General features: G+C 40.8%; 1 pseudogene; it reads right to left on the bottom strand.

The window, feature by feature from the left end:
* Nucleotides 1–38,985: 38,985 nt before the first annotated feature.
* Nucleotides 38,986–39,412, bottom strand: LOC123826451 (annotated as a pseudogene).
* Between the last annotated feature and the right edge of the window lie 32,677 nt (nucleotides 39,413–72,089).

Here is a 72,089-nt window from a genome sequence, read left to right as displayed (position 1 = left end):
TTTGCTGGGAATAATCACATACAGGTCAGGAGTTTGAAAGGTCTGGATGGAAACCTGACAGCTTTGTGATCTGTGAATGCAGGTTTTAGATTCCAACACACAGAAGGCATGGAGGCTGTGTGTTTGACAAATGTTCACAGACTGGCTTTTCCCACACTGTGTTCTGCAGGAAATGGGTTTTGTGTTAAATGCTTGAAAAATGAACCACATTTTTGCAGTTTCACCATCTATATTAGCTTGTTAAATGCTGAGAGAAAGCCCACTGGTAGGAAAATCCAATGTCTAGTAAACTAATTTGGTCATACAACACCCTATTCCCTTTTGTCCTAGCAATAATCATAAATCTCTCATGGAGGCAGTTTGATGACCACAGCCTTTGACAGCAATGCTTCCTGAGCATGAGGACAGGTTTACACTTACAGTTATGTACCCTCTGTGTCCTGAGACATCATCCATCAGGTCTCATATACATTCACAATTGACTTACAATGTTTTAAATTACAAATACTGCAAACACAGAAAAAGGCTGAGAATGAAAGGACAAACATTCATAAATAATACATGGTTTGTCATTATTCTGCCTCTGTGTTTTTCAGTGTGTGTGTTTCAACAAATTGTCAGTGACCAGAGGGGAGGAGGGAGGGTGATAACAGGGGAGAAAAGGGGAAGGGTTATCAACAAGGAACATGTAGACAGGACCCATGGACAAGGCCAAAGTGGAAGAAGTGAGGGTGGGAGGTGGGAGTGGGTGGAGTGGGGGGAAGTGTAAAAATGGAGATAACTGTACTTGAACAATAATTTAAAAAAAGAAAAGAAAAAGAAAACAAAAAGTATTACAATCTCATCAGTATAGCTAAAGCTTCTTAAGCATCCCTTTCCCATTCTATTCCCTCTCCCTGATTCTCATCAGACTACTCTCTTGAATTCAATGTTTTTCATTTCCAGTCATATATTTACTCTTTTACCTTATATATTCTTGTACATCTAAATAATATTTAGTATTGTTTTCCATGTTTTAAAATTGCATAAATAATAATGTACTATTATAAAATTCTGCATTTTGTTTTCATTTGCTAAGCATGTGTTTTAGATTTAACTCTGGCTCCTTAATTTTAAGGGCTGCATAGTATTCTGTTGACTGACTAGGCAATTCATGCTCCATTATCTGGTTGGTGATGTTTAGGTTGCATTTTGTTTTTCTCTATAATAAAGCTACAATGACAATTTTTGTACAAGTCTTATTGCATGTGTCAGAGTTATGGGTAAAGTTGCTTGGTCATGGGAAAGGGGTATTAGTAACACAGTTATTGCCAAAAGGGCAGCTCTAATTTATATCTCTGTCTGCATGTAAGAAAATTCTTATCACCAACACTTGATATTTTCAGATTTTCCCTCCCTCCCTCCCTCCCTCCTTCCCTCCCTCCCTCCCTCCCTCCCTCCCTCCCTTCCTTTCCCTCCCTCCCTTCCCTCCTTCCTTCCTTCCTTCCTTCCTTCCCTCCTTCCTTCCTTCCTTCCTTCCTTCCCTCCTCTAATGAGGTAGGACCTCCAGGCCTAGACCCACAGGGGCCTTTATCCCAACTGTATTTTCACTAAGTGAATGATTTGTAGACAGACTATAGTGCTGCCCAGCTAAGTACTGGGGTAGACCTCTCACTTTCAGGGAGGAAGGCTCTAGAATATTAAAAAGGTTACTCTAGGAGAGCAGCATTCTCAGGCAAGTATTGTGGCCTCACCTCCTGAAGTCTAAGGCATTCCCAGAGGCCATAGCAGCTCCTACCTGAATTCAGCCGTTTCAGTTACTAAAGTCTGGCTTCTGAAGTCATAATTCAAAGGGTTGCAAAAGTCTTAGCATCACCTGTTCCATCCCCTCACTCAAAGAAGCCCCAATATCACACTCAAAGATCTAGCTTTGGAGCAGGGTATGAATCATCTGCCCTGATCTAACACAATTGCAGAGTCTCCTCCATACTTACAGGCCACAGATCTTTGATATAGAAACTTACATATCCAGTAGGTCTAGTCTAATATTTGGTCTAAGTTTATGCAAAAGATAGGACTGTGTGGGAATTCTAGATTTTAGAATGAAAGAAAAATGCCTGATCCACAGTAGGTGCTCAGTAAATGTAAACCAGCTGAAATGGAATGTTGTTTCCTTTACATCTTGTTGGTTACGGCTAACACCCAGCATCTCCTCCTGTTAATGGCCATCCTATTTCACTCTTGATTACTTTTTAAAAAATTTATATTTTATTGATTATGTTATTACAGCTTTCCCAATTATCCTCCTTTATTCGCCCTCTACACTGCACCCCCAGCCCTCCAGCATCTCCCCTCCCTTAGTTCATATCCATGGGTTACACACATAAGTTCTTGGACTTCTCTGTTTCCCATACCATTTTTGACCTTCCCCATCTATTTAATGCCTACCAATTATGCTTCTTCCCTGTACCTTTTACCCCCAATCCTTCCCTTCCCCTCCCCACTGAAAACCCTCCAGGTGATGTCCATTTCTGTGATTCTGTTCCTGTTTTAATTGTTTGCATAGTTTTTTTTTAGGTTCAGTTGTTAATAGCTGTGAGTTTGTTGTCATTTTAGTATTCATATCTTTTATTTTCCTTTTCTTAGATAAGTCCTTTTAACATTTCATATAATAAGGGTTTGGTGATGATGAACTCCTTTAACTTGATCTTATCTTGGAAGCACTTTATCCACCCTTCTATTCTACATGAGAGGTTTGCTGGATAGAGTAATCTTGGATGTAGGTCCTTGCCTTTTCATGACTTGGAATACTTCTTTCCAGCCCTTTCTTGCCTGTAAGATTTCTTTTGAGAAATCAGCTGCTAGTCTCATGGGAACTCCCTTGTAGGTAACTGTCTCCTTTTCTCTTGCTGCTTTTAAGATTGTCTCTTTGTCTTTAATCTTGGGTAACTTAATGATGATGTGCCTTGGTGTATTCCTCCTTGGGTCCAACTTCTTTGGGACTCTGTGGGCTTCCTGGACTTCCTGAAATTCTATTTCCTTCACTAGATCAGGGAATTTTTCCTTCATTATTTGTTCAAATAAGTTTTCCATTTCTTGCTGTTATTCTTCTCCTTCTGGCACCCCTATAATTTGGCTATTGGATTGTTTCAGGTTGTCCCAGAGATTCCTCAACCTCTCTTCATTTTATTAGATTCTTGTTTCTTCATTCTGTTCTGGTTGGATGTTTATTATTTCTTTTTGTTCCAAATCATTCCTTTCAGTCCTGGTTTTTTCCTCACTGTTGGTTCCCTGAATATTTTGCTTTATTTCACTTTGGGTATCTTTCATTTGTTCTTTCATTTTTCCACCAAGCCCAATCAGTTCTGTGAGCATTTTTGATGCAGACACTGGCCCACAGTGTCCGCGTCATTATGGATGAAATGAGACATTCACATTGACAACCGAGTCTCATGGAGGAAAAGGGACAGCGTGGCTTTTCTCTCAAGGGGAACAAAAAGCCTCGGCCTCCACCATGACAGGCCTTTATTGGGTTTCTCTGCCTATTACATAATGGTCCTCATTTACTATGCACAGGTTCGCTTTAGGTGGTTACATTTTACAGAAAACAAAGGAGCCAATGCTGCTAATCACATCACAGAAGAGGAATATTTGCAAATGAAAAGGCAAAAGTGGTTGAACCAGTTACACTCATCCTTGGAAGGTTTTGCATGGACTTTAGGAAGTTACTTTGCAGTAAGTGTCCTCAATTCATGGTGAGGGAGTTTTAGCAAAAAGCAAGACTCATAGCAGCCTAGGTACATTGCAGATCTGATTCCCCACGGGAGAACCTTATCCATGGGTGTGGGTCCTGTGCACTTCCAAGTGGGAGCTGGGCCCACAACACGCAGAATGGTCTCCTACAATTTTGATTACCAGGGCTTTAAATTCTCTATCAGATATGTTGGTTATATCCTCCTTGCTTAGCTCTCTTTTTGAGGTTTTGCTCTGTTCTTTCAATTTGGCCCTATTTCTTTCCTCCAGGCCCCTGATAAGTTGTAAAGGGGCAGGGCCTTTGCTATTCACCCAGGCAGGGAAAACCTCCTTCCTGGGATGTGGCACTGCCTGTGGGGGAGGTGCCAGAGAGGGAACAATGCAGCTCACCTGCTGGTCTCTAGCCCACTTTTCAACGAACTCTTTTGTGACTCTGAGTTTCTCCCACCTTGGCAACCACTGTATTCCACACCCAACTCTGAGTCTCAGTTTCCCCTTAAGTCAGCCCCTCCTGTGCACTCTGCTGCCTTGCCACAGCCAGCCCCACCCCCATAGTCCACTGCCTCACTGAGGTTTCTCTCTGTATGCTGCCTTACCGGTCTGGTTGTTCTGTTTGACTATTTCTTTAATTCCTTTGTTGTTGGAGTTCCATGCAGTTTAATATTCTGACACTTCTGGTTATTTATTGATTTTAGATTGGTTGATTTTCTCCTTTTGATTGTTCGAGGAAGTGAGGGGTTTCTACCTATGCTTCCGTCTTGGTTGGAACTCTCACTCTTGCTTACTTGATTATATATTTTGCCCATTCTTTTTGTGGGTCCTTTGGCATTTTTTGTCTGATTTGCAGCAGTTCTTAACATACTCTAAATTATTATCTTTATCATTTATGTGCATAGCTTGTTTTTTTTATTGTTAAATGTGTTTTACTGGATTTTTAAATCAGGATCATAACACTTATTATATTTACTTTTGTGGTATTTTCCCAGATTGTATAGCCAAAAACTAGTTTTGTTTTATTACTCTCCCCCTTAAAAACTTCCATTTTTTTTTGCTGTTTTGTTTTGTTTTTTGACAGTGGAAATATTTAATTTCACAAAGAGGAACAGTCAGCTGCTGAATTATAGAATCTGATATTTTTAATTTCCTCTTTCCAAATATTCCCTATTTTGAATATACACATACTTTTTTCACATTGAATATGCAAATATTTTTAAAAACTTTTTATTGTTGTTCAAGTACAATTGTCTCCACTTCCCCACATCACTCCCTCCACCCCAGATATCCCCACCTCCCACCACTGATCTCACCTGCCCTTGGTTTTATCCATGTGTCCTTTTTAGATGTTCTTGAAAACCCTTCCTTTTATTCATCCCATTATTCCCTCTCACCTCCCCTCTGGATGCTGTCAAATTGTTCTCAATTTCAATGTCTCTGGTTATATTTTCCTTGCTTCTTTGTTTTGTTGATAAAGTTTTACTTAAAGGTGAGGTCATATGGTATTTGTTTTGACTGCCTGGCTTATTTCACTTAGCATAATGCTCTCCAGTTCCATCCATGCTGTTGCAAAGAGTAGGAGCTCCTTCTTTGTTTCTACTGTGTAGTATTCCATCACATAAATGTATCATAGTTTTTTGATCCATTCATTTACTGGTGGGCACTTAGGTTGCTTCCAGTACTTGGCTATTCTAAATTGTGCTGCTATGAACACTGGGGTGCATAGGTTCTTTTGGATGGGTGTTTTGGGGTTCTTAGAGTAAAATCGCAGCAGTGGAATTGCTGGGTCAAAAGGCAGTTCCATTTTTAGTTTTTTGAGGAAATTCCATACTGTTTTCACAGTGGCTGCACCAGTCTGCATTACCACCAACAATGTACTAGGGATACATTTTCTCCACATCTTCTCCAGCACTCGTTGCTTATTGAATTGTTTATGATGGCCATTCTGACTGTTGTGAGGTAGTATCTCATTGTAGTTTTAATTTGCATCTCTCTGATGACTAGTGATGCTGAACATCTTTTCATGTGTCTCTGGGTCCTGTGTATGGCTTCCTTGAAGAAATGTCTGTTCAAATTCTTTGCCCATTTTTTAATTGGGTTTCTGTCTTCCTGGAGCCGGCTTCTGTGAGTTCTTTATATATTTTGGAGATCAAACCCTTGTCTGAGGTATCATTGGCAAATACATTTTCTTATATAGTTGGTTCTCTTTTTATTATAATTCTGTTTTCTTTAGCAAGGCAGACGCTTTTTATTTTGATGAGATCCTATTTGTTTATCCTGTCCTTTATGTCCCTTGCTCTAGGGGACATGTTAGTAAAAATATCGCTGTGTAGAATATATGAGATTTTCCTGCCTATATTTTCCTATAGGACTTTTATGGTATCATGGCTTATATTTAAGTCTTTTACCCACTTTGAATTTATTTTTTGGCATGGTGTAAGTTGATGATTGAGTTTCATTTCTTTTGCCCGTAGCTGTCCAGTTCTCCCAACACTATTTGTTGAAGAGGCTATTTTTACTCATTTTATGCTGCTGCCCCCTTTGTTGAATATTAATTGACCTTAGAGACTTGAGTTTATTTCTGGGCTCTTTATTCTGTCCCATTGATCTATGTGTCTCTTCTTATGCCAGTACCAGGCTGTTTTGATTACAGTAACCTTGTAATACAGTTTGATATCAGGTATTATGATCCCTCCTGCTTTTTTCTTCTTTCTCAAAATTGTTGTGGCTATTTGTGGTCATTTTATGGTTCCACATACATTTTTCAAATGTTTCTTCTATATCTGTGAAATATGTCATTTGTGCTTTAACAGGGGTTGCATTGAAGCTATAAATTGCATAGGGCAGTATGGAAATATTCATGATAATTCTTCCAATCCATGAACATGGTACATGCTTCACTTGTTTGTGTCTTCTTTAATTTCTTTCCTTAGTGTTGTGTTGTTTTCTGAGTACAGGCCATTTACTTCCTTGGTTAAATTTATTCCTAGGTACTTTATTTTTCCTGTTGATATATCAAACAGGATTTTTTTTCCTGATTTCTATTTCTGATATTTCATTGTTGGTGTACAATAATGCCTTTGATTTCTGAATATTGCCTTTGTATTCTGCTGTTTTGCCAAAGTCACTTATTAAGTGGGTAGTTTTTTTTTGAGTTGGGTAGTTTTTTTTTGAGTTGAGTAGTTTTTTTGTGGATATATAGGATTTTCCATGTACACTATCATGTCATCTGCAAACAACGACAGTTTTCCTTTCTGTTTTCAAATTTGTATGTCTTTTATTTTTTTTTTCTTGTCTGAACACTGTGGCCAGGAATTCCAATACTATGTTGAATAGAAGGGTGGAAGCAGACATCCTTGTCTTATTACTGATCATAGTGGGAAAGTTTTAGTTTTTTCCCAATGAGTATGATGTTGGATGTAGGTTTGTCATATATGGCTTTTACTATGCTGAGAAATGCTCCCTCTATTCCCACGTTGCTGAGTGTTTAATCATAAATGGGTGCTGTACCTTATCAGATGTTTTTTCTGCATTTCTTGATACAATCATGTAATTTTTGTCTTTCCTTTTGCTCATGTGATGTATTACGTTTATTGATTTGTGATATTGTACCATCCTTGCATCCCTGGGATGAATCCCACTTCATCATGGTGTATGATATTTTTAATTTACTGCTGGATCTGATTTGTCAATATTTTGTTGAGGAATTTAGCATCTATGTTCCTCATCGATGGTGGCCTGAAGTTTTCTTTCTTTGTTGTGTCTTTATCTGGTTTTGGTATTAGGATGATGCTGACTTCATAAAAAGAGTTTGGAAGTCTTCCATCTTCTTGGATTTTTTTTTTTTGGAACAGTGTCTGAATGATAGGGGTTAGCTCTTTGTTAAATGATTTGAAAATTCTCTTGTGAAATTATCTGGTCCCAGACTTTTGTGACCCAGGAGTTTTTTTATTACTGTTTTGATTTCGTCAGCTGTTATTAGTGTACTCAGGCTTTCTGCGTCTTCTTCATTGAGTTTTGGGAGATTATATTTTTCTAGAAATTTGTCCATTTCACCTAGGTTTTCAAATTTCTTGGTATATGACTCTTCATAGTAATTTCTTACAATCCTTTGTATTTCTATGGTATCAGTTGTAATCTCTCCTATTTTTTTTTCTGATTTTGTTTATTTGAGTCATCTGTCTTTTTTTCTTGATGAGTCTTCTTAAAAGCTTGTTGATTTTGTTTATCTTTTCAAAGAACCATCTTCTGGATTTATTGATCCTTAGAATTGTGCTTTTAGTCTCTATGTCATTTAATTCTGCTTTGATCTTGGTTAATTCCTTCCTTGTACTTGCTCTGGGCTGTCTTTTTTGTTGTTCTCCAGTTCCTGTAGATGTAGGGTTAGGTTGTTTATTTGAAATATTTCTATCCCTTTTAGATAGGCCTGTATCTCTATGAACTTTCCTCTCAAGACAGCCTTCCTTGTGTCCCATGAGTTTTTGACTATTGTGAGTTTATTTTCATTTGTTTCCAGAAATTTTTTATTTCTTCCTTGATCTCATTCTTAACCCATTCATTGTTTAATAGCATGCTATTCAATCTCCATGAGTTTGAGTGTTTTTGATTTTTTTCCTTGAGGTTGTTTTCTAGTTTCAGTCCCTCTGGTCTTATGAACTGCTTGGTATGATTTTAATTTTCTTGAAGTTGTTGAGGCTTGTTTTGTGTCCTATCATGTGCTCTATCTTTGAAAATTGTTCATGTGCATTTGAAAAGAATGTGTATTTTGCTTCTTTGGGATGAAATCTTCTATATTTATCAGACAAGTCCATTTGATCTATGGTATTGTTCAATGCCACAATATCTTTGTTGATATTTTGTTTGGAAGACCTATTTATTTTTGACATGGGCTGTTAAAATCCTCTAGTATAAATGTGTTGCTGTCAATATCTTTCTTGAAGTCCTCTAAGATTTTCTTTACGCATTTTGGTGCTCCTCTGTTGGGTGCATATCTATTTACAATATTTATGTCTTCTTGATGGATTCTTCCCTTGAGTAGTATGGGCCTCTTTTTATGGCCCTTGTTTTGAAGTCTATTTTGTCTGATATGAGTATTGCTACCCCAGCTTTTTCATCTTGTCCATTTGCTTGGAAGAGTTTTTTCTAACCCTGAACTTACAGTCTGTGTTTTCCTTTTGCTCTGAGGTGGGTCTCTTGTAGGCAGCATATGTGTGCATCATGTTTTCTTATCCAATTAGCTACCCTGTGTCTTTTGATGGAGCATTTAATATGTTTATATTTAATGTTATTATTGATGGGTACTTATTCATTGCTATTTTATTTCCTTTGTACTTGTGTTCCTCTCTCTCCCTCACTCTTCTTCTTCCTTTTCTCAAAGCAGTCTCTTTAGCATATCTTGCAGTGCAGGTTTGGTGGAGGTGTATTCTTTGAAGCTTCTTTTGTCTGGAAGCTCCTTATTTGGCTTTCCATTTTAATTGAGACCCTTGCTGGGTAGTCTTGGTTGCAGGCCTCTGGTTTTCATTACTTGGAATGTTTCTTGCCATTCTCTTCTGGCTTGGAGCATTTCCATTGAGATGTCAGCTGCTGACCTTATGAGGGCTCTCTTCTATGTTACTTCCTGTTCCTCCTTGCTGCCTTTAATCTTTTTTTCCTTGTCTTGGAATTTTACCATTTTAATTATGATGTGTCTTGTGGTGAGCCTCATTGGGTTCCTTGTGATTGCAGAATTCTCTAATTCCTGGATTTGTGTGACTTTTCTCTCATCAGATTAGGGAAGTTTTGCATCACTACTTTTTCAAACAGGTTTTCTAACCCTTGCTCTTCTTCTTCTTCCTCTGGTATACCTATTGTATGGATATTATTAGGTTTCCTGTTGTCTTGCAGTTCCTGTAACACCTCTTCTTTCTTTCTGAGTCCTTTTTCATTTTCTTCTTTCTGGGAGTTTTTTCCTACCTTGCCCTCCAGCTCACTGATCTGATCTTCTGCTTCATTTAGCCTGCTTTTGATTCCTCCTTCTGTGTTCTTCAATTCAGAAACCATATTCTTCATTTCATCTTGGCCCTTGTTGATAGTTTCTATTTCCTTTTTGATGTTGATATAGTTTGCAGTGAGTTCATTGTAGTTTCCCTGTAGTTTCTGGTAATTCTCTGTGAGCTCATTGAGTTTCCTTATAACCATTGCTTTTAACTCAATATCTGACAGTTGACTTGCCTCCATTTCATGTAGCATTCTTCTTGAGGCTTCCTCCTTTCCTTTCATTTGAGGTTTGTTTCTTTGCCTGACCATTGTTTGTGAGACTTCTTGTTAGCCTGTGTTTCTTAAATTGATCTGTTTTGACTCCCTGAGTTTGTGGTGTAAGTTTCTATGCTAGAAGACCTGCGAGGTTCAGCAGTGCAGTCTCCTTGATCTCTGAATGTGTTGCTCTTGGCATTTCACTTATGTTGACTTTCTGGATGTATTTGGCTTTTGATTGTTGTTGGGTAGTTCTTTGGTGGGTCCTTCCCTCCACCTGGTTAACTGAGGGTCACTCTACTCACCACATCTTGTATGCTGTTGTGCAGGTGCTGCCCGAAAAAAAAATCACAAAGCCCAGGGAACAAACCCACATCCAGAAAAATATCTTCCCCCCATTATCTCAGTATCAACATCAGGTGAACCAGTATTAATAAGGGTGTAAAGAGATTAAGACTATTATAAGAAAAGTGAGAAATAAACTCTAGTATAAATTCTAGTAATTTAATATGCACAAATCTGCTGGACAAGGAATGAATGTTAAAAAGCTATGCAGGAAGGAAAATATCACTAATCATGGAGATGAGCACAGTAGATTTCATTTCAGTAGCCTTTAGTATTTACCACTCTTTTTTTCTTTCTGGATTCACCTCTGGTGGTGTCAGATGTTGACCCCAACTGACCTTAGGCAACCTGCTCTGAGACTGCCAGAGATCTGGTGTCTATAGTTGTCTCCTTCGGTTGTTCATTAGTGACTTTGCATTCAGCAGTCAGGCTGAAGCCCCCATAGGGCAGGGTAGAATTCCTCCTGGTTTTGGAGCTATTGTTTCCCCTCAGGCTGCTGCTGCTCAGAGGGAGTGGTCTGACTGGGTAGGATGGCTGTTGCAGTATGGGTGATGACTCAGCACTGGGATCCCAGCAGCCACTCCCTCAGTTCTCTCCCTGAAGCTGCTGTTGCAGTCTCTTTTCAAGCATCTCTAGTCCACTCTGTCTGCACCCCCCCCATGCCTGTGACTACTTTGCCAGGGATTTATGTCTGTGGCTGTCTCCTTTAGTTAGTAATCTAATCACTCTGCACTCAGCATTCAGGCTTAAGTACCACAGAGCTGGGGCAGAGTCTCCCTTGGGGGAAGTGCTGTTGTTTTCCCTTAGGCTGCTGCTGCTTGGAAGGGAGTGGCCTGCCTGAACATTATGACTGCCACCATTTGAGGGGATGACTCAGCCTCAGGTTACTTGTGGTTACTCTCTCCACAGTCTTCCCAAAGCTCCTGTCCCCAGTCTCTTCTCAGGCTTCTCCAGCCCAATGTGCTCCTGTGTTTGCCAGACCCCAGGTAAGTGACAGCAAATGAAAATTTGTGTATTGGCTCTTTAAAAGGCTCTGCATCTCCAGCTGTCCATCTCTGGCAGAGAGCAACCCTGCTGCTTTTTGCCGCTGGTTGCTACCCGTACTTTTTGGGCTTTGGTATTATTCTAAGTTGGGGTTTTCAGCTTAGTGTTTAGACCCCATTCTTCTCAGGGGGATACAACCAGCTGCTTAGTTATCCTTCCAGTGCTGCCACCTGTGGGTGCCCAGACAACCCTCTCAAGTCTCCTTACCAGACAGGTTGTGCCAAAGCTGTCTTTCTGAGGTGATAAGGCTTCTCTCTTGCTATTGTTCAGTTGTTTGGTCTGGGTAATATTTCCACAGTTTAGATGTAATTCCAGTTTGGCCCTGGGAGGAGGTTACTGTGGCTTCCACTCACTCTTTCAACATCTTTCTCTCCCCCCATAGCTTCTTTTTTTAAAATTTGTACAATATATTGTGTCTTTTGTCTTAGCACAACTTTAAATTTTGATGTATGCAAACTTGTCAATCTTTTCCATTGTAGTTTGTGATTTTGTCTTATTCAATAAATCTTTCCCCACCAGAGGTCATAAGCATAGTTCCTTATCTTTTATAGGCCTTATAGTTTTTCTTCATCATTTAATTTTGTAATGCATTTTTTAATTGTATAATTTGTGTTAGGGATTTTATTTTCTTTTTTCCCTGCAAGGATAATGCTATTGGTTTTCTGTCAGCTTTCCCCATTGGCTTGCAGTACTATTTCTTTCCTTCTCCATCTGAACCTGTGTCTTGGCTTGCTACTCTGTATTTTTTGTCTATTTCTTATATTGTGCCAATCTCACAGTTTTAGGTCCTGAGGATTTCTGATTGATCTTAAGAACTACCTTGGGTGGGTTCCCCCACATTTTTGCTCAGCTTTATCATCGCTGTTCTTAAGCTTTTGTTCATCCACATAAGTTTTAGGATCAGTTTTTGAAGTTCTATAAAGTTCCTTAATGGGATTTAAATATGGTTAAATTAAATTTTTTTAATCATTGTTGAAATACAGTTTTCTCCTTTTTACTACCAATCCATTCCCCTCTCCCACCCCTCCCCACTTCCCTCCCATTACCACCCTCCCCTTAGTTTATGACCATGTGTCCTTTAAGTTTGTTCCTGTGAACCCTTCCCACTGTCCCCTTAAATTCCCTCTACTTTCTTCTGTGGGCACTGTCAGCCTGTCCTCTGTTTCAGTGTCTTTGGTTACATTTTGTTTGTTTCTTTGTTTTGTTATTTAGGTTCCTGTTAAAGGTGAGATATTATGGTATTTGTCTTTCACTGCCTGGCTTGTTTCACTTAGCATAATGTTTTCCAGTTCCATCCAAGCTGTTGCATAGGGTAGGAGCTCCTTCTTTCTTTCTGCTGCATAGAATTCCATTGTGTAAATGTACCATAGTTTTTTGATCCATTCATTTACTGATGGGCATCTTGGTTGCTTCCAGCATCTAGCTATTGTAAATTGCGCTGCTATGAACATTGGGATGCATAGGTTCTTTTGAATTGGTGTTTTAGTATTCTTAGGATAGAGTCCCAGCAGTGGAATTGCAGGGTCAAAAGGCAGATCCATTTTTAGTTTTCTGAGGAAGTTCTATACTGCTTTCCATAGTGGTTGTACCAGTCTGCAGTCCCACCAGCAGTGCACTAGGGATCCCTTTTCTCCACAACCTCTCCAACACTTGTTGTTTGTTGCTTTGTTTATGATGGCCATTCTGTCTGGTGTGAAGTGGTATCTCATTGTGGTTTTTAATTTGCATCTCTCTGATAGCTAGCGATATTGAACATCGTTTCATGTGTCTTTGGATTTTCTGTATGTCCTCCTTGGACAAGTGTCTGTTCAAGTCCTTTGCTCAATTTTTTAATTGGATTCCTTTTCTTCTTAGAGTGCAGTTGTGTAAGTTCTTTATATATTTTGGAGATTAAACCCTTGTCTGAGGTATCATTGGCATATATGTTTTCCCATACAGTTGGTTCTCTTTTAATTTTGATATTGTTTTCTTTGGCTGTGCAGAAGCTTTTAATTTTGATGAGGTCCCATTTGTTTATTCTTTCCTTTATGTCCCTTGCTCTAGGGGACAAGTCAGTAAAAAAGTTTCTTCGTGAAATATCTGAGATTTTCCTACCTACGTTCTCCTCTGGGACTTTAATGGTGTCACGTTTTATATTTAAGTCTTTTATCCACCTTGAATTTATTTTTGTATATGGTGTAAGTTGGTGCTCAAGTTTCATGTTTTTGCACGTGGCTGTCCAGTTCTCCCAACACCATTTGTTGAAGAGGCTATTTTTACTCCATTTTATGTTGCTGTCTCCTTTGTCAAATATTAATTGACCAAAGAGACTTGGGTTTGTTTCTGGGCTCTCTGTTCTGTTCCATTGGTCTATGTGCCTGTTTTTATGCCAGTACCAGGCTGTTTTGATTACAGGGCCTTGTAGTATAGTTTAGTGTCGGGTATTGTGATCCCTCCTACTTTACTCTTCTTTCTCAAAATTGCAGCAGCTATTCGGGGTCGTTTATAATTCCATATAAATTTTTGAAGTGTTTGTTCTATGTCTGTGAAATATGCCATTGGTACTTTAATAGGAATTGCATTGAATGTGTAAATTGCCTTGGGTAGTATGGACATTTTGATGATATTAATTCTCCCAATCCATGAACACGGTATATGTTTCCATTTGTTTGTGTCTTCCTTGATTTCTTTCCTGAGTGTTATATAGTTTTCTGAATACAGGTCTTTTACCTCTTTGGTTAGATTTATTCCTAGATATTTTATTTTTTCTTTTTGCTATTTCAAATGGGATTTTTTCCTTGATCTCTGCTTCTGCTGTTTCATTGTTGGTGTACAGAAATGCCTTTGATTTCTGGATATTGACTTTGTATCCGCTGTTTTGCCAAATTCATTTATTAGGTCAAGCTGTTTTTTGGTAGAGTCTTTGGAATTTTCCATGTATTCTATCATGTCATCTGCAAACAGTGACAGTTTTGTTTCCTCCTTTCAGTTTTGGATGCCTTTTATTTCTTTTTCTTGTCTGATTGCTGTGGCTAAAACTTCCAGTACTATATTGAATAGGAGTGGTGAAAGTGGACAGCCTTGCCTTGTTCCTGATGTTAGTGGGAAAGATTTTAATTTTTGCCCATTGAGTATGGTGCTGGCTGTCGGTCTCTCATATATGGCCTTTATTATGTTGAGGAATGTTACCTCTATTCCCACTTTCCCGAGTGTTTTTATCATGAATGGTGCTGTACCTTGTCAAATGCTTTTTCTGCATCAATTGATATGATCATGTGGTTTTTGTCTTTGCCTTTGTTTATGTGATGTATTACATTTACTGACTTGCGAATATTGAACCATCCTTTCATCCCTGGCATGAATCCCACTTGGTCATGGTGTATGATCTTTTTGATGTATTGTTGGATGCGGTTTACCAGTATTTTGTTGAGGATTTTAGCGTCAATGTTCATCAGCAATATTGGCCTGAAGTTTTCTTTCTTTGTTGTGTCTTCATCTGGTTTTGGGATTGGGATGATGCTGGCTTCATAAAAAGAGTTTGGGAGTCTTCCATCATTCTGGATTTTTTTGAATAGTCTGTGAAAGATAGGGGTTAGCTCTTCCTTAAATGTTTTGTAGAATTCTCCTGTGAAACCATCTGGTCCATGGCTTTTGTGTGTTGGGAGTTTTTTGATTACCGCTTCAATTTCATGTGCTGTTATTGGTCTGTTCAGGCTTCCTGCTTCTTCTTCATTGAGTTTTGGAAGATTATATTTTTCTAGAAATTTGTCCATTTCACTTAGGTTTCCAATTTCTTGGTATACAGTTCTTCATAGTATTTTCTTACAATCCTTTGTATTTTTGTGGTATCAGTTGTAATCTCTCCTCTTTCATTTCTGATTGTGCTTATTTGGGTCCTCTGTCTTTTTTTCTTGATAAACTTGCTTAAAGGGTTGTTGATGTTGTTTATCTTTTCAAAGAACCATCTCCTGGATTCATTGATCCTTAGAATTTTTTTTTAGTCTCTATGCTGTTTAATTCTGCTCTTATATTGGTTATTTCTTTCCTTCTACTTGCTCTGGGCTGTCTTTGTTGTTTTTCCTCCAGTTCTTGTAGGCATAGAGTTAGGTTGTTTGTTTGGAATGTTTCTATCTTTTTTAGGTAGGCCTCTATTGGTATAAACTTCCCTGTCAGGACTTCCTTCACTCTGTCCAATAAGTTTTGGGTTGTTGTGAGTTTCTCATCATTTGTTTCTAGAAACTTTTTGATTTCTTCCTTAATTTCATTCTTGACCCATTAATTGTTTAATACCATATTATTCTATCTCCATGATTTTGAGTGTTTTTTTTTCTCCCTTGAGGTTTGTTTCTAGTTTCAGTCCCTTGTGGTTGGAGAATATGTTTGGTATGATTTTAATTGTCTTGAATTTGTTGAGGCTTGTTTTTTGTCCTATCATGTAGTCTATCTTTGAAAATATTCCATGTGCATTTGAAAAGAATGTGTATTTAGCTTCTTTGGGGTGAAGGGCTCTATATATGTTATTTAAGTGCATTTCATCTAAGGCATTGTTCAATGCCACAATATCTTTGTTGATATTTTTGGAAGATCTATCCATTTTTGACAGTGGGGTGTTAAAATCCCCTACTTAAATGTGTTGCTGTCAATATCTTTCTTAAAGTCCTCTAAGCTTTTCTTTATGTATTCGGTTGCTCTTATGCTGGGTGCATATATATTTACAATATTTATGTCTTCTTGGTGGACTCTTCCCTTGAGTATTATGAAGTGACCTTCTGGGTCTCTCTTTATGGCCCTTTTTTGGAAGTCTATTTTGTCTGGTATGGGTATTTCTACCTCACCCTTTTTCCCCCCTTTGTGTTTGCTTGGATAATTTGTTTCCAGCCCTTCACTTTCAGTCTGTGTAGGTCTTTTGTCCTGAGGTGGGTCTCTTGTAGGCAGGGTATGTGTGGGTCATGCTTTCTTATCCATTCAGCTACTCTATGTCTTTTTATTGGAGCATTTAATTCATTTACATTTAAGGTTATTATTGATGGGTGCTTATTCATTGCCATTTTTCATACCTGTGTTCCTCTCTCTCTCTTTTCCTTCTTTTCCTTAAAGCAGTCCCTTTAGCATCTCTTGCAGAGATGGTTTGATGGTGGTGTATTCTTTGAGGCTTGTTTTGTCTTGGAAGCTCCTTATTTGGCCTTCTATCTTGATTGAGAGCCTTGCTGGGTCAAGTAGCCTTGGTTGCAGAACTTTGGTTCTCATTACTTGGAATATTTCTTGCCATTCTCTTCTGGCTTGGAGTGTTTCCATTGAGAAGTCAGCTGCTAACCTTATCAGGGCTCCCTTGTATCTTACTTCCTGTTTTTCCCATGCTGCCTTTAATATTCTCTCTTTGTCTTGGAACTTTACCATTTTAATTATGATGTGTTTTGAAGTAGGCCTCTTTGGGTTCCTCTTGATTGGGATTTTGTGTGTTTCCTGGATTTGTGTGACTTTTTCTCTCATGATTGGGAAAGTTTTCCATCATTTCTTTTTCAAACAGGTTTTCTAGCCATTGCTCTTCTTCTTCTCCTTCTGATATCTCCATTATGTGGATATTATTATGTTTCATATTGTCTTGCATTTTTCTTAATCCCTCTTCATTCTTTCTGAGCCTCTTTTCCTTTTCTTCCTTTCTGGATGTTTTTTCTACTTTGTCTTCCAACTCACTGATCTGATCTTGTGCTTCATTGAGACTGCTTTTGATTCTTTCTATTGTGTTCTTCAATTCAGAAATTGTGTTCTTCATTTCCTCTTGGCCTTTGTTGATAGTTTCTATTTCCTTTTTCATGTTGCTGGAGTTTGCAGTGAGTTCATTGTAGTTTCCCTGTAGTTTGTTGTAATACACTGTGAGTTAATTGAGCTTCCTGATAACCATTGCTTTCAACTCAATATCTGATAGTTGAGTTGCCTCTGTTTCATGTAGCATTCTTTCTGAGGCTTCCTCCTTTCCTTTCATTTGGGGATTGTTTCTTTGCCTTCCCATTGTTTGTGAAACTCTTCTTGGTAGCCTCAGCTTCTTAAATTGATCTCTTCTGGCTCCCTGGGTTTATGATGTCAACTTCTGTGGTAGAATACTTGTGAGATTCAATGGTGCAGTCTCCTTGGTGTCCTGATCTCACTGGTCTTGGGCTATCATTTAAGTTGGCTCTGTGCTTGTCTTTGGGTTTTGATTGTTGTTGAGTCTTTCCTTTGTTGATCTTCCCCACTAGCTGCTTGAGTGAGGATCACTGTGTCCACTGCGTCCTGTACTTTGTTGTGCTGGTGAGGGTAGGTTGTGTTGAAGCTGGTTCTTCCATGTGTACAAGGTTTTGAGGATCCTCTCTTGCTGTTGTTTAGTAATTTTTTCTGGGTAATTTCTCCATTATTTAGTTGTATTTCCATATAGGTCCTGGATTGAGGTTACTGTGAGAAGAGTCTGAATGGATGAGTCTGATCTTCCATTCCCTCCTTCACCTTCTTCTCTTTTTATTTGTTGGTGGTTCCTTTGTTGGTATGTTTCCTCTTCCATTGGGTGTCCTGGTTTTCACAGCTCCCACATACTCTTTTTTGTGATCAGTTGGAAGTGGAAGGCAAAATGGTTTAAAACAGCAAGAGGGTATTCTATGATATTTACAGTAGCCACTGGTAGAGAAGGGATAGGAGATCCTTTGGCTAAGTATAGTGTTAACCTTAATGTTCCACCCAACTAGCCACTTTTTAGAAAGGATGGAAAGAATATCAGACTCTTTTTGGGGAGGGAAGTGTTGTGAGTTGTATCTAGAAGGCAGTGAGTTTGTGGGATGTAAGATTCTGATGTAAGGGGAGAATAAAGGATGGTAAATAAGTGTAGTGTGTGAGAGAATAGAGTTAACCACTACAATAATAGAGTTTAGGAAACCATGGAGTGGGCTAATGTCTGGGAGTGGTGTTTTGTAGTATTTACAGTTGTATGGAACAGCTATTATTTACAATAATGTTAGAGCAACAATCATATGACAGAATTGATTTGATCTGGATAACAAGTATAGGGAGTGTGGGACCTTGAGTAGTGTGCTAATGGAACACAAGTGAAGCGAAGGACGGTATATTAGCAATGCATTATGAAAGAGAGAACAGGGGAAACCTGTCAAATGATACAATGTAACCAGCCAAGCAAAGAAAGCTAAACAGAAAGAAGAGGAATACAAAAATACTATTAAAATAAAAAATGTAAGAATAATGAAAAAAATAATAGAAATATGCAATAACTTGCAGGTACTCTGTAATATCAAAGTGAAATTTGTCTCACTTTCTCAGCTGTTGGAATGCCCCCTCTTTGCGTCCAACTCTGGTCTTTTCACAATTCCAGGTTTCTTTTTTGTCTTAGTTGTGGGTATTAAAAAAAAGAAGCAGAAGAAGGAAGGAAGAGGAGATAAAATTGGAAAGAAAGGAAGAAGGAATGAAATGGAAAAAGAGGAAAGAGAGGAAAAAAGAAAGGAGAGATAAAAAACTTAAAAAATAGAAAATTGCTTTAAAAATGCATCTTTCTTGTTTTAAACTGGTCTCACCAGTTTTTCTGGTCTTGCTGACTGCAGCCGGCTTAGGGCTGAGGGTCTCCTCTCCCATAGGTATCGGCACTATGCCCATGGCTAGCTCTGCACTCTCCCCAGAGCTAGCCTGGTTTCTTTCCCAAGGGGCCTTGGGTGTGGGATCAGGTTTTCCTCAGAGTGAACTCTACCCGGGATTACCACTGGGGGCCAGGGCCTTCTGCAGTGCACACTCTCCCTGGGTTGCAGGTGTGTGTGAATTTCCAGGCCGCCTCTGGTCCCACTGGGCACACACCCTTCCCAGTGTTATGGGTGTGCGCAGGGCTTCCTGTGCCCCCTTGGGAGTGCTGCCCAGCTGGGTGGGGAAGAGGCCAGAGCAATTGCTACTGGAGAATTCCCCAAACACTGTCTCTTTTTCCACTTTTTCTTTTCAAGAAATTCCTCCTACTCAAGCCTGCTGCTTGGTACAGCAGCCTGGACTCTCCCACAGCCCAATTCTCCAGCCAGACTGAGGAATATTGGGTTCAGTGCCCATGACAACCTGACTCTCAACTGTCCCCAGCTGGCGTCCACAGACTCTGTTGGTGCCCACAGCCCCTGTGTGTTTGCCACTTAGTCCTTATTCCCCTCTCTGTGACTTCAAGCAACCAGATCTCTCCTGGTGCTGCTCCAACCTTGTTTGGTCAGGGAGGGAGCTGTTGACATAGCTCTCTCCCAAGAACCCTGTGGCAGACCCGGTGGGTGCCGGGCCTGCAGCTGCAGCAGCCCTGGTTCCTGAGCTGGTCCCTGGGATGTTATTGTCCTGAAGCACTCTCCTTACCATCTGATTTTTCAATGTCTGCTACAATTTTTGTTCTCCAGTTTTATATATGCTGGGGGGTACTTTTGGCTGTTTGCTCTGTTCCTCTGTAGATCAGCTAGGTTTTCTTTGTGTGTAGGGAGAAGTGGAATCTGCTCCCTCCTGCCTCACCAGCATCTTCCTCCCATATGTGTCTTTATACAATAAGGATTCAGTAAAGAAAAGGAATAACCTAATAATGCAGAGAAGAGAATTGGCTGCAAAATCTCTACCTAATAGTAAGACAAAAGAAGGAAAGGAAAACCACAAGATGCGTTTCATAATACCCTGAGCCCAGGAAACCCAGAATTAGCAGAAGGAAGATTTCTTCTGCCACCACCCCTGCTGCTAGATACCCTGAAAATAGAGCTCAGAGGGTGACAGCTCCACCCTTGTATAATGAAGGAATGGTGTCCCCCTCAAAGACCCAGCAAAGCACCCAATTTGGCCAGGGTGAATCCCTATCCAGAGCAGGACAATTCCTTTTGATACAATACCCTGTAAGTAGAATAAACCAGGAAAGCCAACCCACTGCTCACTACTGGGCCCATACTCCATTTCCACTTCAGATTTACTGAATTAGAATAATTCCAATATCTCATATAGAGAAGATCCTCAGAAAATGGCAGTTATTATCACCTTCTTTTTTGTCACTGACCATCCAAACTGGGCAGATGTAAGGCTGTCTTTAACATTCTGCTAATGGCAGAGGAAAGGCAGCTAGTATAAATAAGGTTAATGAAGAGGTTCATTACCTCCATCAAGAGAATCCCAACAGGATGCCCCTCTCCTCATCTAGGTCAATTCCCTTGACAGAGCCCAACTGGGATTCAAATAGTGAGGATCTAGCCTTCCTAGAACATTGTAAAAGGTACCTATGGGAAGAACTTAAAAAGGGGTGCCTAAACAAAAGACCTTGAATATGATACAGCCCATTCAACAGAAATAAAAGATCCTTCTGTATTTTCAGTAAGGATCTATCAGGCCTATTTAAAGCACACTGATGCTGACCCACGGGCACCAGAAAATGTCTGGATGGTAAACATGAATTTTATTGGGCAAAGTGCCCCAAATATCAGAAGGAAGCTTCAATATTTAGATGGGGCACTGGGAATGAGTTCCTTCCAGCTGGTGGACATAGCCTTTAATGTTTTTCATGTCCAGGAAGCAAGGAGATTGAAGCAGGCCACTGTTTTCTTAGAAACAATGTAGGGGAAGCAAAAGGAAAAATGGAATCCAAAAAGAAGAGAAGCACAAATCAATGCAACTACTGCAAGGAGGAAGGCCATTGGAGAAAGGAGTGCCTGAAACGCAAACGGGAATATAAAAAAGATAGACTCATTTTGCCAAGAAATGTTAGAAAGTAATGACAAATCTAACCATGAATGTGGAATACAGGGGGCTTTCCTAGACACTTCCAAAATTGTTATTACTATTTCCTAACAGGAGCCCCAGATACAACTGGCAGTGGGAAAGAAGCTAATTGACTTGCTCATAGATGCAGGAGCTACATACTCAGTGCTAAATACAAAACTAACCAAGAAAAGTTCCACTGCAGTGTTGGCTACTGGAGTGACTGGACGATTTCAAAAACAGGTGAGCCTTTAACCTCTAGAATGCCACCAAGGGGATGAAAACCTTGTGCATAGTTTTTTCTGCATGCCAAACTACCCCATTCCATTGTTGAGTTGAGATTAAAATTCCTCTTTCAGAAAGGGACAGTACTTCCCAAAGCTAAGTGACAATGTTAATTATTATTTTGTTATTATTCTTTGATACTTTATGCTCATGTGTGGACTAATAATGCCTTTGTCCACATTTCCTAGACAGTGGTTTGCTCAGAAAACTTATCTCACTGTTGGGTGACCACCGAAAGCCTCACTCAGGATTTGATCATGGGGATCCTTAGTCTCTCCAGTTTCTGATTTTATTACAATTCCCCCTGAACTACTAGGCACACCCATCACTAAATATTTGCTTGCTTGTATACACAATAGGACTCACTTTGAAAACTCACCTGCAATACTGCCTCTTGAAATATGAAGGAGTAGCCTCTATGGTCAATTAATATTTAAAAAAGGGGTCAGCAGCATAAAATGAAATAAAAATAGCCTCTTTAACAAATGGTGTTGGGAGAACTGAACAGCTACATGCAAAAAAGTGAAACTCAATCATCAACTTACACCATACAAAAAAACAAATTCAAGGTGAATAAAAGACTTAAATGTAAGTCATGACACCATAAAAGTCCTTCAAAAGAACATACGCAAGAAAATATAAGATATTCCATGCAACAATATTTTCATTGATATATCCCCTAGAGCAAGGGACATAAAATAAAGAATAAACAAATGGGATCTCATCAAATTAAAAAGCTTCAGCATGGCTAAAGAAAACAGCATTAAAATGAAAAGAGAACCAACTATATGGGAAAACATATTGACAATGATATCCCGGACAAGGGTTTGATCTCCAAAATATATAAAGAACTCACATGACTCCACTCCAGGAAGACAAAAAACCCAATTAAAAAATGGGCAGAAGACTTGAACAGACACTTCTCCAAGGAGGACATACAGAGAGTCCAGAGACATGAAAAGATGCTCAGCATCACTAGCCATCAGAGAGAGGTAAATTAAAACCACAAGGACATACCACTTCACACTGGTCAGAATGGCCATCATAAACAAAGCAAGAAACAACAAGTGCTGGTGAGGTTGTGGAGAAAAGGGAACCCTAGTGCACTGTTGGTGGGATTGCAAACTGGTGCAGCCACTATGGAAAACAGTATGGAATTTTCTCAGAAATCTAAAAATGGAACTTCTTTTTGACTCAGCAATTCCACTGCTGGGATTATATCCTAAGAACACTGAAACACCAATCCAAGAAAACCTATGAACCCCAATGTTCACAGCAACACAATTTACAGTAGTCAAGCGTTGGAAGCAACCATAAAAGCCCATCAGTAAATGAATGGATGAAAAAACTATGGTGCATTTACATGATGTAATACTACACAGTAGAAAGAAAGAAGGAGCTCCTGTCCTTTGCAACAGCATGGATTGAACTGGGGAACATGATGCTAAGTGAAATAAACCAGACTGTGAAAAACAAATACCACGTGATCTCACCTTTAAGTGGAACCTAATCAATAAAACAAATAAGGAAGCAAAATATAACCAGAGACATTGAAATTAAGAACAATTTGACAGTAACCAGAGGGGAGATGGGAGGGAATAATGTGGGGAGAGGCGGCTTCCAGGAACAACTATAAAGGACACATGGACAAAACCACGGTGGGGTGGAATCAGGGGAGGGAGATGGGGATTGCTGGGGTCAGGGGAGAGGGTGGGGAAAAAGGCAGACAACTGTATTTGAACAACAATAACATTAAAAAAAAGGAAAAAAAGAAATATGAAGGAATCTACCAGCTTTACTTGTTCAGTAGTGCCATCCTGTAGACACTGCCTATCTCCACCTTCTGAAGACTGCAATCCTTCTTTCTTGTGTAAAGGCTTCCCTCCATTCTTGACCTCTTTCTTCTTTTAATAGATAGCAAGAATCTCTGGACCTGGAGATAGGTAAGACTACTGTCCTTAACAGCAGGAAGAAACTACAGAAGATGAGATCTCCATTCATTTACTCTTATAAAATTACAAGGGTCCAGAGTCTTAAAGGGGAGAATTGTTACCATAGGCAGCTGTCAGAACATGGACCTGGCTGGCCACTTCAGAGGACTGGCCCATGCAGAGGCTTTGCAGAGGACCCAGATGTTCTGGGACTCAGGATGCCCTTCAGACTCGAGTTGGCTCACCTTGGAATACCAGCACAATGTCCAGTGTCAGGAGGTGGGCCAAGAGCTGCTGCATCTCTAGACTTCCTGATGGTGTCTCCTGCAGTTTCCCCCATCTACCATAGACAGTCAGAGAGCCTTCCCAATTGACCAAGATGACACAGGGGAAAGTTCTTACACCGAGCATGTCAAAAGTTAGAAAAATGAATGGATAGGGTCTGCTCACAACAAAAGCTAGCAAGATATTTGGATAGAAGAAAAAAAGCCCTCACCTCCATATCCCTATAAGAACCACAGGTTTGAGCAGGAAGGGTAGATGGCCTTTGACACAGGACACCACCATTCTCCTACATGCAGCACTTGAATAAACCTCTTATCCTTTGTACCAGCAACTGTCTCACAAGTTTGGCTTTCATTACAGGAGGCAGCTGAACCTGCATTTTTTGGTTACAGTGATAGTGAGTATCCTTGCCATGTTCCTGACTCTTACTGGATGTTTCTATTTTAATTATGAATTTGTAGTGAGGTTTTCATACACACTTTGTATCACAGGAGTTTTATTATTTTGTTGAGTTTTTCTTATGAATAAATGTTAAATAACATTAAGTGCTTATTCTACATGAATTCAGATAATCTTAAGGTTTTTCCTTTAGCCTGCTGAGAATAGATATGTTAATAGTTGTTTGTAATGTAAATACCCTTACACTGCTGGAAGAGAGTTATTTTGGTCACATATCTTGAGATAGATATTTGGAAATAGTCCAGATTTTATGGAGGTTTTTTTTTCCTCTGTGGAAATAAATGAAGACCAACCAAATCCGAGAAAGTAAGGGCTATTTATTTACTTATTCAGAGCTTTTTATATCAGAGGAGTCAACTACCATCATTTGTATTTTGGCAGAGACCCAAAGACTAGAAGAGGAGTGGCAAAGTTTGGTAGTGGAAGAAGGGAGAGCTTCAGGTGTGCCCTGGCCTAGGGAAGCTGGATGTAGGCTAACCATGTGACTGTTTGGAGGAGCATATTTGGCTATTTCTGGTTGGTCTTAAGTTGGAAACAGGGTCAAAATTAGGGAAGCTGTCTGTCAATAACCAATTCTGGCTATTTAGTCAATTATTACAGGGGTTATTGTTTGTCATCTTGGACTGGTTGTTATAGATAGTGTCTGACTTCCTACAAGTCTGATCTGTAGAGAGCAGGCTGGACACCTGGGCTGGTGTCTATAGATGATGGTTGGTTTCCTGGGTTGGATGCTGTATATTGTGGGTCTGAGTTCTATCTCTCTTTGTGGTCTAGCCATTGTCTGTTTGTATATTCAGTCTTTCACCATAGGGAGTCTCAGTTTCAGCCCCACATCTTCCCAAGGCCAAGGCTCTTACTCTTACTCTTAAGAACATCAGAATCTGAGTGCCTCACACACCTGAGCCACTTACCTACATAGTTTCCGTGTCTTCTCCTTTTCCTCCCTTGTTTGCTGCACTGTTTTTCAACTTTCTTTTGGTTTCCAGATCTTGGCTTTCTCTCCTGGTCCCTCATTTTCTATCAGTTTCTCTTGGCTTTAAAAATCTACTTGTTTTATTTTTATTTACTATTTTTGTACATTTGTAGCAGGGGATGTTCAGGTTCTGCAGTTTGCCAAGTTGCTGGTACCAGAAGTTTCCAAGCATCTTTTAGCTGGGAAACACTTTTATTCATTTTTCCCCCTCAAAAACATCCATTAGCTGTGTCTTATAGAGAGCTCAAGCTTGTAGTACTAAGCAAGATCTGGTCCTCAGTCATATTTTGTTTTGTTTTTCAAGTTCTGATATAAATACTTTGTAGAGGTCATATCCTTGATATTCACCAAATATTTAAAATTTGTGGTGATTATTTACAAAAAATATTCATAATTTTTTTTCTTTCCTAAACCCTATACTCTTGCACCTCTGTGATTTGATACAGCCCCTCCCCCACTCTGGGCTGGCCTGACACTTGCTTTGGCCACTAAAATGTAGCAGAAATGACAGTATTCTGGTTCCCAGCCTAGATCTCAAGAGGCTCTGCATGTTTCCACTGTGGCTCTTGAAACTGCTCTGCTGCCTGATGAAAAAGCCCAGCTAAACTGCTGGATGATGGAAGACACATAGAACAGAGGAAGACTGTGACAGAGGAGGTCATCCTTCATCAGGTGGTTCTTGGTCAACGTGCTGTTACTGTGGACAAATAGTGAGACCAGCTAACACTAGGTGGGCCCAGTCTACACATAAACCATCAGCTGAGCCCAGCTCAACTCACTGACCCACAAAATCATGAGTTAAATAAATAGTTGTTGTTTTAATCTGGTAAATTCTGGCTCAGTTTTATTGTGCAGCTAAAGCTTGTTGACACAGTGTCCTTGACTGTGTTGTATCTGAGTTGGTAATCTGTGTCCTCTAGTATCACAGACTTTGTGCTGGGTCCTGGGTACCCAGCCTGGGGTAAGTAGAAAGAAGCTGCCAAGTGAAGTGTGGCAGTGTGCACTTATACCCCAGGCAGGTCCTGGGTGGCATGGAGGTTTTGTAGTGGGCATTTAGATCTGCAGTGTAAAAGTAGAAAGTGAGCCCTTTAAATCCAGGTATCATAGAATGGGAGTTGGAGTATTTGCAGAGAAAGGAAGGGAGATTCTCAATTCACCTTAGAGGAACAGTAGTTGGGAAACTGGGCTGAGTGTGGGGTGGGGAAAATCTGTTGGATAGGGACTCAGGCTATAGCCGCAGGTTTGATACTGGCTTGCTATGTGGCTTTGAAATCATTTCTCTTCTCTGAGCCCATTGTTTCTCATGTAACAACAAAGGGGGTTGGTATGAAATTCTGGTCTCCATGCTCCTAGGAGACTCAGAAGCCACAATGGTTAGATGGGCACCTGCTGGGCTGGGTATCCTGTGTTCTAGGGTTTTGCCCAGCAGGTGGCCCTCTAACTATTATGCTTTTTGTGTCCTGTGTTCTGAGGTCTTTTGTTTGTTCAAGAACCTAGGCAGGCTCTGCTCTTTCTTCCTCTTTTCTGTGCTGTGCTCTTTCTTTTCCACTATGGTCTGGTCCCTAGAAACTTGCTCCTAGGTAGCTAACAACCAATCCCTGCCTAAAGTCCCTAGGCTGCACAGAAATCCCAACAGCTTTGGGTGTTGGGGATCCAGGCATCTCCCCTCTTTTTGTACATAATCTGGGAAGACTGGCACATAGGCTGATTCAGATATTCTGGAATTTCAGCTTCCAGATTCTGGTCCAAGTCAACCACTTTGGAACATTATCAATCAGATACATTTTGTGGCTAGTAACAGGTAGCCAATCTAGAGCTACATAAGAAGAAAGTGTTATTTTAGATTGGTCCCAGTTATGTCAGCCCATATATCCCCATTCCCTCTGTAAGCCAGCTTGGTGTGGGTTCTGCACTTATTTAGTACCAACTATATCTGGTATTATTTTAGGGTAGAAATGACAGAGTTTTTGTTCTCATGGAACTTACATTTTATCAGAGGGGGAAAAAGCAATCTGTAGGTACACAAATAGGTCCAGTCACCTTCAGGTAATGAATCTAGTTTTCTGGGATAAGGTCCCAACTAAAGACAGTTTTGGGAGACTAAACAGCTGTTGGGACTAGCCATATGGTGAGTGATAGCTACGAGATTTCTGCAATTAACTGGCTACTTCTGACTATGCATGAAGGTTTACAGAAAGAAACTAACGAGCTCAGACCTTTAAAATCTCAGCTTAAGACACAAACAGGGAACTTCTACAATGTTCCTAAAACAGTCTCTGTTCCTTTGTAGCTACATGGCTGATTCAGCCACAAGTACAACTTTAAATTTGATCAAGGGGTTTTGGAATAACAACGTAACTTGAGTTAACAGCCATAACATCAAGGCTGAGGCACTGATTGGAAAGGAGAGGAACACTGAAAATTGGAACAGGGGAATTTTATCTGTAAACAGCTCCTCCCTGTCTCAACAATCAGCTGATGTTACAGATACACTAAGGCTCAGCAGACTTTTCTGTAAAGGGTTGGTGGTAAATATTTTAGGTTTTATGGGCCACACAGTCTCTGTTGCAGCTATTCAACTCTCCTTTTCTAATGTGAAAGCAGCCAGTGACAATACAGAAATAAATGTGTCTGCCAGATGTCAATAAACTTTATTTTTATTTTTTAAAATTATTTTATTGTTGTTCATGGTTGTCTGTATGTTCTTCCTATTGATACACTCCACCCCAGCCAAAATTTTCTCCCTCCCTTGCTTCCATCACCCTCCTTGGTTTTGTCCATGTATCTTTTATAGTAGTTCCTGAAAACAATTCCCTCCATTGATGCCTCTCACCTCCCCTCTGGTTACTGTCAGATTGTTCTTAATTTCAGGTTCTCTGGTTATATTTTGCTTGCCTTTTCCTTTTGTTGATTATGTTCCAGTTAGAGGTGAGATCCTATGGTATTTGTCTCTTACCACCTGGCTTATTTCACTTAGCATAATGCTCCCCAGTTCAATCCATGTTGTTGCAAAGGGCAGGAGCCCCTTCTTTATCTATGCTGCATAGTATTCCATCTTGTAAGTGTACCATAGTTTTTGATTCATTCATTTACTGATAGGCACTTAGGTAATTCCAGCACTTGGCTATTGTAAATTGTGCTGCTGTGAACATTGGGGTGCATAGGTTCTCTTGGATTGGTGTTTCAGGGTTCTTAGAATATAATCCCAACAGTAGAATTGCTGGGTCAAAAGGCAGTTCCATGTTTAGTTTTTTGAGGAGATTCCATATTGTTTCCCATACTGGCTGCACCAGTTTGCAATCCCACCAACAGTGCACTAGGGTTCCCTTTCCTCCACATCCTTTCAGCATTTGTTGCTTGTTAATTTGTTTCTAATGGCCTTTCTGACCCTTATGAAGTGGTATCTCATTGTGGTTTTAATTTGTATCTCTCAATGGCTAGTGAAGCTGAGCATCTTTTCATATGTCTCTTGACCCTCTGTAGGTCCTCTTTGGAGAAATGTCTGTTCAAGGTTTTTGCCCATTTTTTAATTGGGATTTTTGTCTTCCTGGAGTGGAGTTGTGTGAGCTTTTTATATAGTTTGGAGATCAAACCCTTGTCCAGGAAGTCATTGGCAAATATGTTTTCCCAAATGGTTGGTTTTCTTTTTATTTTAATGCTGTTTTCTTTAGCCATGCAGATGCTTCTTATTTGATGAGGTCCCATTTGTTTATTCTTTCTTTTATGTCCCTTGCTCTAGGGGACATATCAGTGAAAACATTGCTGCATGGAAAATCTGAGATTTTCCTGCCTATGTTCTCCTTTAGGACTTTTATGGTATCGCGGCTTATATTTAAGTCTTTATTCACCTTGAATTAATTTTTTTGTATGGTGTAAGTTGGTGATTGAGTTTCACTTTTTTGCATGTAGCTGTCCAGATGTCCCAACACCATTTATTGAAGAGGCTATTTTTACTCCATTTGATGCTGCTGCCCACTTTGTTGAATATTAATTGACCCTAGACACTTGTGTTTATTTCTGGGCTCTCTGTTCTCTTCAATTGATCTATGTGCTTGTTATCATGCCAGTACCAGGCTGTTTTGATTACAGTGGCCTTGTAATAGAGTTTGATATCAGGTATTGTGATGCTTCTTACTTTTTTCTTCTTTCTGAAAATTGCTGCAGCTATTTGGGGTCACTTACGATCCTATATAAACTTCTGAAATGTTTGTTCTATATCTGTGAAATATGTCATTCATGGTTTAATAGGGATTGCATTGAATCTATAAATTGCTTGGGTAGTGTGGACATTTTGATGATGTTAATTCTTCCAACCCATGAACATGGTATATGCTTCCATTTGTTTGTGTCTTCCTTAACTTTTTTCTTCAGTGTTGTTTTGTTTTCTGAGTACAGGTCTTTTACATCCTTGGTTAGATTTATTTATGGGTACTTTATTTTTCTTGTTGCTATATCAAATAGGATTTTTTCCTGATTTCTGTTTCTGGTATTTCATTGTTGGTGTATAAAAATATCTTTGATTTCTGAATATTGACTTTGTATCCTGCTGTTTTTCCAAATTCACTTATTAGATTGAATAGTTTTTTATTGAGTCTATAGGATTTTCTATGTACACTATCATGTCATCTGCAAACAATGACAATTTTCCTTCCTCCTTTCCAATTTGATGCATTTTATTTTATTTTTTCTTGTCTGATTATTTGGCTAGGACTTCCAATCCTATGCTGAATAGGAGTGGTGAATGTGGGCATCCTTGTCTTGTTACTGATCATAGTGGGAAAGCTCTAAGTTTTTGTCCATTGAGTATGTTGCTGGCTGTAGGTCTCTCATATATGGTCTTTATTATGTTGAGGAATGCTCCCTGTATTTTCACTTTGCTGAGTGTTTTTATCATAAATGGATGCTGTACCTTATCAAATGCTTTTTCCACATCTGTTGATATGATCATATGTTTTTTGTCTTTGCTTTTGTTTATGTGATGTATTACATTTAGTGATTTGTGAATATTGTACCATCCTTGCATCCCTGGGATGAATACTACTTGGTCATGGTGTATGATCTTTTAAATATAGTGTTGGATGTGGTTTGTCAATATTGTTGAGGATTTCAGTAGAATCTCTGTTCATCAGGGATATTGGCCTGAAGTTTTCTTTCTTTGTTGTGTCTTTATCTGGCTTTGGGATTAGGCTAATGATGACTTCATAAAAAAAGTTTGGGAGCATTCCATCTTCTTGAATATTTTGGAATAATCTGTGAAGGATAGGGCTTAACTCTTCCTTAAATTCTTTGTTAAATTCTTCTGTGAAATCGTCTGGTCCAGGGCTTTTGTGAGTCAGGTGTTTTTTTATTACTGCTTTGATTTTATCAGCTGTTATTGGTCTGTTCAGGCTTTCTACTTCTTCTTCATTCAGTTTTGGAAAATTATACTTTCCTATAAATTTGTCCATTTCACCTGGGTTTTCAAATTTTTGGCATATGGTTCTTTACAGTAATTTCTTACAATCCTTTGTATTTCTGTGGTATCACTTGTAATCTCTCCTCTTTCATTTCTGATTGTGTTTATTTGGGTCTTCTCTCTTTTTTTCTTGATGAGCATGTGTAAAAGCTTGTCAATTTTGTTTATCTTTTCAAGGAACCAACTCCTGGATTCATTGATCCTTAGAATTGTGATTTTAGTCTCTATGCTGTTTAATTTGCTCAGATCCTGGTTGTTTTCTTCCTTCTAATTGTTCTTGACTGTCTTTTTTATTGTTCCTCAAGTTCTTGTAGATATAAGGTTAGGCTTTTTATTTATTGAAGTGTTTCTGTATTTTTTAGGTAGGCCTCTATTGCTATGAACTTGGCTCTCAGGACTGTCTTTGCTGTGTCCCATAAGTTTTGGGTTGTTGTGAATTCATTTTCGTTTGTTTCCAGAAACGTTTTGATTTCTTCTGTAATCTCATTCTTGACCCATTCATTGTTTAATAGCACGCTATTCTATCTCCAAGAGTTTGAATGTTTTGTTTTTTTTTCCTTCATGTTGGTTTCTAGTTTCAGTCCCTTGTGGTTGGAGAAAATGCTTGGTATGATTTAAATTTTCCTAAATTTATTTAGGCTTCTTTTGTGTCCTATCATGTGGTCTATCTTTGAAAATGTTTTATGTGCATTTGAAAAGAATGTGTATTTTGCTTCTTTGGGATGAAAGGCCCTATATATATCAGATAAGTCCACATAATGTAAGGCATTGTTCAATCCTGCAATATCTTTGTTGATATTTTGTTTGCAAGACCTATCCATTTTCGACAGTAGGGTGTTAAAATCTCCTACTACAATTGTGTTGCTGTCAATGTCTTTCTTGATGTCCTCCAAGATTTTCTCTTTGGGTGCTCCTATGTTGGGTGCATATATAATTACAATGTTTCTGTTTTCTTTATGGATTCTTCCCTTGAGTATTATGAAGTGACCTTCTGGGTCTTTTTGTATAGCTGTTTTTTTGAAGTCTATTTTGTCTGATATGAGTATGTTACCTCTGCCTTTTTTTTCCTGTCCATTATCTTGGAATATTTGTTTCTAGCCCTTCACTTTCAGTCTGTGTAGGTCTTTTGTTCTGAGGTGGGCCTCTTGTAGGGAGCATATGTGTGGGTAATGCTTTCTTATTCATTCAGCTATTCTATGTCTTTTCGTAGGGGCATTTATTCCATTTACATTTAAGGTAACTATTGATAAGTACTTATTCATTGCCATTTTTTCATACCTGTGTTCCTCTCTCTCACTGTTTTTCTTCCTGTAGACCCTTTAGTATCTCTTTCAGAGCTGGTTTGGAGGAGGTATATTCTTTGAAGCTTCTTTTGTCTGGGTAGCTCCTTAGTTGGCCTTCTATCTTGATTGAGAGCCTTGCTGGGTAAAGTAGTCTTGGTGGCAGGCCTCTAGTTTTTATTACTTGGAATATTTCTTACCATTCTCTTCTGGATTGAAGCATTTCCACTGAGAAGCTGGCTGCTAACCTTATCAGGGCTCCCACATATGTTACTTCCTATTCCTCCTTGCTACCTTTAATCTTTTTTTCTTTGTCTTGGAATTTTACCATTTTAATTATGATGTGTCTTGAAGTGGGCCTCTTTGGGTTCCTCTTGATTGGGACTCTCTGTGTTTCCTGGACTTGTGTGACTTTTTCACTGGTCAAATTTGTGAAGTTTGACCATTACTTTTTCAAACAGGTTTTCTATCCCTTGCTCTTCTTCTTCTTCTTCTCCTTCTGGTATCCCCATTACATGGATATTATTACATTCCATGTTGTCTTGCATTTTCTTTAACTCCTCTTCATTCTTTCTGAGTCTCTTTTGCTCTTCTTGCTCTTTCTGGGTGTTTCTTTCTACCTCATCCTCCAGCTCAGTGATCCAATCCTCTGCTTCATTGAGCCTGCTTTTGATTCCTTCTACTGTGCTCTTCAATTCAGAAATTGTATTCTTCATTTCCTCTTGGCTCGTGTTGATTTTCTATTTCCTTTTTCATGTTGATATAGTTTGCAGTAAGTTCATTGTAGTTTCCAGTGATTCTTTGTGAGGTCATTTAGCTTCCTGATAACCATTGCTTTAACTCAGTATTTGGTAGTTGACTTGCTTCTATTTCATTTAGCATCTTTCTGAGGCCTCCTCCTTTTCTTTCATTTGGGGATTGTTTCTTTGTCTTCCTATTGTTTGTGAGACTCTTCTTGTTAGCCTCTGATTCTTAAATTGATCTTTTCTGAATCCCTGGGTTTATGATGTGAACTTGTATGGAAGACCTGTGAGGTTCAGTGTTGCAGTCTCCTTGGTGTCCTGATCTCACTGGTCTTGGGCTGTCATTTATGTTGGCTTTTTTTTTTATGTCTTTAGGTTTTGATTGTTGTTAGGTCTTTCTCTGTTGTGTCCTTCCCTCCAGCTGCTTAACCGAGGGTCACTCCTTCCACCATGTCTTTTATTCTGTTGTGCAGGTGTGGACAGTTTGTGTTGAATCTGGTCTTCCATGTGTACAGGGTTTTGAGGCTTCTCTCTTGCTATTGTTCAGTTCTTTGTTCTGGGTAATTTCTGCACCATTTAGTTGTATTTCCAGATTGGTCCTGGGTGGATGTTAGTGTCACTTCCATTCCCTCATTCACCTTCTTCCATTGTTATCTGTTGGTGGTTCCTTTGTTGGTGGGTTTCCTCTTCCAGCAGGTTTACTGGTGTTCACAGCTCCCAAGTACTCTTTTTTTGTGATCAGTTGGAAGTGGAAGGTAAAATGGTTTAAGACAGTGGGAGTGTGTTCTATGGTATTTAAAGTACCAATCTGTAGAGAAGAGACAGTAATCCTTTGGATATGTATAGTGTTAACTGTGATATTTCACCGAAATAGCCACTTTTTAGAAAGGGTGGGAAAAAAGTAAGACTCTTGTTAGGTGAGGGAAGGATTGTGAGTTGGAGCTAGAAAGCAGTGAGCTTGTGGGAGGTCAGATTGTGAGGTAAAGGATAGAAAATAGGTGTGGTGTGTGAGAGAATAGAGTTAACCACAACAGTAATAAAGTTCAGGAAACAGTGAAGTGGGCTAAGATCTTGGAGGGGTGCTGTGTATTATTTATAATGGTATGGAACAGCAAGTATTTACAATAATAATGGAGCAATAATCATATGACAGAATCTATGTGATCTAAATAAGAATAAGAGGAAGTACAGTACACTAGAGTAGTGTGATATTGGTACATAAGTGAAGTGAAAGACAGAAAATTAATAGTACACTGTGAAAGAGAGAACAAAGGAAACCAGTCAAATAATGAGATTTAACAAACTAAGTGAAGAAGACTAAACAGAAAGAAGAGAAATAAAAAAATACTAATAAAATAAAAGATGTAAGAATAATGAAAATATAATCACAATACAAATATACAATAACTTGCAAGTTCTCTGGAGTAGCGAAGTGAAATTTGTCTCACTTTTTCAGTTGTTGGGATGACCCCTCTTTGAGTCTTTCACAGCTCCAGGTTTTATTGTCCCACTGTGGGAATTAAAAGAAAAAAGAAGGAAGGAAGATGGAATGGAAGGAAGGAAGGAAGGAAGGAAGGAAGGAAGGAAGGAAGGAAGGAAGGAAGGAAGGATGAAAAAAGAAAGAAGGAAAGAAAGGAAGATGGAGCTAAAAAAAAGAGGCCTCCTGCTCACTTTAAACAAGCCAAGCCAGTTCTTCTGGTCTTCTTTGCTACAGCAGGCTGAGGGGGGATTTGTTTTGCTTTTCTTCTTTCTTGTGGTTTTGTGGGGATAGGGGTCAGGTCTGAGATGCACTCTTCTCAGTTGCCCAGCCTCCAGCCCAGTTCCTTAGTTCGCTGCCTGGCCCCCAGTGCCCTTCTGTGCCTGCACCTTCAATCCACCAGTTGTGCTGTCCTTGAGGTGCACCAGTTATGGGCAACTCACACACCACCTTCTCACTCTGCTGTCCTAGATACTAGGGACTCTCAGAGTCTCTTCAGGGTAGTTCAGCACCCTCCTGAGTTAAGTCTTTCTGCGGATTGCTGACTTCCTGAGTCCTGCTGCTCTCCTCTGCAGGAATATCTCTGCCTTCCTCTTAAAGAGGCAGCCAGCCCTGCACGATGGGGACACCTGTGTGGCTGCCTCTGCTGCTGCTCTCGGGGCAGTGGAGTTGGGCACAAGGTGCCTCTGGGTGGTAGGGTCAGGCACACTCCACTCCAGGGCTTTGGGGCTTCAGTCTCAGTGTGTGGCCTCTGTTGCTGACACAGCTGGGGTGGCAGGGTCAGGCGCTTTCTGCCCCCTGGCCACAGTGAACACTGGGCTTCAGCTGCTGCAGTGGGAGCGCAGTCATGGGGCAGTGGTGTCAGGCATATGTCTGCTTCTGCTGCTGTGGTGGCAGCTGTGGCAGAGTGGGGGCAACAGGGTAGGTGGCGCACCACTGGGGTGGAGGCATGGTTTGCTGCCCTCTGCCATTGAGGCAGGGGGTAGGGGCACTGTCATGGTCTAGGAAGCAGAGGTGGGCCCACAGCTAAGGCTGTGGAGGTTGCACGTGCTGGGGAGGTGGGTGAGGCTGCAGCAGGAAAGTTCCCCAAACAGCTGCTGAGTGCTTCTTTTTCTTTTTGAATATTTCTTCCTAATCAAGCCTGCTGCTCCAGATGAGTGCCTGGCCTCTCCCACACAGCCCAACTCTCCAACCAGACTGAGGTCTATCAGGTCAGGGTCCATCATGTCCCAACTCTTCCCAGCTGGTGTCCACAGTCTCTATGGGTGCACACCACCTTCGTGTGTTTACCACTTCATCCTTATTCCCCTCAGTGACTTCAAGCATCCCTGTCCATCCTGGGGCCACTCAAATCTCCCTGTTTGGCAGGGGAGGGAGCTGTTGACCTGGTTCTCTCCCAAGAATCTATTGGCAGACCTGGTGGGCACTAGGCCTGGGCTGCAGCCACCCTAGTTCCTGTGCTGGTCCCAGGCAACTTATTGCCCTGAAGCAGTCTCCTTACCATCTGAATTTTCAATGTTCCCTACAGTTTTTGGACTCCAATCTTCATATATGCTAGGGTACTCTTGGCTGTTCACTGTGTTTCTCAGAAGATCAGCTAGGTGTTCCACTCATGAACAGGGAGAAGTGGACTCCACTCCCACCTATCTCACCACTATCTTCCCTTTCAGTAAACTTTATTTTTTAAAACAAAAGGAAACTGTCCAGATTTGGCCCATGGGCCATAGTTGGCCAACCCTGATAGAAACTATTGGAATTACTTAATGAGGAACTTTGTTATGGAGCCAGCTAGGGGAATGCATCTGCAAAGACTTGTCATGCTACAGGTTCTGATTTACACTTTGAACCAGTGAGTAGTGGTTGTTTTTTTTTCCATAGCCAGAATCATGGGTCTAGGAATCAAGGGTGGAAATCACCTACCCATCCATTTGTCTTTTTGCTCATGCATCTATCCATCCATCCATCCATCCCTCTGTCTGTCTATCCATTCATTTGTCCATCTCTCCACCTATATGTCTGTTTGTCCTTCCATTCTTTCCTCCATCCATCTGCCCACTCACTTGTCCATTCATCCATTCATCCATTTGTCTCTCCATCCATCTAATCAACAAATGGTATTGAGTGCCTAAGTGCCAGGAGCAGGATTAGGCTCTAGGGATAACATGATGAGAATACCCCCCTAAATTTTTGCCATCCTGACATTCAGAAATTACTTTCTTTCACCCCATACTCAGCCTAGGGCTGGGAAAAGCCATGGTCCAGAACCAAAGCATAAAATCCCAGTGTTATGGTCTCAGTTTCAGGATGCCTTTGGGTAAGAGGAAGGGATTTCTAAATGACAAAGTGAGTATAATTTATGGCCCCAGCTGTCACCAGGTGGTAGATTTTTCAGCATTACTTTTAGAATCATATCATGGTGGGGACAAGAGTTGTATTCTTGCCTTCTCTCTCAGTCTACCCACAAAAGAACAAAGACTCTTCTTCCCCTGCTCTTCCATGCCAGTTATCTTCAAACAACTGGTGTTGTACAGTTCACTAGAAACCAGTTTTTAGCATAGCAGCACAGAACCCCCAACATATGTACATTTATGTATAGATAATATACTAAAGCCTTATAGTAAATATTAGCAAAAGTTAGTTTCTTTCTTATTAATTAGATTATACAAATTCAGATATTTTATTTGGTACATACACTTGTATCTCTTTCTGTACTCAGGTTAAAAAAAAAGTGTCATCTTTGCTTCCCTGTTCCATGTCTGTGTGGTGCAGGATCCAATGTATGAAGAAAGGGAGTGGAATTGAGATGCTGGAGAAAGGAGGGAACTTAGGTAGACAGTTGGAGACAAGAGCAGAGAGATATGGAGAGATACTGAGTCATGGAGATAAGCTGGCTGTAGAAATTTTCTGGTCCATGCAGGTTGGGATGGGTGAAGATTCTGAGAGGTGCCCCTTGAAGCTTTTTTGTGGGTTAAGGTCAACTTCTAGGTGCCTTCAGCTTCTGGACTTTTCTGAATGTGACCTCTGCAGAGATGTGCACAAAGTTGGGGAAATGACTTTTTCTTTACATAGAAAAAAAAATGATGGTTTAAGGCAGGCCTGTCAACCTCAGCATTATTGATGTTCGAGGCCAGAATCATTCTTGACTGTCTGGCTCATACTGTTCATGGTAGGATGTTTAGCAGTATCACTAGCCTTTATCCACCAAATGCCAGTATCACTCCCATCCCCCAGAGTCACAACCAGAAATGCCCAGACATTGCCAACTTCCCTGGGAGACACTGTCCTCCTGAGTGAGAACTGCTAGTTTAAAGAAAAAAGTGTAAAGATAGGTCATTTCCCCAAGACAAAAATCTTAGAAGTAAAATTATGGGATGAAAGGGTATAAATATTTTCTTTAAAATAAATGTAATTTCCAATTGCAAAATTAATACAGTATAGCTGCAGAAAACTTGGAAAATGTGGAAATACAGAAAGAAAAATAAGACTTCCTTCTTGTATATTCCAGAGATAACCATTCTGAATATTTTATTTTGTAATCATCTGTTATTTTCTAAGCATATAGGCATATTTTTTATTTTTAAATGAAAAGTTTTAGTATATGCACTGTTTTATAACATACAATTTTCATTTAATGATGTGTGATGACCATCTTTCATAGCAATAAATATAATTCTACAACACAAATTTTATTAGCTGTTGATTGTTACTATATGATTGTATTATAATTTACTCAAACCTCTTATTCCTTAAAATATTTATTTTTATTACACAATTAATATATGTTTATTGTAGACAATTTTGAAGTTAAAAAGCCACAATGTAACAAGTACAAATGAATTATCACCTCACCATCCATGGTTAATCCATTTAATATTTCAGTTTACAACTTTTCTTACTTTTTTCTAAAAATGGATTTTTAAAGGGGGAAAACTGAAACAACTGTAATAGCATAAACAATAAAATATTTTTAAAAACTTAAAAAATAAAAAGATATTTTTATATGTTCAAAATGTTAAGTAGAGACGTAGAAGATATTTTTAAAAGATCCAAATTGCACTTCTAGAAATGAAGAATATAGTGTCTGAGATAAAAATATCACTAGATGTGATTAAAATCAGATTTTATATTGCAAAAGAAAAGATTAGTGAACTTGAAGATTTAGTACTAGGAACTGTCCAAAATGAACACAAGAAGGAAAAAAAAGAAAACCACAAGAAAAGCTGTTCAAAGTCTCAGTAAAAAAAAATAAAATAAAAATGGATTTTTGGTATATACTATTTTATCACTTGTTCTTTGTAGTTAACAATACAATACTGATGGACATACTTGTATAACACCATTATTGATGGCTGCATAGAATGCCATTGTACAACAATAATTGATTTTACATAACCAACAATGGACTATTAGTTGAAATTTAGGCTTCTTATTTGGCCATTCAAAACATACTACCATGAACAGCTTTGTAGCTAATTATTTTTTTCAGGACGAATTTATACCAAAAGAATGGGTGGGTCAAAAGTTATGCAAAATGGACATGGATATGGAAAATGAAATTGCCCTCTACAGAGCTATACCACTTTATGTTTCCACCAAGCAAGTATAATGCCTATATTCCCATACTCTTTCTAAAATTAAATATAATAATAGTAATAATGAAGTGCCAATTTTATAAGTAAAAATGATAGGTCCTTTTAATTTGCATGTACTTGAATACTAATGAGACTGAAGATTTTTTCAAATGTCTTTTGATATTTGTATTTCTTCTGCCACAAATTGTTTATATTTTTTGCTCATTTTTCTGTTTGTATGTTAATATTTCTTTGATTACTTATAAATTAAGGATATTAACCCTTTATCTAGATACATATATTGCAATGCTTTCCTCAAATTCATCATCTCTTTTTCATTTTGTTTTATTTTTCATTTTGTTTATTTTTTCTGTTTATACATATGGAAGTTTCAGATGTTTATATAGTCAAATCTGTGAATCTTTTGTGATTTTTGCTTTTGGTGTCATGCTTAGGAAATTATTGTTTCTTTTTTTTATTTAATAAAGTTTTATTTCTCAAAATGTACAGCTGGTGGGACCTGTTGTTTATGCATCTTCACCAACAGCCGGGGCATCCCCACCTTTGGTGTTTCTGGTATAAATTACTTGAGCTCTGTGCTTTTAAACTAATTTAATAAATTCTTTACAGAGGAGCTCCTGAAGGACTGCCCTGGCCATGGAACCACAGATCTTCAGTCATTCAGAGATAACAGCTGAGGTTATAAGCTTGTAGCTGGGAACTTCCTTATAGAGTTTATCATATGTTGCTTTGTCAGACAAGACTAGGTTATCAAACTTGTCCCAAACTTTGACTTTGGACCACTTCTTCTGTTTGGCCTTGCTCCCAGATTTGTTCACTGGGTCTTTGTCTTTCTTGGCAGATGCCCCAGCATCTTTCTTTTTCTTGTTGTCCTTCTGTGGCATGGTGAAACTCAAGGAATGCCAAATCTCAGCATTCTGTTTCTTAATGTTTATATACACTAATCTGTTTTATGGTTTATTTTTAATTAAATTTTCTTTTTTCCTGGAATTTGTTTTATTTTCATCAGATGATAGTATTGAATAGAACCACATTTCTTATGGTCCTGAATGGTGCCCATTACCCAGGAGTATCATGTGAGTACCTGCTGTCTTCCACTGTTCCCTTCCACTCCAACACCTCTTTCACCTCTTTTATATACTATGGCCTCATAACAAGTTTTCATATCTGGAAGACCAAGTGTCTCCTTCAGTTGACTACTTTTCAACATCTTCCTAGCCATTCATGAACTAAATCTTCCAGGTATTTTGCAATGATTTTTTCAAAGTCAAAAGAAAAATAATCCCTTTTGAATTTTGAGTTGAATTGTATACATTGACAGGTTAGTTTGTCAATTTGAATTTACAAAAATGCCATATGAGGATCAAATCTTTCCAACAAAGATAGGGCATATGTCTCTATTCAAGTCTTTCTTCTACTTTTCTTAATCTTGTGTAGTTAAAAAGAAAAAAATTTGTATTGCATTGAAACCAGAGAACATGGTCTAGGCAGTTCCTCTATTTTTGTTTTTTGTTGGCAGAATTTATTTAGGTATTTTGATGGTCGAATGTATAATCAGTTTATTTCAGTGGTGTTGCAAAGAAAGATGTGTGTTCTATTAGTAAGTTTCAAAGTTTTATATGTATATACCTCCCCATTTTCCACTCACATACATGTACACACACAATGTTATTAATTACATTATTCAGAATCATTATCACCTCCAGTTTGTTTGCCTACTTGGTTTATCAAGGTTGTAAGAAATGAATTATAGTCTTAAATTAGAATATTTTTTACAAACACCCTCATATTTCCAAAATGTTTTAATTTTTATATTTAAATACAGTGTAATTTGGTGTATAAAATTTCATGACAGTTTGGTGCTCCTTGTGCATGTAATGAACTGTCATCTTCTGGTTTTTGCTCCCCCCTCTTAAGATTCTGTTGTCATTTTATTTGACTTTTATATATTTCAATGCTTTGGAAAGTTCATGTATTCTGTTTTTTGTTTCACTAATTCCAGCTTTTGAGACACATTCTTCTTTTTTTAAACTTTTTTAGTTGTCAGATTCAGGAGTCAAGCACAACATCTTTCAGGGTCCCTTTATTTAAGACAACTATAGGATTTTTGGTGGCAAGAGACAGGAATCCAAATCAAACTACCTTAATTCCAGGTGAAGTGCTTGGCTCCTTTAACTGCCAGTGCAGTGGTACAACAGCATCTGATGAGGCCAGATCTAGGACTCTGGGATGGACATTTTTAGTCCTGGGCAGATAGTATTTTGTAATTGTGGGCTTGAAGGTCTTTCTGCCTACTGGTGGGAGAGCTAATTGGATGAGTTTTTTAGGACTGCTTCTGGCTGACCTGAAGTGATCTTACATAACAGTAAGTTGTGGATAGCCAGTTATGTGGACTGGAAGTAAAGGAATATTTTCACAGATATGGGCAGAGTCAAAGAGACCCACAGGTTGTTGAGAAATTAGCACAAGCTGGGGACTGTTGGCACCTCCGGGCCTAAAGGGCAAGAGAAGGAAAGTATGTTGTTAGAACCCAAGGAGCAGGAAGATAGTTAACTGATGTGGTCTGGGAGGAAGGGATTCAGCCACCCGAGGTGAGAGAGCCCAGAGAATGGAGGGAGGGGAAGAAACACAGTGACATCTGTACATCTCTCTGATCTCTTTCCACACTTCCCATTGGCTAGTGTCATTGGAAAGGTGCTGAACTCATTGAGGTATGTTGGGCTGGCCTGGGGGCAAAGAGTGGGTGGGGTGGTAGAATGGAGAGTAACCAGTCCAGTATTTTCTCCAAGGTCCTATAAAACCAGTGTACCTGTCAATCTCTGAAATTCACCTGTCCTCTCATTGTGTTTGGAGGATGTTTGCTGAAGCAACAAACACATCATGCTCATGTGACAGCATCCCTACCAGGATGGGAGAAGGGGGGAGCAAAAGACCTTTCTGCATCACTTAATGGGTTTCCCCACACAGCATTGGCCATTGCTGGGTGACATGCCTGTCTCTCTGCCAACTTCAGGTCAAGGTGACTGGATTATCCTGGTGGCCTTAGACAACTACATCCATCCATCCCTGGCTTATGTCCACCAAAGGGTGTCACAAGGTCAGTGATTCTTGGGCTCATCCTACTTCATTTACCAGCAGAAGTTGAAATTGATCATGTACTCTGCTGATTTCTTTAAATTGACTTCATTGAGGTATGATTTACATAAAATAAGTTGTAGCCACTTATTTTATGCAATTCAATGAGTTTTCACAAAGGTGTTTACTCATGTGGCCACCACCAAATCAAGCTACAGAACACTTGCATCAGCCCTGAAGTCTCACAGCTCCACAACTGTAGCCTCAGTAAACTGCCAGCCTATTTTCTGTCACAGAGGGTATTTTGCATTTCTTAGAATTGTGTGAAACTGGAATCTTACCATGTGTGTTCTTTCATGTAAGGCTCCTTCCAGTCATGCCATGGATTTGAGATTCACTCACTTGTGGCTTGTATCAGTAGCTCATTCCTTTTTATTCCCAAGTGCTTTCCCTGCATGGATATACCACACTCCATTGATCCACTCTTTCCTTTCTGAAGCACTTTCTTCACAAGGCTTACATGAGAAACCCTTCTTTGCAGCCTCCTTCTCTTGACTTTTTAGTCTCTCTGACCCCATCATTGGGGTCCCTGGAGTTTGGATTTGTCCTCTTCTTTTTTTAAATTCTCACCCCAGGACACTTTTTCATTGCTTTTAAAGAGAGAGTAAAAGACGTAGGGATGGAAGGAGGGAAGAAGGGAGGAAGGGAGAGGGGGAGGGGGGAAGAAAGATCAATGTAATAGAAAAACATTAATTGGTTGTCTCTCATATGTGCTTTGACTGGGGGGTCAAACTCACAACCTAGGTATGTCCCCTGACCTAGAATTGAACCAGAAACCTTTCAATATACAGGTTGATATGCCAACCAACTGACCCACACTGGCCAGAGTAGATTGGTACTCTTCTTGTATCTATTACCCAGATTCCTACCGTGGCCTCACTCTGTGTCAGAGCTTCTGACAGCTAAAGCCCAAAGACTCCTCTGGGTACACCACACTGTGCTACAGTTGCCTTCTTACCATTTTCCACTGCACATGTCTATATTCATTTCCTGTTGCTGCTGTAACAAACGACCACTGATTAAGTAGCTTAAATAATACAAAATACTTCTCTTGCAGTTGAGAATCAAGGTGTAAGCAGGATGGCATTCCTTTTGGAGGCTCTAGGGCAGAATCTGTTTCTTTGCCTAGAGAAATAGTTTTTAGAGACCACCTATATCCTTGGTTAGTGCCTTCCTCCCTCCTCAAAGTCAGTGTCATTGTAGTTTCCCCTCTCTCTCTTTCTATCTCTCCTTCCTTCTCTGACTCTGACCCTCCTGCCTCTGTATAGGATCTGTGTGATGGCATTGGGCCCACTGAATAACCCAGGATAGTCTCCCCATCTCAAGACCCTTAACTTAATCACATTTGCAATGTCTCTTTTATTGTATGAGGTAATATACTATGGAGATTGGGACTTGGACCGTGTATGTGCATGTGTGTATATTGGCAGGGGGGAATTATTCCACTTACCATAGTGTCTAAGTGAAACTGTTGACATTCTTCACCAGCCAGTTCTTCCTCAGCTCACTCCCACAGCAATCAATCAGCAAAATCTCTTGGCTCTCCCTTTGAAGCATTCCCAGAACCCGCCACCTCTCTCATCTGCTCTGATTGGAGCCATGTACAGCTTTTGCCTGAATTAATGCAGTAGCCTCCAGCTGGCCTAATGCTGTCAGACACTGAGAGTGGGTTGTCAGCCTTGCATGGTGTGCTGTCTGCTCCTTTCTGGCCTTATTTCTTGCTGTCTCCCCTCTCTGTTCCCCTGCACTCTGGCACACTGGTCCCCTTGGACTTTTTGTATCAGTGTTCCTTCTTCCTGGAACCCCTTGCTGCCTTCTGAATAAAGCCTTTCATGACCACCCCTTAAACACCCCTTCTGCCAGCTGGCCCCTCCCTTAGCCTGTTCTGTTCTGCTTTTCCATTGCATTTAGTTTCTCTCACATACCACATACTGTGTGCTCTGCTCACTTAGCATGGCACTTGTCTTTCCTGTTAGAATGCATGTCTCGTAAGGGGGATCTTGTTCTGCATTATTTATGATTGATCCCCAAGTGGAATGCAGTCCTGGAATGTGATAGATGCTTAGAAAAAACTTGCAGGAGGGGTGAATGAAAAATGAAATCACTGTGAGTTCCAGGAGGATGCCAAAGGTGCAGGCTGCCTGGGGCTGTGGGTTCAGTGAGGGGGATGGGAGCTTGTCAGGGTTGTGCTGAGAAAATTCTCTTTTTCAGCCTGGGGGAGTTCTGGACTGGGGTGTGAGATGTGATGGGGGTTCAGGGGTTCCAGGGCTCCCTGGCAGGGCCACTTTCAGGAGACTGTGCTTCGCCAAGAGTGGGGGGACAGGTGAGCAGGGGTGTACTATATATGGCTGCATGGACATGCTCATGAGTAAGAAGGAGGGTCTGGCCACTGTATCCACGTATGTAGGAACTTTTTAATTTTTTTATCCTCACCCGAGGACATTATTTTTTATTGCTTTTAGAGAGAGGAAGGACAGGCAGAAAAATTGATGCAAGAAAGGAGCATAGATTGGTTGCCTCCTATACACATCTAGACCGAGGATTGGCACCCAGACCAGGGACTGTATGCATCTGGACCGGGGTTGAACCTGAAACCTAAGTATGTGCCCTGACTGGGAATTGAACGTGCAACCTTTAAGTTACCTGACAACACTCTAACCAACTAAGCCACACCAACCAGGGCATGTGTGGTAACTTTTAGGAGTGTGTGTCAGAGTTGTGATTTGTGTATGTGTGGGTATATTCATGAGTGTTTATTTACAAGTATTGAGTATGTGTGAACATAACTGAGTATATAAGTATGTGTGTTTATGAGAGTATGAGTAAACCTGTGGAAATGTGTGTATCTAGATTTGAGCATATCTGGGTGTGTTTTGTGAGCATGCATGTGAGTGTTTGGTGTCTGGGTGTGTTGAATGAGCACCTGAGATTGAATGTGTGAGTGTGTGTCTTTGGGTCTGGGTGTCCATGTCTCTCTGTGAACCGGTACACACTGGTATGTACAGTGTGTCGATGAGAGCATATGTGAATGAATGTGGGTTTGTGTGGCCAACTCTGTCTGTGTCTGTATGTATGAGTTGGTGCACATGTGACTTGTAAGTGGTCATGTCTATTTGTTGTCCTTGGCAGGTGCTCATGTTGGCACCATCCAAGGGCACTGGTGGGTGGAGAGACCATGTGCCCTGACAACAGCCTCAGCAGCCCCATCCTGCCAAGTCCTTTGCCTTCCTCCCCAGGAAGGTCTGCTGAATGCTAGAGCTCTCTGTCCTGTTTCTATCACCACAATCCTGTCACCGGGCATAAAAGGCCCTGGACCTTGAGCCCAGGCCCTCACCTGCTTTTCCTAGTGCCTTACCCCTTGCTGTCACCAGCCACTGGCTTAGGTTAACAGATTTCAGGGAAAAACTCATTAAGCACCTGTCATTCCCAGCCATCTGTTTTCAGCGCTGTCCTTGCCATCCCAAGGCTGGAAACACTCACTTGTCTTCACATAATTGAAGAAAGTTTTCCTATTGCCTGCTCTTTCTGACATGCTGGCCCTGTGCACTGTCACCTTTTGCCCCTTTGCAGTCACGTGGTTTCTGTTTCTTTTCCTCTGTCTTAAGAAGCTGACCTAATTTCAACCCTTTGTTATTTTTTCCCAAACTTGGAGTCAGCTTGCTTTGAGCCTGGACTTTACTAAATCATTTGTAGAGGTGGTCCTGGGAAGGGTTGCTCCCCATTCTGGGGCAGAGTCTGGGCCAGTTGGCCAGCTGCCTTGTGGAAGGGCAGGGCAGAAATGTTACTTTTTGGCCATGTGCCTGGGTGATTGTGCAGCCTGTAAACCCCTGAGTTCCTGCCTGAGCTTGACAAGCTGTCATGGGGCGACAAATGGAGAGCTTCAGGTATAGTTCTGCCACCGTGGCTCTAATGGGGGCTCCTGTCCTGACCTTGGCTTCCCACTGAACATGGTTGCCAACAACAGCACTTCATCTTTCTCCCCATAGATGTCTCCTCCCGGGGGGGTACTTGGGCCCTTACGGGCCCCAAGGCATGACCTGGTCAGAGGCTTCCTGCAGTGGGCCTGAAGTTGTCAGGTTTGTCTCCCTGGCACTCTGTTGTAACCCCTGACTCCTCCCACACCTCACATTGGCCTCTCAGCCTTTTCTTTCCCTATGATGACTCTCCTGCCTGGCACCCACTGTATCCTGCAACATAGGCAACACCTAGTCAGGTTTGGCTTATCTCCCTAAAAGAAGCATTGACCAGGCCTTGTCCTAGCTGGAGCTGGGCTCTGCTGAACACTGGAGAATCTGTTGGGGGCCACTAGAGGGATGACTCCTGCTTAGTGCCTTGGACCCAGAAATCAGGTGAAGCCCCAGTGTGCATGCCTCACCCAATGCAGGAGACATGCAGTGATGCCTTCAGATGCCCTAGTTCCTGATTCAAGCCAACTTACTGTGAATGGAGCTGGAGAGAAGATAGGCCACACCCTGATGCTGGTCTCTGAGGAGGTTCTGGTAGGAGACCCCAGGGTGCAGGTTGCAAGTGATTTAGAGGCTTTCCTGGTATTTAACTCAGCTTCTTCTTACCTCCCTGATGCCCTGGACCTTTTGCTTTCTGGATCTTAGGTTGCTGTTGCCACAGGCCCTGCCCTGAAGACTTCTACGCCCCTGCCTCTTCCCATCTCAGTGCCCCTCACACTCTCAGAATAATGCTTCCAACCCCTTCAGGGCATCAGCTATAAAGGAGAGCAACTCTTGGCCATGTTCACTACCACTTATGTCCCTCTTGTGCTTCTGAACTTGGGCACTCTGGGAAAGGGCATTCTGAGCCTTCCACTCTTGCCTTTCTGTGCTCCAGGACAGAGAGCAGCCAGGGTAAATCTGGGAACCAGCCTTCACCCAGTTAGGTTCAGCTTTCTCAGAGCAGTGATGCCTGCTTCCCACTGGTCCCTACAGTCTAGACACCTCACCTGGGTAACCAGGGCCAAGTGTGTGAGAAACCCATCTCAGGCCTATAGCCTTCCCCTGGCATCACCATGGTGCTGGCATAGAGCAGCCCTCAGGGCCTCTGGAGACAGGCTAAAGTGGGCAGAGCACTCCTTACTCTCTGTCCCTATTACCAGGTCACTCTGATGCCACTGCCATACACCAAACACCTGAGCCAGTTTACAGGGGGTCCTGTGGCCACCCCCAACAGTGCCTTCCAGCTCACAATGCTCTGCACCATCCCTCCACCACACTCCCACAATGGGCTTCTATTGAGAGCTGCTTCATTCTGACCATGTCAACCCATAAGGTGGCACATATCAGCCTCTGATTAGAGGCATCATGCTTCAGCTTGACAGCCCAGGTCAAATGACCAGCTGGTCCACCTTGGCACCTGATTCACTTCCCTGATCATCAGTTCCCTCATCTGATAAATGAGATGATAATAATAATAGTTCCTACTTCACCAGGTTGTTTTGAAATCAGATTAAATGAGTTTATAAGTATAAGCCACTTGAAAGAAGAGTGCCAGCATGTGGTGAACCTTCAGTCACAGTTCCTTTATCCCACACCTCATCCTCAGCAGGTGCCACCACATTGAACTCCCCTCCATGGCCTCCACCAACCCTTATTTCCTGCCCTAAACTTATAGCAGAGAGGCAGGCTGCTTCCCTGGGTCATGGTGAGTCTACACTTACTCTCTTATGTAGAGTGAGTTTTGTTTTTAAATTTTTATTGTAGTATAAATTCCATACAGTAAGGTCACTAGATACATATCCATATACATATCAATTTGGGGATTCCCACCCAGATCAAGGGGCCCACTCAGACTGCCTGCACCTCAGGCAAGTCCTGGGGAAATGCCTGCCACTACCCCAACTTCTCTGACCAGGAGGCATTTTGGTGTAAGGACTCTGTTGCTTTTACTAAATGTCCTATTGTGAGCCCCACTTCCAGGGTTTGTATATCAATCGATTGCTCTGTATTATTGTTATACAATATTTCAATGTATGAAGGCATTCTGTAGCATATTGAATATTTTAAATTAGTTGACAACAATTCAGCAGATTTCACATAAAATACAGATATATTCATTGAAATATGGAAAAAATACAGATATATAATGTCTATTGAAACAGCAGGAACTTGGGCAACACTGGGCCATGTTCCCGTGTGATAGTCCACAATGATGGTTAGTAGAGCTGCCATCCAGCTGAGTCACAGTCCCCACTACTCTTTACTGTGGACCATACTCAAGACATTTCTTCCAAGTGCATGGCCAGCCTGACCCATCTGGGCATCTGGGCTGTGAGCCATCAGTCTGGAAGGGAGTATCTCATCTTCATATCCTTTTTCTCCAGTGTGGTCCCTTGGTCCATCCATTGATTGCAAAAATGGCCCCCAAACATTCCCTTTCTTGTATACATGTCCCTTCAGAGTAGGAATCTGTGGTTTATCCTATCCTATTGGGGTCTGCTTCTCTGCCACTGGAATGGAGGCTTGGTCATGTGGTTGGTTTGGCCATTGGAACATCATCAAATATAATGCTGGCATAGTTTGGAAAATCACCATGTGCTAGAGCTTGCTATTTCTTGCTACACTTAAACCTGAGGTTGTCATGGTGACAAGTCTAGGGTAACCTGCATCTGGAGGGTAAAAAGCCAAGTGGAGAACCAAGGCACCAAGGCCAACAGAACTGCCAACCTCCATACGTGGCTGCGTGGCACTCTAGAACTTTATTCTAACCATGGATACTTGGGAGAGCCTGGAAGATCTGAGTCAGACCAGCACCACACCAGCTGACCCAGAGTGGTATGGTAAATGAAAGATGGATATTCCAAGATAGATGTAAAGTAGGTGGAAGCTGCATCTACTTGCTCCTGGCCCCAAACAGAATTTGCAGCTAAACTGAAGAACAGTTAAACCAAACAACCAACTGTAAGCTAGTTGATATAAAATATAATCAAGGAATACAAAAAAAGCTACATAGAGACTGGTAAGAAGGGTTGAGATGCAAAGGGAGAAAGTTCCCGCATGTAGGTATGGTGGCATCTGAGAAGGTAGAAAGATGATGTGGCTGTGGAACTGCCTCCACCTAAGAGTGTAAAGTCTTAACCCACCCAGGGATCCCCAACCCAGAGCAACAGAGACAGGAAGAGGATTATGTGTAGCATCTGGTGTGGGAATCAGTGGGGATTCACTCAACCTGGGAGACTCAGAGTGTTCCTTCCTAGGGTAGAGCACTCCTATTGTTACACAGTTGACAATCTGGACTCCAATTGCTGGAATAGCCATGCTGCCATTCTCGGGACCATGGAGGGGTCTGCTGACTACACCCAACAGTGACTTTTGGGTGCCCTCTATTTTACAGGGAGGCTTTAGGCAAATGCCCAGACAGTGACTTAACTGTGGCTTGGGAAAGAAGACTGGTCTCCCCCACCTTGAGTGCATAGCTGGTGCCTCTCCTCCCCACCTGTCGAATCATTCCTGCAGATGAGTTTGGAGGCACAGAGGAGCTGCACAGGGCTGGGACTTTTGGCCCTGTCCTATTGTATTCAGCAGCAGGACTGAGCTGTGCCAAGCTGGGACTTCCAGCCTCAGCATTCTGAGACCAGCCACATGGAGAGATGAGAGTATGGTGCAGGGCTGAGATTTTTGGTCCCATCCTGCTTGGTTCAGCAGCACTGCAGGGACTTGAACAGAGCTGGGATTTTTTGGACTGTATCTCCCAGGGAGGTTCCCTGGGCTCCCAGGGAAGCCCAGATGGGCTTCCCATAAGGCTGTTCTGTGCTGTGTGGCTACATTGTGGGGAGGCAAAGCCAAGTTCCCCTGCAACTTTAGCCCACACTACCCTGGGAAAAAGAAGTTACTAACCTGCTCCCACAGGTTTGCAAGGAGGACTGCTATCTGTATCCATACTGAACCTGCAGCTAGCCTGCCTCAGGGAGCTAGGGTTGGAAACTCTGGCAAAGACTGAGGGCTCTAGCTTTGAAGCTAAGAGCTACTTTCTCCTCATTGAGTTCCTGACTGACTTCATGACCCCCCAAGTAGGGAACAACTAGCTCTATCTCAGCTAGCCTGGGTTCATTCTACAGTCTCTCATCAAAAGGCTCAGAGGAAGACTAGGTAACCTCAGGGGGTGGCAGAGTGGCTGAAAGGGGTAGGTTAACCTCAGGGAGCTCTAAGCAGAAAGAAGCTGACCCTTTTACACAGACTGGCCCCTCACAGGCACACACAGGTCCAGTGGACACAGACAAAAACAGTGAACAGTGAACAGCTATAGACAAGTAGCCCAAGGCCAGTTACACACAATGTCTAACAGGGAACTTTACCTGAACCCCACTCAAGTGAACCTAGAACCAATACATCCAGGGTGGACTTCAGACCACACCATAGATCGCCCCAAATGGCTAGACAACTGGCACACCCAAAGGTGGATTCTTGTAGGCACCAGACCCTGCTGGGAATAACACTGCTCCAGGGGAAGCCCATGCACAGTGTCTCATACATGATGGTCAAGGATTACCCTTATAGTCTCCCAGCCTGAAGAGTTAACTCTATCCACAAAAGAGCCAACAGCATGCAAGACTCAACTACAACAGGGAGTGCACATAACCCATAAGAAACACTCCTAGAGCATGGAGCTCAGGTGATCTGGAAGATTGTGCCACAGAGTCCAATAAGACACTTTCATCATAAAACCGTCAAAACAAGTTTGGGAAATATAGCAGATCTATCTAGCACACGGAGACCAATGGGGAGAAAAAGGAAAATCTCCTAAGAAAAAAAAAATAGAAATCCCCAGAAGAAGAATGAAAAGAAATAGATGAAATGGAAGAATCCAAAATACTAGATGTGGAGATTAAAATAATGGTTATAAGGATGCTCAAGCCCTTAGGGGAGGCATGGGTGATCACAGTGAGAACTTAAACAAAGAGATAATAAACATTAAAAAAGGCATAGAAGCCCCAAAAAGTCAGAAATGAAAAATACAATATCTGAAAGGAAGAATACACTAAAGAAATCAACAGCAGGTTAGATGAAGCAGAGGACTGAATCAACAAATCAGAGGACAAAGTAACAGTATCCATTCAAGGAGAATATGAAAAAGAAAAGATAATTAAGAGACACAAGGAAAGTCCAAGGGATCCCCAGTATAATATCAAGTGTAACAAGGCGAAGAGAGTGAGCAAGGGATAGAGAATCTGTTTAAAGAAATAATAGCAGAAAAAGTCAAACAAGTTCAGGAAGCACAAAGAGTCTCAGTCAAGATGAACACACAGAGACACACACTGAGATGCATCATAATTAAAATGGCAAAGGGTAAAGACACAGAGAATCTTAAAGGCAGCAAATGAGAGAGAGACACAGAGAAACAGGGAGACAGAGACAGCCAGTTAGTTACCTGCAAGGGAGTTCTCATAAGACTGTCAGCTGATTTCTGAACAGAAGCATTTCAGGCCAGAAAAGATTGGCATGAAGTATTCAAAGTGATGAAAAACAAGAATGTGCAACCAAGACTGCTTTACGTGGAAAGGCTTTCATTTAAAATTAAAGGCAAAATAAAGATCTTCCCTAATAAAATAAAGCTAAAGGAGCTCATTACCACCAAACCAGCATTTCAAGAATTGTTAAAGGGATTGCTTTAAGAAAAAGAAAAAAAATGGAGAGAGTAACATAGGTATAAGGATAAAATAGCAATAAATAAATACCTATCAATAATAACCTTAAATGTATACGGATTAAATGCTTCAATCAAAGAACATAGGTAGCTGAATGGATAAGAAAACATGGCCCTTCTACATACTGTCTAAAAGAGACCCAACTCAGAACAAAAGATTCACAAATGCTGAAAGTGTATTTCATGTAAATAGGAAGAAACAAATAAACAAAAAAACTGGGGTAGCAATACTTACATCTGACCAAGTAGGCTTCAAAACAAAGGCTATACAAGAGACAAATAGGGTTACCACATAATACTAAAGGGATGAATCCAATAAGATAATATACCTCTTGTAAACATATATGCACCCAATACTTACATATTTCAGAGCACCTAAAAATATTTTAAAATCTTGGTGGACTTTGAGAAAGAGATCTACAGCAATACAGTCATAGTAGGGGATTTTAACACCTTACTGTCATCAATAGCTAAGTCTTCCAATCAAAAGAACAACAAGGAAACAATGACTTTAAACAACACACCAGGTTGAATGGATTTAATTGATATTTACAGAACATTTCATCCCAAGGCAGCAGAATATACATTCTTCTCAAGTGCATACATGAACCTTCACAAAGATAGACCAAATTTTAGGACACAGAATAAGTCAACAAACTCAAGAATATTGAAATCACTTCCAGCCAAGATGGAGGTATAGGTAGATAGACTTTGCCTCCTTGCACAGCCGAAAGAAGGACAACAACAATTTAAAAACAAACAAACAAAAATAACCAGAACTGCCAGAAAATTGAACTGTATGGAAGTCCAACAACCAACAAGTTAAAGAAAAACATTCATTCAGATTGCTAGGAAGGGTGGAGATGGGCAACAGAGGATGTGCAGCAAGGTGGTGGCTGGAGGACTGGGTGGTCCCACATTCACATGTGGATAAACTGGGAGAAGCAACTGGGGAACAAGATAGACCGCAGAACCCAGGGTTTCAGCATGGAAAAATAAAGCCTCAAAACCTCTGGCTGTAAAAATCTGTGGGAGTTGCAGCAATGGGAGACTCCAAACCTCACAGGAGAGTTCACTGGACAGATCCACAGGGTCTTAGAAGGTACACAACTACAACCACCTGAAATGGGCACCAGAAGGGCCCAATTTGCTTGTGGGTAGGAATGGGAAGTGACTGAAAGCTGGCTGAGAGCTAAGGAAGCAGCATTGTGCCCTCTCTGACCCCTCTCCCAAATAAAGCAAAGAGGGATGCCCTGCCCTGTTGACTATCTAGGGCTCTGGCCTTACAATGTAACAGCTGCCCAAGACCAAAAAAAATATGGCCCTAATGAAAGAACAGATCAAAGCTCCAAAAATAGAATTGAGTGATTAAGAGATAGCCAACCTATCAGATGCAGAGCTGAAAACACTGATAATCAGGATGCTCACAGAAATGGCTGAGTATGGTCACAAAATAGAGGAAAAAGTGAAGGCTATGCAAAGTGAAATAAAGAAAAGTATACAGGGAAACAACAGTGAAGGGAAGAACAACCAGGACTTTAATCAATGATTTGGATGAGAAGGAGAAATAAACATTCAACCAGGACAGAATGAAGAAATAAGAATTCAGAAAAATGAAGAGAGGCTTAGGAACTTCCAAGACAACTTTAAACATTCCAACATCTTAATTATAGGGTGCTAGAAGGAGAAGAGGAAGGGCAAGAAATTGAAAACATAATGAAGGAGAACTTCCCCAATCTGGCAAAGGAAATAGACTTCCAGGAAGTCCAGAAAGCTCAGAGAGTCTCAAAGAAGTTGGTCCCAAGGAAGCACAACCAAGGCACATCACAATTACATTACCCAAAATTAAAGATAAGGAGAGAATTGTAAAAGCAGCAAGAGAAAGGGAGACAAGTACCTACAAAGGAGTTCCCATAAGACTAACAGCTGATTTCTCAAAAGAAACCTTGTAGACAGGAGGGGCTGGAAAGAATTATTCAAGGTCATGAAAGGCAAGGACCTACATCCAAGATTACTGTATCCAGCAAAGTTTTCATTTAGAATGGAAGGTCAGATAAAGTGCTTCCCAGATAAGGTCAAGATAAAGAGTTCATCACCAAGCCCTTATTATATATGAAATGTTAAAGGAACTTATCTAAGAAAATGAAAATGATAAAAATATGAACAGTAAAATGAAAACAAACTCAAAACTATTAACAACTGAACCTAACCCCCCCCTCAAAAAAAAAAAAACAAACTAAGCAAACAACTAAAACACGAACAGAATCACAGAAATGGAGATCACATACAGGGTTATCAGTGGGGAGGGAAAAGGAAGAGAATGCGGGATAAGAAGCATAAATGGTAGGTACATAATAGACAGGAGGGGGGTTAAGAATAGTATAGAAAATGGAGAAGCCAAAGAACTTATATGTACAACCCATGAACATGAACTAAGAGGAGGGGAATGCTGGTAGGAGGAGGGGTACATGGCAGAGGGAAATAAAGTGGAGAAAAAAATGGGACAACTATAATAGCATAATCAATAATATATGTTTTTTATTTAAATTATTTTATTGTTGTTGAATTACATTGTATGTATTTTTTCTCACCCTCACCCTCTCTAAACCCACTTCCCTCCCTTGCTTCCACCCTACCTTTTGGTTTTGTCCATGTGTCCTTTATGGTAATTTCTGAAAACCTTCCTCCCCACTGTCCACTCCCCTCTCCCCTCTGACAATAAGATGACGTAGTATCTCATCTTATTTTTAGATTATTTTAAATTTCAATGAATCTGGTTATATTTTGTTTGCTTTTTTCTTTCATTGATTATGTTCCAGTTAGAGATGAGATCATATGGTATTTGTCCCTCACCACCTGGATTATTTCACTTAGCATAATGTTCTCCACTTCCATCCATGCTGTTGTAAAGGGGTATACGCTCCTTCTTTCTCTCTGCTGTGTAGAATTCTGTTGTGTAAATGTACCATAACTCTTTGATTCACTCATTTACTGATGGGCACTTAGGTTGCTTCCAGCACCTAGCTATTGTAAATTGTGCTGCTATGAACACTGTGGTGCATAGGTTCTTTAGGGTTGCTGTTTCAGGACCCTTAGGGTGTAATCCCAGCAGCAGAATTACTGGGTAAAGAGGCAGATCCATTTTGAATTTTCTGAGGAAATTCAAGGAGTTTTTCACAGTGGCTGCACCAGTCTGCATTCCCACCAATAGTACACTAGGGTTCCCTTTTCTCCATGTCGTTTCCAACACTTGTTTGTTGATTTGTTTATGTTGGCCATTCTGACAGGTGTGAGGTGATATCTAATTATGGTTTTAATTTGCATCTCTCTGATGGCTGGTGATGCTGAGCATCATTAAAAAGATCATACACCATGACCAAGTGGGATTCATCTCAGGGATGCAAGGATGGCACAATATTCATAAATCAATAAACATAATACATCACATAAACAAAATGAAAGATAAATATTACATGATCATATCAATAGATGCTGAAAAAGCATTTGATAAGGTACAACATCCATTTATGATAAAAACACTCAGCAAAGTGGAAATAGAAGGAGAATTCCTCAACATGATAATGGCCATGTATGAAAGACCTACAGCCAACATCATACTCAATGGACAAAAACTTAGAGCTTTCCCACTATGATCAGGAACAAGACAATGATACCCACTTTCACCACTATTATTCAACATAGTACTGGAAGTCCTAGCCACAGCGATCAGACAAGAAAAAGAAATAAAAGGCATCCAAACTGGAAAGGAGGAATCAAAACTGTCATTGTTTGCAAATGACATGATAGTGTACATAGAAAATCCTATAGACTCCACCAAAAAACTACTTGTCCTAATAAATGAATTTGGCAAATAATTGGATACAAAGTCAATATTCAGAAATCAAAGACATTTTTGTACACCAACAATGAAACATCAGAAACAGAAATCAGGAAAAAATCCTATTTGATATAGCAAAAAGAAAAATAAAGTACCTAGGAATAAACCTAATCAAGAAGGTAAAAGACCTGTATTCAGAAAACTACACAACACTGAAGAAAGAAATTAAGGAAGACACAAACAAATGGAAACATGTACCATGCTCATGGACTGGAAGAATTAACATCATCAAAATGGCCATACTACAAAGCAATTTATAGATTCAATGCAATTCTTATTAAAGTACCCATGACATATTTTACAGATATAGAACAAACATTTCAAAAATTTATATGGAACCATAAATGACCCTGAATAGCTGCAGCAATTTTGAGAAAGAAGAACAAAGCAAGAGGGATCACAAAACCTGATATCAAAGTGTATTACAAGGCCACTGTAATCAAAACAGCTTGGTACTTGCATATAAACAGGCATATAGACCAATGGGACAGAACAGAGAGCCCAGAAATAAACCCAAGTCTCTATGGTCAATTAGTATTGGACAAATGGGGAAGGAGAGTAAAATTGAGCAAAATAACCTCTTCAATAAATGGTGTTGGGAGAGCTGGACAGCTACATGAAAAAAAAAAGTGAACCTCAACCTCCAACTTATAGCATACACAAAAATAAATTCAAGGTGGATAAAAGACTTAAATATAAGTAGTGACACCATAAAAGTCCTAGAGGAAAACATCAGCAGGAAAATCTCAGACATTCCATGCAGGAACATCTTCACGGATATGTTCCCTAAAGCAAAGTACCTAAAGGAAAGAATAAACAAATGGGATCTCATCAAAATAAAAAGCTTCTTCATAGCTAAAGAAAACAGCATTAAAAGGAAAAGAGAGCCAATCATATGGGAAAACATATTTTCCAATGACACCTTAGAAAAGGGCTTGATCACCAAAATATATGAAGAGCTCACACGACTCCACTCCAGGAAGATAAAAAACCCTATTAAAAATGGGCAAAAGACTTCAACAAATACTTCTCCAAAGAGGATCTACAGAGGGCCCAGATTCACAAGAAAATAAAATATATTTTTTAAAAAGTTCTCTACAAAAAGATAAAAGAATGTTGAAATCATATCAGGCATATTCTCAGATCACAATGGCTGGAAACTAGAAATCAACTTCAATAAAAAGAACCCTCAAAGACATTCAAGTACATGGGTGATAAATAACATGTTATTAAACAATGAATGGGTTTTCAGTGAGATCAAAGAAGGAATAAAAAATTACCTGGAAAGAAAAGAAAATGAACAAACAACAATACAAAATTTATGGGATACAGTGAAAGTATTCCTGAGAGAGAAGTTCATAGCATTACAGGCTTATTTCAAGAGGAAAAAACAAAAACTTTCAAGTAAACAATCTAACCCTACATTTAAAAAAACTAGAAAAGCATAAACAAACAAAGCCCAGAATATGGAGAAAGAAGGAAATAATGAACTTTAGAATGCAAATTAATGACAAAAAGACAAAAAATACAATATAAAAGATAAGTGAAACAAAGAGCTGGTTCTCTGAAAACATAAAAAAGATGGACAAACCTTAAATGAGAGTCATTAGGAAAAATGAGGACTGAAGTGAATAAAATCAGAAAGAGGCGATATTACAACTAATACCACAGAAATACAAAGGATAGTAACAAATTACTATGAAGAACTATATGCCAAGAAATTTAAAATTCTGGGTGAAAATGGACAAATTTCAAGAAACATATAATCATCCAAAATGAGTCAAGAAGAAGCAGAAACTCTGAATAGACCAATATCAGCTAGTGAAATTGAAACACTAATCAAAAAACTCCCAGCACAAAAAAGCCCTGGGTGGGACAGATTCACAGGAGAATTTTGCCAAACATTTAGAGAATAGCTAACCCTGATTCTTCTAAAACTATTCTGAAAAATCCAAGAAGAGTGAAGACTCCCAAACTCTTTTTATGAGGTCAGGATTATCCTAAATCCAAAATAATATAAAGACACAACAAAGAAGGAAAACCACTGGCCAGTATTGCTGATGAACATAGAAGATATTAAAATCCTCAACAAAATATTGGCAAATCAGATCCAGCAGTACATTAAAAAGATCATACACCATGATCAAATGGGATTCATCCCAGGGATGAAAGGATGGAACAATATAAACAAATCAATAAATGTAATACATCATATAAACAATACAAAAAAATGATCATATCAATAGATGCTGCAAAAGCATAAAGTACAGTACCCATTTATGAGAAAAACACTCAGAAAAGTAGGAATAGAAGGACCATACCTCACCATAAGAAAGGCTATATACAAGAAACCTACAGCCAACATCATACACAATAGGCAAAAACTAAAAGCTTTCCCACTAATATCAAGAGCAAGAAAAGGCTGTCTGCTTTCACCACTTCCATTCAACTTAGTTTGGGAAGTCCTCGCCACAGTGATCAGGCAGGAAAAACAAATATAAGGCATCCAAATTAGAAAGAAGGCAGTAAAGCTGTTACTGTTTATAGATGATGCACTAGTGTATATAGAAAACCCTATAGATTCTACCAAGAAACTACTGGATCTAATAAATTAATTTGTCAAAATGGTGGGATACAAAGTTAATATTAAGAAATCTAAGGTGTTTTTGTATGCCAACAATGAAATATCAGAAACAGAAATTAGAAAAACATCCCATTTACCATAGCAAGAAAAAAAAATACATAGGAATAAACTTAGTCAAGAAAGTGAAAGACCTGTACTCAGAAAACTACTGAACACTGAAGAAAGAAATTAGGGAAGACACATGTAAATGGAAGCATATACTGTATTCATAGATTCGAAGAATTAACATCATTAAAATGTCTATAGTACCCAAAGCAATCTGTAGACTCAATGCAATCCCTATTAAAGTATCAATGATATATTTAACAAATATAGAAAAAACATTTCAAAAATTTATATGGAACCATAAATGACCCTGAAAATTTTCAGCAATTGTGAGAAAGAAGAATGAAGTAGGAGGAATCACAATACCTGATATCAAACTGCATTACAAGGCCCTGGTAATCAGAATAGTCTGGTACTGGCATAAGAACAGATACATAGATCAATGGAACAGAATAGAGAGCCCAGAAATAAACCTAAGAGAATACAGTCAGTTAATATTTGAATAAGGGGGCAGGAACATAAAATACAGTAAAAGTAGCCTTTTCAATAAATGGTTTTGGGAAACCTAGACCCCTATATGCAAAAAAGTGAAACTCAAGCACCAACTTATACCATACACAAAAATAAATTCAAGGTGGATAAAAGATTTAAATATAAGTCATGACACCATTAAAGTCCTAGAGGAAAACATAGGTGGGAAAATTTCAGATATCCCATGCAGCAATATTTTCACTGATACATTTCTTGGTCAAGGGATATAAGGGAAAGAATAAACAAATGGGGCTGCATTAAACTGAAAAGCTTCTGCATGGCTAAGAAAAACATCAACAAAATGGAAAAGGAACCAACTGTATGGGAAACCACATTTGCCAATGATACCTTGGACAAGTGTTTGATCTCCAAAATATATAAAGAACTCACACAACTCCACGCCAGGAAGAGAAGCAGTTCAATTAAAACATGGGTAAAAGACCTGACAGACAACTCTCCAAGGAAGTCATATAGGGGGCCCATAAACATCACTAGCCACTAGAGATGCAAATTAAAACCACAATGAGTACCACTTCACACCACATCGGTTAGAATGGCCATCATAAACAAATCAACAAAGACTAAGTGCTGGCAAGGTTGTGGAGAAAAGGGAATCCCAGTACATTGTTGGTGGGAATGCAGACTGGTGCAGTCACTGTAGAAAACAGTATGGAATTTCCTCAAAAAACTAAAGATGGAACTGCCTTTTGATCTGGCAATTCCACTGCTGAGACTATACCCTAAGAATCCTAAATCAACAATTCAAAGGAAGCTATGTACCGCAATGTTCATAGCAGCATTATTTATAATAGCCAAGTGCTGGAAACAGCCTAAGTGCCCATCAGTAAATGAGTGAATCGAGAAACTGGTACCTTTACACAATGGAATACTACGCAGCAAAAAAAAAGAAGGAACTCCTACCATTTGTGACAGCATGGATGGAACTGGAGAGTATTATGCTAAGTAAAATAAGCCAGGCTGTGAGAGACATATACCATATGATCTCACCTACAGTGAAATCTAAACAACAAAATTAACAAATGGTCAAAATAGAACCAGGGACTTGGAAATAAAGAACAAACTGACAGTGACTAGGGGTTGGGGGAAGAGGGATAACAAGAGAAAGAAGAGTAAGGGCCAAGCAAAGGAACAAGAATAGAGAACTCATGGGAACAAACAATTGGGGGGGATTGGTGGGAGATGGGGTTAGGATGAGCAATGGGGAAAAAGATGGGACAACTGTAACTGAACAACAATAAATTTTTTAAAAAAGAGAAAAAATAAATGAAAGAGAAATAACAACTTATATCACAGACATATAAAAGATTGTAAGAAAATACTATAAACAACTATATGCCCCAAAATTGGATAACCTGGATTAAATGGATAAATTTCTAGAAACATGCAATCTTCCAAAAACTGAATCAAGGAGAATCAGAAAACATGAATATACCCATTACAGCTAATGAAATTGAAACAGTAAAAAGAAAATATGCCCAGCAAACAAAAGTTCTGGACCAGATGGTTTCATAGGAAAATTCTACCAAACATTGAAAGAAGAACTAAGACCTCTCCTTATCAAACTATTCCAAAAAACTGAAGAGGAAGAAATACTCCCAAACTGTGTTTATGAGGCCAGCATTATCCTAATTCCAAAACCAGATAAAGATACTACAAAGAACGAAAATTATAGGCCAGTATCCCTGATGAACATAGATGATATATTCCTCAACAAAATATTGGCAATCTCGTTCCAGCAATACATTTAAAAGATCATACACCATGATCAAGAGGGATTTATCTCAAGTATGCAAGCTTGATACAATGTTTGCAAATCGATAAATATAATAATTTACATAAACAAAATGAAACATAAAAATCACATGATCATATCAATGGATGGAGAAAAAGCATTTGATAAAATCTAGCACTTATTTTTGATGAAAACTCTCAGCAAAGTGAGAATAGAGAGATCATACCTGAACATAATAAAGGGCATATATGAAAAACCTACAGCCAACATCATATTCACTTGGCAAAAATAAGAGTGTTTTCCTTAAGATTATGAATAAGACAGCAATGTTTGCTTTCACTAACCTTATTCAACATAGTACTGGAAGTCCTAGACACAGCAATCAGAAAAGAAGAGGAAATAAAAGGCAGCCATATTGAAAAGGAGAAAGTAAAACTCATTTTTTGCAGATGGCACGATATTGCACATGGAAAATCTGAAATACTCCACCAAAAACACTACTAGACCTAATAAATGAATTCAGGAAAGTAGTAGGATACAAATTAATATTCATAAATTGAAGGTCTCCTTTATATATCAACAATGAACTATCAGGAAAAGAAACTAAGAAAACAATCCCAATTACAATTGTGACAACACAAATAAGGTACTTAGGAATAAATTTACCTCTTTTAACCAAAGAGGTAAAAGAACTGTACTCAGAAAACTATAGGACAGTGAAGAAAGAAGTGAGATATAAATGATTGGAAGCATATTTCATGTTCATGGATTGGAAGAGATAAACATCATTAAAATGCCTACACTACCCAAAGTAATTTATAGATTAAATACAATTCTTACTAAAAAAACAATGGTGTATTTAACAAATCTAGAACAAATTTTCCAAAAATTTATGTGGAAACAAAAAAGAGCCCAAATAACCTTAGCATCTTGAGAAAGAAAAACAAAGTTGGAGGGATCGCAATACCTGATATCAAACTATACTGTAAAGCCACAGTAATGAAAACATCCTGGTATTGGCATAAGATCAGGCATACTGATCAATGGAACAGAAGAGAGATCCCAAAAGCAAACCCATACTTTTATAGTCAATTAATATTTGAAAAGGAGGCAAGAGCATAGAAGAAAGTAAAGACAGTTTCCTCAATAAATGGTGCTGAGAAATTGGACAGGTATATACAAAACAAAAACAAACAATGAAACTAGACCACCACAACACACCATACACAAGAATAAACTGAAAGTGGATAAAAGACATAAATGTAAGTCATAAAACCTTAAGTATCCTAGAAGAAAACAAAGGCAGTAAAATTTCAGACATCTTGTGTAGCAATATTTTTGTGGATATATCTCCTAGGAAAAAAGAAAAAAATAAACAAATGGAACTACATAAAATTAAAAAGCTTCTGCACAGCTAAAGAAACAATCATCAAAATGAAAATGGTACCCACTGTTTTGGAGAACATAGTTGGCAATGATACATCAGACAAGGATTTGATCTCCAAAATATTTAAAGAACTCATCTGACACAACACCGTGAAGACAAACAATTCAATTAAAAAATGGGCAAAGGACCTGAACACACTTCTCCAAGGAGGACATACAGATGTCCCATAGATATATGAAAAGACATCACTAGCCATCAGAGAGAGAAAACTAAAACCACAATGAGATATCACCTCACACCTGCTAGAATGGCTACCATCAATAAATCAACAAACAACAAGTGCTGGCAAGTATGTGGATAAAAGGGAAGCCTAGTGAACTGTTGGTGGGAATGCAGACTGGTGTAGCCACTGTGGAAACACTTCTGGGAATATGCCTACCCTAAGAATTCCAAAACAGCAATTTGAAAGGACATATGCACTCCTATGTTCACAGCAGTGTTATTTACAATAGCCAAGACCTGGAAACAGCCCAAGTGCCTATCAGTAGATGGGTGGATAAAAAATCTGTGGCACATTTACACAATGGAATAGTATGCAGCAGTAAAAAGGGAAACTCTTACCTTTGTGACAGCATGGATGGACGTGGAGATTATTATGCTAGGTGAAATAAGCCAGTCAGTGAAAAACTAATACCACTTGATCTTACTTTTATGCAGAATCTAATGAACAAAATAGAAATGGGGGCATGGATGCATAGAATAGACAGACAGCTGTCAGAGGGCAGGTAGAAGGGGGTATTGGATAAAACAAAGTGAAGGGGTTAGCTAAAGAACATATGGGGGGATCAAAAAAACCCCTCTAGAATTTTTTATAAAAAATTATTTATAAAAAATTGTGTATTTATTCTTACATGATTAAACTTCAATTACCTTCAAATACTCTCCATTTGATGCAAAACCATCAAATGGTTTTTCAATTGCTCAAAAACAGTTTTTGAACTCATTGATTCTGATGCCTTTTAGTGCTTCTGCCATTTTTTGTTTCACCTCTTGCACATCTGCAAAATGTTTCTCTTTGAAGACTTTTTTCATTTGGAGCAACAAAAATATCACTTGGGGTGAGATTGGGTGAATAGGGAGGGTTGGCCACAGGGGTCATGCCATTTTTGGTCAAAAACTATTGAACACTCAGTGTGGTATGGGCAGGTGCACTGCCATTATGAAGTGGGCAAATGCATTGACAGAGTCTTAAAAAAATTCACTGAAGACAAATACAGCCTGTCACAACAATGCCAGCTGGCACACTGATACAGATGGGTTCCTAGAACACAAACCTAAAGGTGGAAGCCTATACTACAAGGGGTTCACCCTCCAGAAGATAATTCCATTTTTGGGTCCCCCCTCATATATGCATAACCCATAGATACAGACAGCAATGGGGTGATGGCCTGGAAGAAGGGGGGTGGTGAGAGCTGAGTAGAGGTGGGCAAAAGGAGAAAAATGGGGACAACTGTAATAGTGTAAACAATAAAAATAAAATTTAAAAAATGGTTATTGTTTTAAGCCTTTGGGTTTTAGGATGGTTTGTTATGCAGCAAAAGCTAGTTGAGGCATTGCATTTGTGCCCTGAAGCATGCAGTGCCCTTGAGGACTCTTTTTGAAAAGGCAAGTGGTCCCCTTCATTTGAATACTGCTTTCATAGAACTGTTTGGCAGCCCTGCCCCCATGCCTGGCTGAAGTCCAGCCTGTTCTAAGGGACCTGAGCCCTCTGGTTCTTCAGAAGGGGCTCTGCTGACCAACACTGGGCACTCAGGAGAGTAACCAGGAAATGTATGTTAAATTCTCTGATACCTCTCATACCTGCTTTGGTACTCAGAAGCCCACCAAGAATTCTTCCCAGGAAGCTTACCCACCCTCCCCATTCAAGTCCTGCTGGGCTTTTCTGCTCCTGCACTGACATTAAACACAGTAGCCCACACATATTCCATACCACCTGGTTTGCTGTGGGCACACTGCTCCCTGCCCCAGTTGTCCTGGCTACCAGGTACCTAGGAAGTGTGGTCTCCAGACTCTCATCTGGGCCCTCTGTCTGACTTGAGACCAGGGGCATTTTGCTAAATATTAAGCAAGCCTGTGGTATGAGCACTGCCAAATCAGAACAGACACCATGGATGTTCAACATCAGCCTATTCATGTCTTTAGCTCCTCTACATCATAGCACATGTATATATGTGCATACAGATGCACACCTGTGCACACCTACACTCACACATGTCCTATAGGACACTTTTAGTTCCATGGGATCATAGCAGCCAGTCTAACTCTTGTCCTGCCGCATACCTATCATCCAGGTAGTGAGGGAGTACAACAGGGAGTTTGGATGAGCTACCCAATTAAGGTGCTCTGGCTAACTGGCTATGTTTTCTTTGGCACTTCCTTCCTTTACTGTGACTGAGTATCTTAGTGTTGGTTTATGGGCCTCAGTTTCCACATCTCTACAATGGATCACATAGCTCAAAGTCTTCATCTCAGTTCATGGAGCTGACTGCAGCCTCCTGGACTGCAAAGGACCACAACTGTGAGAACTGTGAGCCTGAGTGGCAAGAGTCCCAGAGAGTGGCAACAGTAATGAATAGTGCCTGCCCTACCTCCTGCTCTTAGAAGCCCTGAGGAGAGAAAGATGTGGCCATGTGTTGTTTTCTCTTACTCTGGATCAGCTTGAGGTTTTTGCATGCACCCTAATCCCTTCCCGCTTCCTTTTCTCTTGCCTCATCCAGATGGTGCCTCAGATCAAGAGGCTTCAGAAGTGGAGAAAGTTCCCCTGGCCTCCTAGAGGAGGTCAGATGTCCTGGGACTCTCCTGGGAATGTGTTCCTTACTGAGTTGTGCTGAGCAGAGTTGCAATCTGACAATTACTTTTGAATGGTTTGGCGAGTGTGTTTATTTTTCACTAGACCATCAGGTCTGTGAGGGCTGGACTGCCTGCCACTGCTCATGATTGTGTCCCCAGAACCTGGCAAGTGCTTATCACAAGTAGGCACCCAGCAAATATCTACTAGATGGATGGACAATTGCATGAGGGCTTCTGGGCTGGGGAACAGCTGGAAAGGGCTCCTGCAGTTCACAAACCACCTCCTCTGTTTCTGAGGATGCTCTGGCTCTGCCATAATTCCTGGGCTGCGCCAGGGGCAAGAAATGTCAGTGAGCTGAGAGGTAGCCTCTAAGTGACAGGTGCTTCTTAGCTCCAGGCGCACCCTGAGCCCAGACTGAATTGGCTGTTCCAGCAGCTCTGTTTCCTGGGCTAATTGGGGATGGGGTGGGGGAGCCAGAGTGAGGGAAGCTCTATTCTGGGCTCAGACCAGGCTGTTCCAGCAGCTCTGTTTCCTGGGCTAATTGGGGAAGGGGTGGGGGAGCCAGAGTTGGGGAAGCTCTATTCCAGGATCAAACCAAAGGCACTCAGGGCTCACTCACTCATGACAATGGTGAGCCAATGAAGTGTGTGTGTATGTGTGTGTGTGTGTGTGTGTGTGTGTGTGTGTGTGTGTGTGAAGGGGTGGGGGAGATAGAGAAAGAGAGGTAGAGCAGGGAGTTTTGAGTGAGTCAGACAGAGATGGAGGAGATGGTATATGTGTGAATGTGGTATAGGTGTGTGTGTCTGAGTCTGTGGAGGCTTGTTACTGAGTTTTATATGTGCACTTGCACATGTATGTATTGTCTTGTATCTTTGTGTAAATGAGTACATTTGTGCCTGTGTGTGCCTATGTGTGTTTGTGTCTAATCTGTGTGTCTCTGAGTACATGCTTTTACTCATATACTTGCTTCTGTGTATATATTTATTTCTGTGGCTGGTGTTTATTGCTTGTGAGTGTTTATGTGTATGTGTTTATGGTCTAAATGTGTGTGTGAGTTTGAGAGAGAGAGAAGAAAACACTTAGTGAGAAGTAAAGTTGTGTGTTTTTGTATGTGTGTGTATGTATTTGGGACTTCTGAAAAGGTATGTGTATGAGTGAGATATGCTTAGTGAGCAATGATTGAAGTGTGTGTTTATTGTGTGTGTGTTTGGCTATGTATGCATGTGCCTGTGTACACATATGTAGCACTGGGGATTTATCCTTGGTGTGGAGCTCCCTAAAAGTAGTAGATAAGAGGGCCATAAATTTCATTTTGGGTCCAGTGAGAGCTCTCTCCTTTGTAGCTCCATCAGCTCCCCGCCAACCCAGGTACTCTGAGAAGGGACAGCCCATGCAAGTCATGGCCTCCTGATTTCCCAACACCTCCTCTGGGTTCATGCTTTATCCTGGCCCATCTACAGCAGCCCCCTGACAGGTGTGAAGCCCAAGGCCTACATTCTGGACATGCACACACAGCTTCCGCTGACACCATTCAACTGGATAGTGAGGGTCCTTTTTAGGATTCTGATGCCACACTGGGTCTTCCCATTGAGACTTCCTAGGAAGTCCCTCATTTCAGTCCTCATGCTTATCAAGTGGCTTATAAGACCTTGGTTTTTCTAGGTGATCATTTCATAAGACATGGCCACTTTGTGAATGAAAGGATGTGGCATGATGGTCACATGGAACAATAAGCACCAACCAGGACTATCCCAGGCAACTGAGGCAACAACCACCTGCTGTACTGTGTCCACCATGTGAGTGTCATCTCTGCCTCACTGAGACAGCCATGTGACTCTGCCCTCCTGGGGCTGAGGGAGTGGAGGGTGCACCACTTCTTCACACCACACTCACTTTGGAGACAACTGTTTTGCACTGGCTATGATGCCAAGCACTGGGGAAGTCAGGAAACACACCTACCCCTGCCCTTCTGGAGCTTATGTTCTAATGGGGGGTTGTGGGGTAGAAGGCAGAGACACTAAACAAATAGCAACACAAACATGAAATCCATCAGTGGGGAATACTATCAAAGGAATGCAGTGCCATAGGTGCCAAGAGGATTTCTGTAAGGGCTCTGACACCAAGAGGAGAGCAGGCAGCATGTGCAAGGCCCCCCTGGGCATGTACCTGCACAGGTTCTGTGTCTGGTGAGGAGGGGTAAGGCTGAGGAAGAAGATGGGATATTGGAATAGGGAGGGTATGGGGGGCTTTAAAAACTTTAGTGGTGCTCAATGTGGGCCTCCTTTTTCTTCTGGCTCTATTGAGAAGGGAAATGTTGGGAGATGGGAAGGACAAGAGGGGCAAATGCAGGGTCCTAGCGTGACCAGGTAGCAAGGACAATGTTGGGATTGGAGGAAAGCAGGAGTGGGTGGAAAGAGGGGTGACCCCTTTTCAAGAAAGCACCTGGACTTTTTGCTCATCGTGCAGGGTCCAGCTACACTAGCTGTTTGGAACATTCCAGGGTCTAGTTTGGAAACAGATGAGTTGGAGCCTGTCTGGGATGATCAGGAAATGGCCCTGGTCCAGAGGGACAGAGAGGACTCTCCACAAGCTGCCAGAGTCCAGGCCATATTCAAGAATTAAACTTTGTAGGACTTTTCCAGATGTCCTTCGTATTTCCATTGCCAAAGGCATCATGGGTGAGTGAGAGGGAATTTTTGCTTCCCCAGGACAGTCCCACAGGCAACTTAATGGCAGCACAATGGGCATTCCCTCCCCAGTCTGCATGCTGGGCTCTAAGCTCCACGGAAGAGAGGGGCAGGGAAGTCTCAAGGACCAGGAGGAACACAACAAATTAGGAGGGCCAGGCCTTCCCCACAGAGCTGACCAGACTGTGTTGGTTGTCATAGCTGGGGCCCATTTCAGCCTCAGTCCTCTGGAACACTCTTGTCCAGTGGGGCCTAGAGGCTTGTAAGCTCTTTGAACCTAGTATACTTACTGGGTAGATAGAAAATTTGGGCCCTGGGCTGGGCAGCACCAGGCATGGGAAAGGGCTTTTCAGTAGACTCTGTGGTGCGAAGGATGGCTGCTAGGAGCTCTCAGCTGTCCCTTTTCCCATTTCCCCAGGCTGACAGGACCTCCTTGCTAAGAGGCCTCTGGAAATTTGGGGCTTCTCTCCTCCCTGGGGGTGGAAGGTATCCTGTGGCCCACCAATGATGGATTGATAAAGAGTTCAGGATTCAAGACTCCAGTCCCCTTGTCCAGGTGGGACTGCTCTGTGCTATTCAAGCTCCATTCCTACAGGATCTGGTGGAGGCAGAGGCAGCTGAAACCTTCTCCCTCCCAGCATCTTTTTCTGTCCTTTCCCTTCCTCACTCCCCTTCTCCCTCAGCAAATCACCAGTAGCAGATCCCATGGAGTCTTCTCCTAGGAAAGCTGCCTGGCTGCCTGACACTATTTGTTTCTCAGATAAAATAAGGTATGAACACATGGAAGGATGAGCTTGTCTAGGGCTGCACAGGCTCTGGAAATGAAGCTGGAGGGAACTTCAGTGGCACTGCCACTCTTCACAGGAGAGGAAAGTCAGGGAGGGTAAGAGTGGGGCCACCCAGGTGTCCCAGCAAAGTCAGAGACTGGTCTTTAAGATTCTTGTCCCCTCAAAATAACCTCAATATTAAAAAGTAAAAAAGCATTTCTTTGATCAGTGTTTAAAAGGGAGAAGGAAAAAATGGAGAAAGGGGAGCAGAGCTCAGGGAAGTCTGTGCCTTTTCTGCATCTAGAGCTGACTTTGGGAAGAGCTAATGGGAGGGAGTCCACCTTGGGAGATCCAGTGAGTGTCTAGGATGTCCTGGCAGAGGCTGGAGGAGGCCTGAGAGTGCTGGGCTGTGGTCCTACCTCACCATCCCAGCCTCCCGCCTCCTCTACCAGTGGTTTCTATACCGGCACCTTGAGACCCTCCAGGCATTGCAGGGCTCCTTGTTGGGAGCCCAGAGCTCAGCTGTTACCCCACCTGCCCAGTGGATCAGACTCCTGGAGGCTGTCTCTCTTTTGCAAAACCCAACTTAATGACAATAGAGCTGTTCTGCCTCCTGGGTTAGGGCCTTAAGCAAGCTAATGGCCCGGGTAATTGCTCAGAGGCACCCCCTGCATGCATAGCAGCAGTACCTGTTGTCCTTAGAGTTCACCCTGCCCTTGTTAGCCAGGACCCTTGTGCTCCACCAGAACATCTTTGAGTCCCTGGTTTCTCCCTGTAAATTGGGGTGGTGGTATGACAATAAGGCCCAGGTTGTAGGGCTTTTGAGTAAATAAGTTTTCTGTGAATAGCTGGGTACCTAGTACTCACTCATATCAGCTATAGGTGACCCCATTTTCCCTTCCCTGCCTCTCTGTGATCCACTGGGAGTGTTGTGAGGTGGCCCTTGTGACAGATTCTACAGAAGTGACTTATGAAATTAGCTGTGGATTGGGCAAGGGCTTTTTTTCCCCCTATGGGGTAGGACTTCATTGAGCTAATGGGGAAAATGTGGCCCAAGTAGAAGGACTTCTCCAAGGCTCCAGGCCTCCTCCCCAAACACTGGTGACCTGCTTGCAGTTCCCACAAGAAGGATAATCTGGTCTTGTGCCCTGCTTGGAACTGGCCTTCCTTGGAAAAACCCTGCCAGTATGCTCCAGGCAATGCAGGCATTTGTGATGCCAGTGCTGACTCCTCACTGACAGGCAGGCCTGGGGAGCAGACCTCAGCAATCTCCCCTACACTGACAGTTATTGCCCCAGATAAGAGCAGAGTAAACAAAATCCTTTAATGCATTTACCAAAAATTGTTCTCTCTTTATAGACTCCATGCCAAGCAGCATGGTCTCCTTCAGCATGCATAAAGCTGGCATGCTGGGCATGGGACTCAGCTGGCTGAGCTACCTGGGCAAACCCCTCTCTTTCTGGGCCTCAGTTTCCTCACCTGTAAAAGGAGCAGTCCCTATTGGATGGTATAGAAGGACCTGACATTTTTTGAGTCAACATGTGAGTACATGCAGCATGTGTATGTGCATGAGTATGCATGTACATGAACACATACACACACAGAGCCTCCACTGAGGAAGTCAACTGTCAAAAACAGTGTTTTAAAATGTTACCTATTTATTTGGCTTGTTTGCACCCTATCTCCTCCATGCCTTTATAAATATTTATTAATTGTGGTTCAGTGACATTTCCTGGAGGAGGTGAGAAGAGGAGGATATCAAAGAGGAGCTAATAGGCTAAGGAAGGAGAGGCAGGCCCTAGACCCAGTGGTGGGTGAGGAGGGAACCAGGGGTCAGGGCTCTCAGGAGACTGAGGGGCTCTAAACTTAGAGATGTGACCCAGGGACCCACAAGCTTGGATTTGAAAGGGGGACTCAAATTTCAGAGCATCAGGTGAAGATGAGTCAAGCAATGAGAACTATGTGACTTCTGTTACTGCCCAGTGACCATCCACATAGTTATTAAATGCCAACAGGGCACTGTTTTGAGTATTCACTTATTTAATATTTATAGACAACTCCATGATGAAACTACTCATCTCCCCATTTTACACATAATGAAACCAAGGCACTGGGTTCAGTTACCTGCCCAAGTCATATATTTTTAAAAATATTTTATTTATTTATTTATTTATATAGAGGGAAGGGAGGGAGATAGAGAGAGAGAAACATCAATGTGCAGTTGCTGGGGGTTATGGCCTGCAACCCAAGCATGTACCCTGGCTGGGAATTGAACCTGCAACACTTTGGTTCACAGCCTGCACTCAATCCACTGAGCTATGCCAGCCAGGGCTTCAAGTCATGAATTTTGAAGCACGGAGCCAGATCTGATTCTCAGCAGCTAATGGCAGAGTTTCAGTGCATCATTTCCATTTTTAACAATCATTTCTTAAAATCTGCTCCAAATGTGGAAGCCCTGACCTCACTCCTGAGGCAGCAGAGATGACCAAGACCAAGTCCTCAATCTGAAGAATCTCAGGATCTCCTGAGGTAACCAATGGCCAGTCAACCCAAGAACGCTACTATATGGTGGGCATTCAGATGGGAGCACTGGATCAGGTAGCTTTTGCTGCCTGAAAATCCACCCCAAAACTTTGCGGCTTTAAACAACTACTACTTATTTAGCTCATAACTCTGGATTGGCAGTTGGTTTGGACTGTTCTTGCTGGACTCTCTGGATCTAAGGTCTCTGCTGAAATGGGGGGATCTCTCACAGTCTAGCGAGCTATCTTGGGCCATCACACGCTAGTCTCAAGGTTCCAAAAGCAAAACTTCTTGAGTCCTAGGCTCAAAACTAGAATAATATTGTTTCCAGTGTATTCTATTAGCTAAAGGAGTGGAGAAATACACCTCATTTTTTTTTATGGGAAGAGCTGCAAAATCACATTGCAGAAGCATGGTTGAAAGAGAAAGTGAGGCTTGGGGCCATTTTTGTAATCTACTATACAGATCACATACAATTATGAAACTATAGAGGGAAGTGGGAAGAGGGTTGTTGCTGAAATCAGTTTAGGACATAATTGCATTGGAAGTGTTGATAGGATCTACAACAGAAAGTAACATATGAAACTTTGGAGATGTGGGGTCCAGATTGGTCTTCTCAATGTCACTTCTTAAAGGGCAGCATTCACAGTCCCCCAATGCCTGCTGATCTTTTCTGTGCTGACTGGTTCCTGAGTAGCCTCTTCCCACATGCCAGTGACCTCTGAGCCTGTGTTCCGCCTGCTGAGTCAGATGTCCATTCACTTCTGACACCAAAGTGAGAGGACAGTGCTAGAACCCAGCTCTCCTGAGTCTTACATGAGCCAAGGACACATGGACTTTGGAGTCAGGTGCTTTGTGCCCAGCTCTCTGTCCTGTTCCACACCCACTGAAAATCCTTACAAATTTCTCTCCCTCTGTGAGGCTCAATTACATTATCTTTAAAGAAGAGGAATGATGTCTCCCTACCTGGTCCATGTAAGGGCCTGATGGTGTTTGCATGACTCCTGACAAGAGATGGCACAAGGGTATCCCAAAACCATCACCTCCCACATCTGTGTGGGTACAGTCAGCCAGTCCCCTTACTGTAAACCTTGCCTCAGTTCTTCCCCTCGCTGTCTCTTTGTTCTGTACCTTCAGCAGCCACCTCACCCATTCACCTTGGGTTACTCTATCTTCTGGATTGATGGAACTTTCCCTCTTTTTCAGCGATGGGGGTTGTCAATGAGGGGGTTGCCAGATAAAGAACTCTAAGCTAGATTTCTATTTGAAATCAAAATCAGTATATATTTTTAGGAAAAGTATGTCCCATCCAATCAATCATTATTTTTATGAAATTGAAATGTAAGTGGGTATCCTGTGTTTTATTTGCTGAATCTGGCCATCCTGGGAGAGGTGAGAGCTTCTGCCTTGCCTGGTGTTGCAAAAGCTGACCACACAGACTGAACTGCATGGTGGCTACTTTCTTATTTTTTTTCTTTTATTGTTGTTCAAGTACACATGTCTCCAGTTTCCTGCCACCACTTTCTCCCATGCCACTCACCCTCACCTCCCACTCTCAATCCTTTTCTCCTTTGGATTTGTCCATGTGTCCTTTATAAATATTCCTTGGCCCTTCCCCTGTTTTCCCCCATTATCCCTCTCCCCCATCTCTCTGGTTACTGACAGCTTTATTTCAATCTCTCTGGTTAT

Source organism: Phyllostomus hastatus, unplaced genomic scaffold (genome assembly GCF_019186645.2).
Source record: "Phyllostomus hastatus isolate PE091 unplaced genomic scaffold, TTU_PhHast_1.1 phas_contig_80, whole genome shotgun sequence".
Taxonomy (NCBI): Eukaryota; Metazoa; Chordata; class Mammalia; order Chiroptera; family Phyllostomidae; genus Phyllostomus; species Phyllostomus hastatus.
Note: the sequence above shows the minus strand (reverse complement) of the source record. Positions and strands in the feature narration are given on the sequence as shown.